At 40.1% G+C, this 71,922-nt stretch overlaps 2 protein-coding genes and 2 pseudogenes across 4 annotated transcripts; 2 read left to right on the plus strand and 2 right to left on the minus strand.

The window, feature by feature from the left end:
- Window positions 1–294: 294 nt before the first annotated feature.
- On the minus strand, window positions 295–37,281 carry ENOPH1 (enolase-phosphatase 1). Of its 2 annotated transcripts, XM_025921550.2 has the most exons (6): window positions 36,935–37,277; window positions 15,065–15,166; window positions 11,596–11,798; window positions 9,136–9,268; window positions 7,158–7,281; window positions 295–1,420 (listed from the first exon to the last, which is right to left on the minus strand). In XM_025921550.2, the coding sequence occupies exons 1-6, from the start codon at window positions 37,016–37,018 to the stop codon at window positions 1,281–1,283; spliced, it is 786 nt and encodes a 261-aa protein (XP_025777335.1). In that variant the 5' UTR covers window positions 37,019–37,277; the 3' UTR covers window positions 295–1,280. The 2 variants fall into 2 exon arrangements, with proteins under 2 accessions (XP_025777335.1, XP_086560869.1); XM_086704743.1 differs by lacking the exon at window positions 15,065–15,166 and having other exon boundaries at window positions 36,935–37,281.
- LOC112858166 (heterogeneous nuclear ribonucleoprotein A3 pseudogene) lies at window positions 12,725–14,072 on the plus strand (annotated as a pseudogene).
- A 538-nt stretch (window positions 37,282–37,819) lies between the features above and the next one.
- HNRNPDL (heterogeneous nuclear ribonucleoprotein D like) lies at window positions 37,820–43,418 on the plus strand. 2 transcript variants are annotated; one of them, XM_025921801.2, is made up of 8 exons: window positions 37,820–38,634; window positions 39,420–39,588; window positions 39,687–39,848; window positions 40,300–40,431; window positions 40,572–40,686; window positions 41,405–41,575; window positions 41,913–42,005; window positions 43,154–43,418. In XM_025921801.2, the coding sequence occupies exons 1-7, from the start codon at window positions 38,192–38,194 to the stop codon at window positions 41,981–41,983; spliced, it is 1,263 nt and encodes a 420-aa protein (XP_025777586.1). In that variant the 5' UTR covers window positions 37,820–38,191; the 3' UTR covers window positions 41,984–42,005; window positions 43,154–43,418. The 2 variants fall into 2 exon arrangements, with proteins under 2 accessions (XP_025777586.1, XP_025777585.1); XM_025921800.2 differs by lacking the exon at window positions 43,154–43,418 and adding an exon at window positions 42,379–42,489.
- A 17,990-nt stretch (window positions 43,419–61,408) lies between these two features.
- Window positions 61,409–62,127, minus strand: LOC112858404 (ferritin light chain pseudogene; annotated as a pseudogene).
- Between the last annotated feature and the right edge of the window lie 9,795 nt (window positions 62,128–71,922).

Consider the following 71,922-nt stretch of genomic DNA (forward strand, 5'->3'; position numbering starts at 1 on the left):
TTATTTTATATACCTCAAACGTAAGAGTCTCAAAAATCTAAGAAACCCCACTCATAACATGAATGCTTACTATCCAAATGGAATAATAACCAGTGAGGTCATGTATGTGTATATAACTCAAATAGTAGTCAATGACTTTTCACGGGCAATGCATTAAAATACACACACAACACACACACACCTCCCATCCACAAGATTCAGGCAGAAACCAGAAGTTCTTATTTTTTCAATCTCTCTTCAGTTTCTCTTTTGCTTACGGCAATAGGTGGCATGGTTCAGGAACCTACACAAAACTGAGTGAAGAAGAAAATGTTTTTATTAATCACAACATGAAATTGACATGACATCCCATTAGGATTGAACCAGGATAAATAATGCTGTTATAAAATTTACACTCTTCATATCCATTTCAGAGGAAAATATTACATTATTAGGGCTCTTCTAGAAGGGTCTTACAGAATGATTTCAGTAAACCTTTTGCTTTTCAATAGTAAATAGCAACATATATTCTCAAACTGCTAAAAAGTAGTTAGAAAGGCAACCAGAAAACGTATGATGGTAACAACCGGCAGGATTAGTGCTATTCTGTTAAACATTAAACACCACATTCCTATTTTAGCTGTTACATCAATGCACCTTTATCATTGGTAAGGCAACCGTTTGCTGGGGCCGCCACAATGATGAGCAAGTTTCCTTGGTAATGGATGCTTGCGTCATCAAGACTCAAATGAGTTTCCTTTCCCAGGTTTGCTGTCTTTTGGAGCCGAAACAAATGGCTTTGACTTCTGTAGAGAAGGAGGCTAATACTTTGAAATTTAGCTGTCACAATCTTCTAACTTATAATTCGAAAGGGGAATGAATTATTATTAGGAGTAAGTCTGTGAAACACTTCCAGTTTTTAAAATAACAAGGCTTCTGAATAACTTCTCAACCCTACCTTTCCGTGTTGGTACACGACTTGATAAACCTAACACGTGTGATCTACACTGCAGTAATTCTTCTATCAGCTATAGTTTGCTTTCAGTTGGGGTTAGGGTTGTGGTTTCAAACAATTTCTACATAGAAAGCATCTTTAAATAAGTTTCCTTTTCACTGAACTGAGACTTTTTTTTCACTTATGTGCCCGTGGAAGGCAATTTAAACATACACATATATACACGCGCGTACCTGTGTGTGTGTATATATGTCTTTTTTAAGTAAGTTACTTTTACCATTGGAATACAATTAGACTACAGGGACGACTCTGTGAAGACAGGCTGGTCTTCCCTATGAGTCGTCCTCTAGGTTGAGGAAGGCAGGTACAGTTCGCTGAAGGATGTGATGAGGCTGTAGTAAGTCTTTTCATCATCCGTCAGTCCCGCATTGCCGGGTCTCACCACCACAGCGACATGAACATCTGCTTCCTCAGCAGCACTGGCCTCTGTGAAAATCAAAGTATGTGTCAGAGACATCACAATATGATGTCTGAGATTTGCTTCAAAGTAATTAGGGGGATGTGGAAAACTAGGAAACGGGTTTGGCCCTGATTTGATCATTGTTGAAGCTAGAAGTTGGCAACATGGGGGTCTGGCCACATTATTCTCTTTTATGTAACTTTTAATGTTTCCATAATAGAGTTGCTTTTTTTTTTTATTCTTACTATAAAACTATACATACCTGACAGACTAGAATGGTTTAGACTTCCCTGTCCCAGTGTATAGTGTATAGCATACCCTAGACTTCCGAGCTTTTATTAAGTACTTACGAATGCAGAAGGTAAAGGCCATGTTCTGTCCACGACTCTCCTCCATTCCCTCTCATCAGTCCCACATAAAACTGAGGGTTTCCCAAAAGGCAGGCTGTCCGTAATAATACCAGTTAGGCAGAGATGGGACAAATGGAAGCCCATGATTCAATCAGGCCAAAATTCCTGCTGTCACTTGCCTGGAAAATTCCTACTCTTCAAAATTCAGCTCAAATATCTTATCTTCCAGATAAGATATCTTCCAGGTAAGATTCCTACCATGTGTATTAGAGCATCCCACGTGCTCCTTTAACACCTTGTATTTAGCTCTCTCATGACTATATGAATTGACATGTTATTATCTGTTGTCTCTCTTCTCATTAGACTTAGTGAGTACCTTACGATCAGTGACTGCATGTGGACAGAAGTGAAAATAGGACTAGTAAAATGAAACTAGGTAAGCTAGGTATAGCAGGAAACATCTCTAATATGCCTTGGGTTACAGTCCTCTCTCCATTGTTTCCATGTGAAAGATAACAGCTAATACCTTATATTAGTTTAGCACCTACTATGTGCCAAGTACTATTCTAGGAACAGACATATGAACAAAACAAAGCTCCTGTCTTCATGGAGCTCCCATTCTCATTTAAATCTTCACAACAACCCTGAGGTAGTTAGTATTACTATCCCTATTCTACAGACACAGAAAGTGAGAGCTAGCAAGTGGCAGAGCTAACGTTTCAAAGTGTCAACCTGACTCTATGGTCTCTGCTCTAGAACAAGGGCGAAAAAATTATGACCTACCACCTGCTTCTGTAAATAAAGTTTTATTAGAACACAGCCATGCCCATTCATTCGTGCATTGTCTATGGCTGCTTTTCCACTCCCAGGGCAGAGTTTTAAGAGTAGAAACAAAGGCTGTAGGGCCTGCAAAGCCTAAAATACACTACTGGCCCTTTACGGAGCAAGCTTGCCAACTCCTGCTCTAGAGCAATACTACTCCAAGGGTGGTCTATGTACTTATAGTGGGGCAACCACCTGGAAGCTTGTTAGAAATGCAGAATCTCAAGTCCCCAACATGGAACTACTGAATTAGGATCTGCAATTTAACAAATGACTGACTTCTGAGCACACAGGGTAAGTTTTGATCAGAAGTCTCAAGGAAAGAAAACTGGCAAGAGAGGAGGCATTCTGGGCAGACATAAAGCCATGTATAAATATTGGAAGAATAGAGCGAATGAGTGTGGGAGACAGCACACAGGTCAGACAGAGCAAAACTGGTGAAGAATCTGAAACACATTCTATGGAGTTTAGACTTGATGTAATACGAAACCACAGTCATTTCCTATCATTTGGAAAACAGTTGCACCATCAAAATGGGTTACAGGGCAACAGTGCAGAGCGAGTAAGAAGCTCCCAGAGGGAGTGAATGGGACAGAGCCATCTCTTCCATGTCCACCTTCTGCTCTTCCTGTGAAAGGGCTGTCACTTCCCAGAGCAAACAAAGTGCTCAACAATCCCCTCTTCGTGTGGAAATCCCATCCTCAGGCAAACTCTGCAGACCCCTTCACCCCCAGTTCCCAGCCTGACTGCTTCAAGCAAAGCTTTCCTCTTGACTAGCAACCCAGGATCTCAACTGAGTTGAGCCATCACAATCCACGATCCACGTGGGACCTGACACTAGCCAATGACTTTTGCACATTCAGCCTCTTACCGGCATCACCACGGGGCAAGTGTTGTCCTTGTGCATCTGTTTGCCCTGTTGGCACAATATTGACTTGAAACCCTGGGCCTCCTTCCTTTCCTCCAAGAGGAAAAAGCCCTTCAGGGTCTCTTTTTCATACTTGGATGTTATTTGGGATACCAAATAGTTAGTCTTCCATTCTGTCTTGGCAGTGGAGTCTGGGCATGTGGTACCAAAAACACAGGATCAGAAATAACATAAAAAAGAACAAGGCAAGCAGCCAGCTGCCTGGCCGCATCCCAGCTACACATAAGCCCAGTTCTGGCCCTACTGCTTCACTGGGTGTGGAGCTGGCAGAAGATGAGGGACAAGAACAAAACCTCCGTGTGGAGGCCTTGGAGAAAGTCAATTTTGTTTTGAGGCCAACTTGGGGATTATCTCTATTCGCTAAAGTTAAGAATAGTTTCTGGGACTGCAGCCTAAGGAAATCGCTTCAGTGAAAAGAGAAAAGACATAAAATTATAGATGTACTATGATAACAACTAGAAAAAAAATGTGGCTACAGACAAGACTATGAAGAACCTGTATGCAATCTTACTAGGGCAAGGATTATAATTATTAATAGTAACCATAAAGTGAGGGAGGGGGCAAAGTCTGGGGATCATAACACATTCAATCCCAGAATGCTCGAGACAGACTCCATGCGGAGCTCCAGCCACAAAGCAGATCTCTGATGCTAAGCCGGCAGAAACTTATCATCCAAACTGGTAGGAAATTAAATAGAAGGCAAACCATTCATTTATATGAATGACAGAAAAGCAATTCACAAATTAAACCAGCTAACCTCAGCAGAGCAGGGCCTATCTCCTTTCCATAAGGAACAAAGCAAAATAAAAGGTATTCAAATTATCATTCCTCCCAGAAACTGCTGGCTTTCATACCCTTAACCCGTGTAGACAGTAGAGCAACCTCCCCACCCCACCACTCTAAGTCCCCAAAAGCCATTCTTAAAAGAAGGTAAATCATAACTTTAAATTGGAAGAAGTTTCTGTACAGAAATAAGATAGGCGAATATTTATAGTATATTTATAGTCCGGGGGGGAGAAACCGGATAAAATGGCTGTTATCAAGGTTGATACTTGTCGATGGTACATTTATGTGGCCTGGCCACCTAGTTACACAGCAAACGTTGAAACATCTGTCTCTCTTCTCCCTCGGTGCAGTCAAGCAGTAAATGTAAAGTTTTCCAGGATAGGGAAAAACAAGACAACAGTTTGTAGGAACCCTTGGACTTTGAACTGACCCAAGCCAGGATATGCAAGACAGGGGCTGATCCCCACGACATCTGCTGAGTTTTCAAACTCGAGATAACAAATGGCTGTGATCTGGTACCATCCACCTGGATCAAAATTTCAGTCTACATTCACCAAGGCTTAAAATTTAACAGAAATATTAACAATTACTAAATGTCTACCGCATGTTAGGTAAAATTAAGTTCCTCTTTCTCTAGAAAGCATTATTATAACTTTTGGAAGGCATTATATGTGATCTACACTGGTTAGGATTTTTTTTAAACCGCTTAGCAAATTAGTACTTGCTTAGATACCTGTAACTCTTGCCTAACAGAACAGACCAAAAGCTGGAGGGTCGGCAGCTGAGAGAGAATATAGTTCATACACACTTCTTCTGCTAAGATACCTCTGTCAGCAGCTTGAGTTTGCCTTTGGGCCCTATCTCTGAAAGTCCTAGTGGGTGGGGGTTTCTTGAAGGACTAGAGAGAGAGATTTGGCCTGCAGACTATTGTAGCTGCCGCCGAGGGGCTCTGGAGTCACACGGAGACAACTAGGCAAGAGAGCACCCAGCCCTGCACCTCTTCTCTCTGACGCCCTTCCCAGCCTGCTGGGGAACAGTGTGTCAGGGCAGCCATACAATACACAAAGTCTTGTTCTGGGGATAAACGAAAGATGAAACTTCCAATCCAAGGTAAACAGAAGAAACAAATATAAAGAACTGCCCTTGGGGCACCTGGGTGTCTCAGTTGGTTGAGCATCTGACTTCAGCTCAGATCATCTCAAGGCTCATGAGTTTCAAGTTCTGCATCAGACTCACAGCTATCAGCGAGGGAGCCTGTTTCAGATCTTCTGTCCCCCCCGCCCCCCGCTCAGGCTGTCTCTCTCTCTCAAAGATAAAAAAAAAACATTAAAAAAAAAAAAAAAGATGGGGCACCTGGGTGGCTCAGTCAGTTGAGCGTCCGACTTCACCTCAGGTCACTATCTTGCGGCTCATGAGTTCGAGCCCCGCATCTGGCTCACTGCTGTCAGTGCGGAGCCCGCTTCGGATCCTGTCCTCCCTCTCTCTTTGCCCTTCCCCACTTGTACTCTCTCTCTCAAAAATAAATAAATCTTAAAAAAAAAAAAAAAAAAACTGCCCTCAAATACAGGTGCAATTATAAACACACCAAAATTAGGCCCCCTGGAAGACGCACAAACTCTAAGGACAATGAGCATGCAATCAACAGCTGGCACCAGGTGAAGGCGTCCGGCAAGTCTTACCAAGCAGAGGCTTTCACAGAACAACCAGAGACCAACCTTCCCCCAGCACCCACTATCTCTTCACCTGCCACTGCTTGTTTCCTCATTCACTACCGTTTCCTTCTGTAAATCTCTAGAGGATCTACATTCGTACACAGAAACTGGAGTGTGAGCTTTCTATTCTGACCCAAAGTACTCTTGAAGTCACTTATATTACCAGTACGGTACAGTATATACTGTTACGTGGATTCAATCCTTAAAATAATAATGCATCTGGCTAACGTACCCCATATAATAAAGTACTATTATAATGGGTAAAAAAGATGTGTATCTTTAAACAGGTGGATCATGCCAAGAAAGTCCTGAGGTTCAGAGCATGACGGGTGCCTGGGGACTGGGGTCACCTGAGGGAAGGTGGAGAGGAGACTCCTAGTCACCAGGGGAGAGTGCTTATCAACTGGAACAAGAATGACACAAAAGCTCTCAAACCATTCAGAGTTCTCCTCCCCTCTAGCTTTTTGTTTCTTTTTTGGTATTTTTCTGAGTGTGCATAGCTCATCTCAGTGCTGTTAAATACATATGATCACGTCTACCGTAAGCTGATGTCCCTCACCACGCACCTACCCTCATACTCGTGTCTGCATGCTCCATCACCCAGTGACACCCCTTAAGTTGTCCTTTGTTATTTTGCCATTTCATCCATGTGTGTGTATATACAGAAGGATGGGTGGGAGACCATGGATAAGAGTTACAGTGAGAAGATCTAATCTTTCCAGTACCACTTGCCCACGCATAACCCCCAAGGAAGGGTAAATGGAGAGAAACATGGGTCATTTGATTCACTGCTCCCTTTTATAAACCTGTTTCATTTTTCGAGGATCCACACAAACTTTCTTTACAGAGGCCACGTGTTTGCAGCACCAGGCCCAGCACTTACCCTGGAGTATACAACAGAAGAAGTCAGATTACTCGGGGCACCTGGGGAGTTCAGCCGGTTAAGTGTCTTAACTCTTGATTTTGGCTCAGGTCATGATCTCTCACGGTTTGACAGTTCGAGCCCCACATCAGGCTCTGCGCTGACAGTGAGAAGCCTGCTTGGGATTCTTTTTCTCCCCCTCTCCTAACCACAGCCCTGCCCCCGTCTCATGCCTGCATGTGCTTTCTCTCTCTCTGTAAAAAAAAAAAAAAAAAAAAAAAAAAAAGGAGTCCAATTACTCACCTAGAGTAACATCTGTCAAAAACAAGATGTTGTTGGTTGAGCAACCAATGCTGTTTGCAATCTTTCGGTAACTCTCACTCTCCACTTTGTGTCCAATCTTGGTATCAAAGTGACCATCAACAAGCTGCACAAAGGGAAAGAAAAGACTGACATCATAAATACACTTGCAACCCAACTCCTTTGTCTTTCCATTTTCTCGGAGATACGTAACAATCATAGCGATTTCGTCCCCTCAGTAAATAATCCCTGAAAGCCTTATGGAGGCTACAGAAAGAAAACATAAGGTAAGATTTTATAGAAATAAACATTTGGAAGAAGTAAACAATTCAATGTATATAAGATCATGTTTTAATTTACTTAGTTTTCTTTGAGAAGCATTAATTTTATATCCAAAATCTTTTAAAACACACATGCCCTACTTTCTATCCTTAAAACTCCATTTATACTCAAAAACTACTTATTGGACTGGGTTTCACTCCTGATGACAGGTCCTGAACATTGTCCTCTGATCCCAGAATGAATAGATCTCTCTAACCTGTCTCACTAATAAGCTGTTACTTAACTTTCAAGAAACTTCCATTTTTTACATTTTGAAATTCTACCCAAGAGCTAGTAAATATATCCTTCCTGTCTTAAAGATAACTGGGATCAAAATATGTAACTTGCTTATTTAACTAACATGAACCAAAATAAGTCCACATTTAGGATCAGCTATTATGTGATACTTTGAATACTGTCAGAACTTTTCACAAACTAAAAACAAGCCTAACAACACTCAAAGACAAATTAAGGTAATATTAATACTATGATTTTTTAAAACTTTTAAAAAGTTAAGATCGGTTTTATAGATTTTCTTTCTTTCTCAAGTCTGCCTCACTTAGTACTTTTTTATTATTGAATTCAGTAATTACTGTGTCTTATCTATCACCTTAATGTCTGTTCCACTAGAGAGAGCAAAACGGTAGTTTACATCTGTAATCAGAGATATGATATCTGTACACCAATAACGCAAGGGTTTTATTCCTGACTTAATATTTGATTTAAACTAAAACACAGGGAAGTACTAAAATGAGAATATGACAACCTCCAAAGCCAAAGTATTCTCTGAGCACAGTAGAGACTCAAAGAATACTTGTTTAAAAGATAGCTGGCTGGATGACCTACTATATATCACTACATTCAGCCTGTATTTGGTTAGCTGGCATTTCTTTTTCAGGTCCTAAACGCCCTGCCTTCTTCCACTGACCACCATATCCTCCAGAAGGTGTAGGGATGGTGGGACAGGGGAGCAGGCAGGAATTGTCTCATCTACAAGAAAGGTAATAGGTGGCCTGCACGTATCACTCTTCAATAACATGCCCAGTTCTCTCTTACAGAGAATGAAATTTCTGAAATGTCTCTCCAAATCGCCAGAAACAAATGAACCCACACTGCACTCTGCTTCATGAAAGAAGTTTATGTGTGCATGTGTTTGGATGGGGTATGTGCCACTATGGACCACTTACCTGACTTTAAACAACCAAAAGAAGCGGGCCATTAGTGTCCTCTGAGTTGACAATTTTCTGATGTTGGCAAGGTAGCTGATTTATAAGCCAGCTCCTATCTTATTAGCTGTATTACATATACATCTATATATAATATACATTTATATATTCCTGACCCCATCCCAGACCTGCCAATTCAGATCTGCTAGGAAGCATGGCCCAGGGATCTACACTTTTTAACAGACTCCCAGGTGATCGCTATTCACAATAGCTTAAGAACCTCCAATGCCAAGACTGGCTCCACAGAAACAGTTTATCCTTCCTTCGAATGTATTCTCCAGTTTATCCACGTCTCTTTACCACCTGCTTAGCATATATGCATGCAATGATCTGATTGTTGATTTAGCTTATAACTGTAGAATATTCCTTTAAGATTCTTTATTTCATGCTTTGATAGTGTCAAAAAACAAAGTAACCTACCTCAGTTAACCTACCTCAAGAATATCTCCCTCTGTAGAATGCCCAAATAATAGCTTCTGGGCCTCTACACTCCCTGAAGAATAGATATACACCTTCATTCCAGCCTCTCTCCATTTCCTGACTGCTGGAACTACATCTTCAAAGAACCTGGAGGGAAGACCACCAAGGTCAAGTGAGGGAACACATTATTCAACCAGATGAAAACCAGGCAAAATAGTTGGAACAAGTTTCTCTATTCGTGCCCATGAGAAGCACCTCCAAGAGACTTCGAGTCCGGTCTGATAAGCCTATCACTAGAGATTCAGGATCACAGTGGATTAGAAGCAACAACTTAGGTGGAGAGGACAGTTTTGGGCAGACAGCCACACTAATGACAGTAAATAGTGATTACAAATAAGGGATGAAATAACAGTGTTTTTTTAAAGTTCCCAAGGAACTCCAAAAAGCAAATAACAATCATGGAATCTTTGATGTAATCCATGACAAGAAAAGGTTAAATTATGTCCAGTGTGTCTTCACAAAGCATGGCAATGCCTTTAAAAAGATGTGCTTCCAAACAATTAAAAGAAAAACATTTGCGGGTTCAAAGCTATTAATATCTGATCAGCTAGAAAATGGAACTTCACTTCTTGAGAACTAAGAAAACCTAAAGTTTTACTCTACAGAAAAAAAATTACAAAATAAACCAGTTAAGAGACTTGTACCATCTCACATTAGCAGGTCAGCAGTGTCTAGCTTTTGATTCCTGACACTAAGTCCTGCTTACCCGTTCCACAAGGTCTTCCCTATCCGGTGGTGGAAATAATATCACAGGAAATAGGTGCAAAGAGAAGCACAAGGAACTTGGAATGTGGAACCAGTCATCTCTAAAAGATTAACTGGAAAATGTCAGAGAAATCTCCTACTGGATAAAACAGCTTAATATGTAACACTAATTGAAGGAAAGAGATCAACTAGTTCAAAACCAGTATACATAATTATGGGTTACTTTGTGCATTACTTTATACTCCTAGAGACAGGATTTCTTCCACGTTGCCAATGCAGGCTTAGAAGTCTAAGAGAACTTATTTCACGTCTCTGGTTCTTATAATTAAGTAAACCAGACCAAGAGAAGAAAGGACTAACTACTTCAAGCATTCTCTCCTGGCTCCACTCTTGTGTTTTACAAAGTGAACCAGCAGACATTCCCAGATCATTGGCCGATCTGGAAATTCTTTTTTTTTTATTTTTTTATTTAAAAAAAAAATTTTTTTTTTTACATTTGTTTTTGAGAGACAGAAAGAGACAGCATGAGCAGGGGAGAGGCAGACAGAGAGGGAGACAGAGAATCAGAAGCAGGCTCCAGGCTCTGAGCTGTCAGCACAGAGCCCGACGCAGGGCTCAAACCCACGAACTGTGAGATCATGACCTGAGCCAAAGTTGGACCCTTAACCGACTGAGCCACCCAGGCTCCCCGGCCTATCTGGAAATTCTAATGCAGCCTTTAAAAAGTGGAAGCCCCTTGTAAAGTACATAAAGGAATTGTATCTCATTTGACAGAAAAACAAAAGAAATACAACAGCTAGAAGTAGACTTGGATCTTAGGGTTTACATCAGGCAATGGCGTAAAACCCTTAATTGGCAGTGTCTAAGAATTTCTTGGGCGCCTGGGTAGCTCAGTCAGTTGAGCGTCTGACTCGATTTCAGTTCAACTCATGATCTCATGGTTCGTGGGTTCAAGCCCCAAATCTGCCTCCATACTGACAGTGTGGAGCCTGCCTGGGATTCTTTCTCTCCCTCTCTTTGCCCCTCCCCCATTCTCGCTGTCTCTCAAAATAAATAAACTTAAAAAAGAATTTCTTAGCAGGGTGCCTGGCTGGTTCAGTCAGTAGAGCATGAGTTTCTTGCTCTTAAGGTTCTAAGTTTCAGCCCTACATTGGATGTAGAGATTACTTAAAAATAAAATATTGAAAAAAAAAAAAAAAGAATTTCTGAGCAATACAGGACTCCCTGTCTCCTTTGGCAGGAGCGCTCCCAGAACACCACAGCCAAGACTCCAGTCAGGGTGGTACTCCTAACACCCTGAGTAACCCCAAAGTAACATGTAAATAATGGCACCCATCTTTCTCCTCTAACAGAGCAGAAAGCAAGTGATTGAACGCTCCTGAGACATAGCCCGACAGTGCCGCCACTCGTATGCTAAGGATCAAACAGGACTTAGTTCAAGGAAGTCACCATCTTCTAGGAAGCTGTTTTACACTAGGATAAAAAGTCCTTCAGCCATCCCACAAAGCCAGGCATGCTGGTCTGGGGAATTTAGCCGGATGGAACGCTTTCCCCCGGCTCTGAAACAAACAAAACAAACCCTCACTTGTTAAAATAAAAAGAATGTTGACTTTATCTATTTTATGAATCACACAACGAACACTGGACAGAGAGGACTAGTGGAAAACGCATTCGGTTTTGGGGCTGGTGAAATGTTTTGAGTTACATACTCTGCTTTCATGCGCCCAGCTGCAAAAGCCGCCCTCCACATGTGGCCCTGCAGCTGTTTCAGCGCCGTGGTCTTTCGATCCAGAGACATCTGCCAGCGCACGTTATCCACCACGGCCTGGATCATCTGCTGCAGGTCATCCGCTCCATTCCCAGATGCAGCAGGGATGGGAACAGCCCCATCCAGGTGGGAATCCTCTTCAGCCTTGAAGTCGTAAACAAGACGTTTGGTTCGGACTTATTTTTTAAAAGATCACTTAAAATGAGACCTGAAAACCAAGCTGAACAATTTTCTCCAACTATCATTAGCACCTAGCACTGTGACAAATTAAAGTGTCTTACACTTTGGAGGAGGATAGTGAACGATTCCTAAAGGAAAAGTGGATTCTAATTAATGAATTTACATTACCTTTCCTATATTGCTTAAGCTGAAATTTAAATCAAGAGGCATGTTGTACATGAGAAAAGACATAGCATATAATGGTAAAATGATATAGTAGGACCCAGTGTGTTGATTCACTTACTGGGATCAACAAACCAGGACTTTAATTACATCTGATCATTTTTTCTGCACTATAATGAACTGAGGAAGAAACAAAATCCGTTTCTGCCTGGAATTCAATGAAAAGAAGCTAGCAAAGCAATGTCTGGGGTTGGTTCTTTTTCAGTATCTGTCAATATGAAAGGAATTTTTTCTTTGCAAAAAAAACAAAACAAAACCCTAACAGCTATTTAGAACAATGACTGTGAGTAAGCATATTCCAATGATTTATACACTACAATGGGGGAATATGTATGTATGTTTCAACAACAAGAGTTGTAAGAGAAGACAAAGCTGAGGGAGGGGAGTTTCAGACGAACCCTGAGTTATCTAGAATATTTAACAAACCCAAATACTCCGCGGCCCAAAGAAAGGGACTGTACGTCCAATCCCAAATTCAACCATTAAAACATTTCCAGAGCATTCCACATTGTCCGATGTAGAAAACTAACTAGAAAGTAACTGCCAGAGTTCACCCTGCACAGCATATAAGATCTTTGCCACTGAGGCAATTTTAATAAGGAAAAAAAAAAAAGCAGCAACAACAGAGGGGTGGCTGGGTGGCTCAGGAGGTTAAACGTTTGCTTTCAGATCAGGTCATGATCTCACAGTTTGTGTTAGAGCCCCGCATCGGGCTCTCTGCTCTCAATGCAGGGCCCACTTTGGATCCTCGGTCTCCCTCATTTTGCTCCCCCTGCCCCCCACTCGTGTGCGTGTGCGTGTGCTCTCTCACTCTCTCAAATAAATAAACGTTTGAAAGAGAAAGAAAGAGTCCCATATTGAACTTAAGTTGGAAGAGTCCGGTCTCAAAATGGAGGTAAAACCGCCGCCCAGTCGCCCCCAGCCCAACTCTGTCCGTCGCCGCTACCACCGGGGGGAGGAGGGCCATGATCTAAAGGAACCAGAGCAGTTGAGAAAACTGTTTATTGGTGGTTTCAGCTTTGAAACTACAGATGATAGTTTAAGAGAACATTGTGAAAAATGGGGCACACTTAGAGACTGTGTGGTGATGAGAGACCCCCAAACAAAATGTTCCAGAGGTTTCGGTTTTGTGACTTACTCTTGTGTGGAGAAGGTGGATGTAGCAATGTGTGCTCGACCACATAAGGTTGATGGGCATGTAGTGGAACCAAAGAGAGCTGTTTCTAAAGAGGATTCTGTAAAGCCTGGCACCCATCTAACTGTGAAGAAAATTTTCGTTGGTGGTATTAAAGAAGATACAGAAGAATGTAATTTGAGAGACTACTTTGAAAACTATGGCAAGATGGAAACCACAGAAGTTATGGAGGACAGGCAGAGTGGAACAAAGAGAGGATTTGCTTTTGTAACTTCTGATACAATTGATACAACTGTTGTTCAGAAATACCACACAATTAATGGGCATAACTGTGAAGTGGAAAAGGCCCTTTCCAAACAAGAAATGCGGTCTGCTGGATCGCAAAGAGGTCATGGAGGTGGATCTAGCAACTTTATGGGTTGTGGAGGAAACTTGGGAGGTGGTGGTAACTTTGGCCGCGGTGGAAACTCTTGTGGAAGAGGAGGCTATGGTGGTGGAGGTGGTGGCAGCAGGGGTAGTTATGGACGAGGTGATGGTGGATATAATGGATTTGGAGGTGATGGTGGCAACTATGGTGGTGGTCCTGGTTCTAGAGGTGGAGGAGGCTATGGTGGTGGTGGACCAGGATATGGAAACCAAGGAGGTGGATATGGTGGCGGTGGTGGCGGATACGATGGTTACAATGAAGGAGGAAATTTTGGAGGTGGTTAAGTATGGTGGTGGTGGGAACTAACAATTTTGGAAATTATAGGGGACAACAGCAATCAAATTACGGACCCATGAAGGGGGGCGGTTTTGGTGGAAGAAGCTCGGGCAGTCCCTAAGGTGGTGGTTATGGATCTGGTGGTGGAAGTGGTAGATGCGGTAGCAGAAGGTTCTAAAAATTTTCAGAAAGGCTACAGTTCTCAGCAGGAGAGAGAGCGAGGAGTTGTCAGGAAAGCTTCAGGTTACTTTGAGACAGTCGTCCCAACTGCATTAGAGGAACTGTAAAAATCTGCCACAGAAGGAACGACGCTCCATAGTCAGAAAAGTTCCTGCAGCTTCAACAGGAAACCCTTCTTGTTCAGGACGGTCATAGCCACAGTTGGCAAAAAGTGCAGCTATTGATTAATGCAATGTAGTGTCAATTAGATGTGTATTCCTGAGGTCTTCTTTCTGTTGTAGCTTTGTCTTTTTCTTTTCATTATATCAGGTATGTTGCCCTGTAAATTGTGGTACTGGTACCAGGAAAAAAAAAATTAAGGAATTTTTAACTTTTCAAAACAATAAAAATAAAATAAAAATAAATAAATAAAATAAAAAGAGAGAAAGAAAGAAAGGAAAAAATCAGTTCTTTCCCAGTTCCACAATGTGGAAGGGAAAAACGGACAGTAAACCGGAGGGAGAATAGAGCAGAGCACCACAAGAGACAGACGCTGGCCCATGAGCAGGGAGACAGGTCTAGAGGGCTGTGTGGATGTGAAGCCCGAGGAGGACTGAGCGGGGGGCGGCACAGCTCCTACCAAGAGGCAGAAGAGAGTGGAGAATGAGGTGCTGAGGTGCTGTCACTGGGAGACATTAATGAAAAATGTGACAAGACAGCACAAAACCTTTTACACACTACCCAGAAAAAGCTTCGTTTTAAAAACACATGACATTTTTATGCTTCTGGAATAGCTCCAGAGAGAAGCAACTGTAGAGACAATGAACTGCCATGATCTGCCCATTTAATTATGTACTGTGAATTCCTAAGCAGGCAAGTCACTGCAACTGCCATGCCCTGCGAGCCCAGAGAGCTTCTTTTACAATATGCTCAGAGCGCATTCTAAGTCTCCAGGCATCCTCAATTCTGACACTTGGGAATGTGGAAGCAATGGAAGAGAAGTGTCCCAACCTGTTTCCTCAGAAGATTGACATCCTGCTGGCACTCCTCTTCTTCCCAATGTGTCTGCAGATATTCTTTAACATTTTCTTTGATGTAAGGAAATAAAATGTCCTGGGTAAATGAGTTAAAAAAAAAAAAAAAAAAGAATTAGCTTCAGTCATTTGTATGAGATCAAGTTCTTCAACAATCTCACTTTGCTAGTTGTGGCATGTAAGCCATTGAAAATATGAAAATTACTGCTGTGGATATAGGTGTGAAACAGAAACAGAGACCAAGAAACAAATGAATTAGATCGAGTCAGCAAACTATAGCCCATGGGCCAAATCCAGTCTACCTCCGGTTTTTGTAAATGAAGTTTTGTTTTTGTTTTTGTTTTTTTTTTAAAGTAAGCTCTATGTCTAACATGGGTCTTGAACTCACAATCCCAAGATCAACAGTCATATGTTCTACCAACTGAGCCAGCCAGGCGCTCCTGTAAAGCAAGTGTTATTGGAACACAGCCACTCTCACTTCCTTGCATTGTCAGTGGCTACTTTGGGGCCACAATGGCAGAGTTGAATATCTGTAACCAAGACCATATGGTCCGCAAAGTCTAAACATTTACTGTTCAGCGCTTTACAGAAAAAGTCCACTGACTCCTAAACTAGATTGTTGACCATAGGTCCTTGAGGGTAGGGATCAAATATACTTTGCTCACAGCTGTTATCATCAATACACACACACTATTTGGCCCATGTCTATGGATGACAAATATTCCAAAAAAAAAAGACAATTTGATCACCATGATTTTTTCTTGGTAATCAGACTCCCTATAGAATACCCTGTAAGACAGTGATGGGCAAAATAATTCAAAAATAAATACCCTGTCGGTAATCCATACACTAGGACCATGATTTCTCTTAGGTCAAAATTTTTATTTACTTACCACTGAGCTTATGTATCTTTACTTTTTTTTGTTTGTTTGTTTGTTTATTTATTTTGAGAGAGAAGTAGAGTGAGCAAATGGGAGGAGGGACAGAGAGATAGGGAGAGAGAGAATCCTAAGCAGGCTCCATGCTGTCAGTGCAGAGCCCAACTCGGGGCTTAACCCCATAAACTATGAGATCATGACCTGGAGCCGAAATCAAGAGTTGACATTTAACCTACTGAGCCACCCAGATGTTCCAAGTCTATGTATCTTTTCAAAGTAAATGTGGTACATTCAATAAGTTTTTTTTGTTTTTTTGTTTTTTTAGTGTCTACTAGTGGGGCACAGAAAAGGGAATTGAAAAGATAAAATAAATCAGAGTCCCTTTTCTCCAAAAGCTTAAGAATTTAGTGGGGGGACAGGAGGATGGCAAGCAAACAAAAACTTGTGATATGGGGCAAAGGGTGAGACAAGCAGAGTATAAGCAGAATGCTGTACAAATCCAGAGTATGATAACCTGTAAGAGTCTTAGTAATTACCAGTATTTTCTAAATATTGTATTTTTCTAAAAAGTACAGAAAAATTAATATACACTATGATGTACACCCCAAGTATACAATTCAGAGAAGGTCTCATACTTTAAGGAAAACTGTATAATCAAGTTGAACTCAATAAGTCAGTTTATTGGGGTGCCTGGGTGGCTCAGCTGGTTAAGCATCCAACTTCGGCTCAGGTGATGAACTCAGGGTCCGTGGGTTCAAGTCCCATATCAGGCTCTGTGCTGACAGCTCAGAGCCTAGAGCCTACTTTGGATTCTGTGCCTCCCTCTCTTTGTCCCTGTCTCTGTCTCAAAAATAAATAAACATTAAAAAAGAAGTCAGTTTATTTAGGGGCACCTAAGTGGCTCAGTTGGTTGAGCATCCAACTCTTGATTTTGGCTCAGGTCACGATCCCAGGGTTGTGAGATAAAGTCCTCCATCAGGCTCTGTGCAGAGCATGGAGCCTGCTTGAATTTCTCTCTCTTTCCGTGCTCTTCTCTATTGCTCGCATGCTCTGTCTCTCTCTAAAAAAAATAAAGTTTTTTAAAAAGAAGTCTGTTTATCTAAACTCATCCACTTATTTTTTTAATGTTTTTATTATTTATTTTTGAGACAGCGCAAGTAGGGAAGGGGCAAAGGGGGGGTAGAGGATCCGAAGGGGGTTCTGCACCAATAGCAGCGAGTCCTATGTGGGGTTCAAACCTATGAACCACGAGATCATGACCTGAGCCGAAGTTGGATGCTCAACCAACTGAGCCCCCCAGGTACCCCTCACTCACTTATTTCTTTACTCAAATATTTACAGAATGCCCTTATAACTTCCATTTACAAAATAAGTAAGTCACAGGGATATAAAGTACAGCATGGGGAATATACTCGATAATACTGTAGTAACTTTATATGGTTATGGATGGTAATTAAACTTATTATGGTGAGGGTTTCCTAATGTAAAAAAATGTCCAATCACTACTTTGCACACCTGAAACTAATATAATATTGCATGTCAACTGCATTTCAACAGAAAAATAAATGAAGAGTAGGGCTGATGTGTGTACCTCTCTTCATAACACATTATTCAAATTTCACCTGGCCTAGTAAAAATAAAGTCATTCAATTTTGCTTGTTCCCACATGGCGTTCCAGTAAGTAATGGATCATTCAGCAGATTCAAAAGCGTACAGTGTAATCAAGCAAATTGTTCAGCATACTTGACAGAACAGCCTTGTTTAAACTCAATAAAAACTCAATCCTGATCTAAAAGAAGGAAAATGAAGAGCTGAGATTGACAGCTTGCTTTTTCCGCAAGAGACTCCTTTTACCATACTGATAGGCTTCTGTTCTTTAAATACTTGGTTTTCCCATCATGCCCTACATCGTGCCCCTCCTTATCCTTCCTTTCACCTACTAATTTCTCCCCAACTCATATACTGTAGCAGGACTGCAAGCTGGCCCCCTACTCAAGAATGCTGAGAAGATACACAAAAACTGAAGGTACACACACAGCCAGTCCTCTCCTAAGCATATATCATAGACAAACTCTAACACAGGTACACAAAGAGAGAAGTAAAAAAAATGTTTATTTTAGTACTGGGTGTAATAACAAAATCAATGGAAACAATCTAAATCTTTATTAGCTAGAGAATAAAGTCCAGTATATTCTTTCATTCTCTAAAACAACATATAAATAAATAAATAAATAAATAAATAAATAAATAAATAAATAAATAATAAAAATAAAAAATACAACAACATACAGCAGTTAAAACTCAATGTACTGAGGGGCACCCGGCAGCCTCAGTCGGAGAAGCATATGACTCCTGATCTTGGGTAAGTTTGAGCCCCACGTTGGGTGTAGAGATTACTTAAATAAAAAAAATAAAATACTTGAAAAAACATCAATGTACTGAAATTATGATTATAAATGTGAATATAAACCCTAATGTATAAATAAAATTCATACAAAATGAGAGGTACTCAAGAGTCTCACTTATATTTATAATGTTTTATTTCTTTAGGATCTAAAACAAAATAGTCTCAAATTTAAAAAGCTTTGTGGTGGATGCACGGTCATTATATTAATCCGTATTCTTGCTTATTTAAATAATGTTTTACAATTAAAACACAAGGCAACTTTGATCCCTCATCCTCTACCTGCTTCTTTCTCACTTGGTCATCCTCCTCCAATGTCCTATCTCCATTATTCCTCAACTCCCAAGCAACTGGAAACATTCCTGGGGAAAAACTATTGGGTTAGATTCATGGCCTCTCAGTAACTGAAAAGTTGAAGTACTTGAAAGGTATAAAAACAGATACAATGCTATAGTACTTTGTGTTTCACAAAGCCCAATTTCCCATATCCAGCTTTACTGACCCCAAGAACAATTCTTGCATTGTGAATCCTGAGAGCCCAAGTCTTTAACCTCTCTGGCAGAAGAGAAGAAATAGACTATAGGCAGTATGCCAGGCCAGGGGGTCCTACCTCTGCTTTTTACTGCCATATTCAACTTACCCCCTCTGAGCCTCAGTTTTCTCACCTGTTAAATGGGAATGATAATACCAAGCAGTCACTGCAGAAATTAGAGATAATTAGCTAGAAAGCACCTAGACCTTACCACTTATCATATTCTCCAGCACAGACAAACATTTAAACTGGACAAGGATCACCTTTGACCCAAACTGAGTGACAAATAATAGCAGAGAAATTCCCAGAGGATAAATCACAAGCACAATCAAGTCATACATTCAAGTTTTACTGAGGACCTACTGAGTGCCAGACGCCACTGATAACAGAGTTAAGAACCACAGCCTCGCCTCAGCGAACTCACAGGTGCAAGGTTTCAAACAATTCTGAACTTTTAGGAAAAGCTTTAAAAGTTAAACATTACTTTGGAATTCCTGTTCATCCAATTTGCCCCTTTCCTCTAGACCTAAAACTCCCTTCTGCACTAAGTACACACGCAAAGCTAGGCAATGAAAGCAGAACTTAGTATGACACATGGAACAACAAGACCACCTGGGGCTGACATGTTAGCAGACTTCTATTTTAGTGCAAAAGTGTTACTGCATCGTATAAAAGTACATGGGGCACATAACTAAATTGTGAAGATTTTATCCTGTTCTTTCAACATACTTTCTGAACAATCTATTCTGTGAGACAAATAAAATGCCTTCAAGTTGCTTATTTTTAAAGTCAGTAACGATATCGATTATATATGCTATGATAACATATAAGAAAGCTCTAAAAATAGACTTCAAAGAGCTAGTGCTTCTTGCCCAACCCTGCCCATTGAACATTTTCAGGCTTTAAAAGTAATTCCAGAAAGAACTGTAATGATAAACGCTTTAACTTCAGTCATAATCCATTTATGGATAATTTCAGAATATTATAGCATGAAAACAATGCTGCAGTAAACCCAGGATTCTACAAGTGTGTGAATGTTTTTAGTCCACCAGGCACCGAAGGGGCTGTTATGCTTTAGTAGTACATATAACAAAAGGCCATAGAACTAAATGAGAGTATTTGTCTTTCAGGCGACTATGATTAAATTCCACTAAATGCTGGAGGGGATACTATGCAAGCAGCAATTTACATTACTCTGCACAGCTCAATGGTAGCTTTCTGAAAGAGCTCCATTAAGGCTCCTGAAGGGCCACAAAATTTCTGAACATCTAATTAAAGAAGTTGCCTCATTAATGTCTAGAAGTCCAAATATGGATTTGCTTTACAGTCAAGTGGTCTGGTCGTTTTAATAAAAAGGTCATAGAATCAATAAAAATAAAATAGTTGCTATAATGTTTACTCAAGACTCCTCTGAGGAAAATGGGTAATAAAAAGGTAATGGGTAATACTTAGAGTACAGCTATTTAAAGAAACTATTTTAAAAGCCTTCCAATGAACCACATAGTACGACAAATGATTCAAAGTATTTGAGAACTTAGAACTTTTTCGGCCAGAAAATTAAACACGAAGGCAATACTTTTAGGCTACTATTTTTCTATTAATCTCAGAAGATAAAAAGCAAAGGAAAATTAAGTAGGGTCTTAATTCTCTAAGCAAGTCACATTCTCTAAATAAGAAATAAAACAGGTTAAAAATAAAGAACATAATCCCATTCTGGGGAATATCTAATGCACAGAACAAAATTGAGGGGAACATGGACATTTACACTACATTACATTCTCACTGGGTCAGGAGGTCATTTTCTACAATGACAGTGTATAATCTTTTTTTAAAATTGAGATATAATTGACATATATTAGTTTGGAGTGTACAACACATACATTAGTTTGGAGATACATGTATATAATACTGCAAAATGGTCACCACAATAAGCCTAGTTAACATCCATCACCACACAGTTATAAATTTTATCTTGTGATGAGAACTTTTAAGATTTTTTCTTGGCAACTTTCAAAATATACAATACAGTCACCATGCTGTACATTATATTCCAGAACTTACTTATTTTATAACTCTAAGTTTGTACCTGCTTGAACACTTCCAATGTTGGGAATTTACTACTTCTTGGAGTGGTCCATGCCACCTGTTAAGACAGCTTCAGCAGTGGTGGTATTAAAATTGCTCCTTCAATATCCTTCCTGAAGACCCTACTAGGAGCTACCAAAAGTTTGGTGCTCTGGCTGCTACATGGGGCCACAGGAGCTCAGAAATTATGACTTTGGTGTCCCTATCTTCAGTGGGGTAGGAAAGGATGTAACCATTCCTCTTTGAAAGCAGAAGCCTTTACGAATAAACATTAGATTTCATCACCTGAATTCAAAATGATTAAATATGTTGCTGATAAAAAAAAAAAAAGTGTCTTCTAAATCCCGTTAAGGAGATTAAACTGTAATTAAAGATAAACTATAATCTAATTAATTGCAATGAATCACATCACACAAGGGAAAGTTGTCATTACAAGGGGCTAGTAGCTGGGATAAGGTTTAAAAAAGACGCACAGAGACAGAATTATCAGTATCTCATGAATTTCAGAGAAGGAAACCAGATTGGCCTGGAGTCCTAGCCCCAAACAGTAGAAGGGAAAGGAAAGGAATTGACAATTAGCTTTTTGAATCCACCTACCATCCCTGATGGCGACCCCTCTGAACACATGATGAAGCCTGGGTTCTAAAAGGTTTCATTGCTGGTACAAAGTAAAGGCACAACTCAAACCCAGGCCTATGAAATCCCAATGCCTGAGTCTATCCAGCTCTGTGGGTAGATGACGTTGGGGAGCACTACTCTTGGGATCACCCAACACCCTGGGGATCGTGATATTCTCTACAGATAATTCTAATATACCTTTGGTTTCTCAAAGACATTTGTACAAAGCAAATGAGAGATTTGAGGGGCACCTGGGTGGCTCAGTCGGTTGAACGTCTGACTTGGGCTCAGGTCACGATCTTGCAGTTTAAGATCATGTGAGTTCAAGCCCCACATTGGGCTCTGTGTGGACAGCTCAGAGCCTGGAGCCCACTTCAGATTTTGTGTCTCCCTCTCTCTCTGCCCTCCCCTGCTTGTGCTCTTTCTCTCTCTCTCAAAAATAAATAAACATTAAGAAAATAAAAAAATAGAAAAAATAGAAAAAAAAAGAAAAAGAAAATGAGAGATGTGAGTTCACCTGGCAGTTCTATAACATTTCCAATAAACAGTAGTAATAATATAAGTAAGTTTTATAATAGTGGGAGTAACTGCCAACATTTACTAAGTCCTTATTATTCCAGGCACTCTCTATCTATAGTCAATCTTTAGTGACCTCTCATCTAATTTCATGATTTCAAATACCATCTCTTGCTACTGACCCTCAAATCCCACAGCTTTACCACATAACTTCTCCCTGAACTACCAAGCACTCCAAATTTATTCAATGGATTAATGAACGGTCTGAATGATCTCATTTCAATTCTCTTAATAACCCTAATGAAACAAGTATTATTATTTCTCCCATTTTACACAAACACATAAAGGTTAAGTACAAGTTAATAGACTATGGTAACAGTTTATCAATCAGGTCTTGTTCTGTTTTGTTTGAAGAACCAGATCCCAGAGCTTCATCACCCCGGCTGCAGGGATCTAATGAGCTTAACTGAACCTACAGTGACTTAGACCCACACAAGGTCCAGCCCAGGAGTCAGCCAGCCTCTTGGAGCATACCAAGAGAACTGCGAACACTGGCCTGACCACGGCTCCTCTTCAAAGTCCCACCCAGGTCCCACTCTCGGGATTACCACTAGTTTCCAAACTATGTGTCTTAGTCTCTTTCCTCAGTGAAGGGTGTTAGCTCCACACTTTTTAGACTTAAGAAAAGGAATTTGTTCAAAGGTCACAATAATGAATCATTGGGAAAAAAAATCAAGTTAATGAACCCCTCATATACACACCCAGAAGACAAAGAACCTTTTTCTGTATTTAAGACTTCTGTCTTTAAAAAGAAATCTGTGTTTCTGAAATAGAATCCCCTGGGAAGAGGTCCCAAAAGGTTCCAGTTGGGCCTCTAAGGACAGAGCTATTGACTATGTTCACATTCTGTAGAGGAGTGATGGAAAACTGGGTACAACAGGCTCACCGGGGGTTGCCTTCCACCCCTCTCTGACCCCTACATACACCAAAGCCAATTTTGAAAATTAAATGAGCAATTAATTATGAAAATCAAAAGTATGATACAAAAATAAGTTTGTTTTTTTTACTATAAAAAGAATACCTTTTTTTCTTTAGTAAAGGAGTAACGTGGGGGTAAGCTGTAAGAATGGAAAATGTTAAGAATCATCAAACACGGGAGGGCGCCTGGGTGGCTCAGTCGGTTTAGCATCCAACTTTGGCTCAGGTCATGATCTCACAGTTCAAGGGTTCGAGTCCCGCATCAGGCTCTGTGCTGACAGCTCAGAGCCTGGAGCCTGTTTCAGATTCCGTGTCTCCCTCTCTCTCTGCCCCTCCCCTGTTCATGCTCTGTCTCTGTCTCAAAAATAAACATTAAAAAATAAAATTTAAAAGAATCATCAAACAGAGAAGGACTTCTCAGAGCTAAATACAGGATATACTTAAAAAGTTTATCTGGGCAAGATAGAGGCCTACCTACATATTTAAAAAGCGGGAGTTAGATCTTATAATTGGTGCCTTTTTTTGGAGTAGATCAGACTACATTTATTTCAATAATCTCAACTGCTCTACGCAAAGGAAAAAAATCAGAAGGAATAGTCACCAAATTCTTAACGGTCATCTCTGGGTGGCAGGAGCAAAAGGAGACATTCACTCTCTATATTACTATATTATACTCTTCCATGATGTGTGCAATTTATAACAAGCATGAATTACTTTGAGAAAAACTTGGGTGGAAAAGACTTTCCTCTATTCTCACAATAACAGATACAAGTTTCCATAGGAGAATATATTTAACTTTTAAACTTAATTTTTTAAATGTTTACTTATTTATTTTGAGAGAGAGAGGGAGAGAGAGCACAAGAGCTGAGGAGGGGCAGAGAGAGAGTCCCAAGCAGGCTCCACACCCCCAGTGCAGATGTGGGGCTTGAACTCATGAACTGTGAGATCATGACCTGAGCCGAGATTAAGAATAGGATGCTCGGGGCGCCTGGGTGGCGCAGTCGGTTAAGCGTCCGACTTCAGCCAGGTCACGATCTCGCGGTCCATGAGTTTGAGCCCCGCGTCAGGCTCTGGGCTGATGGCTCGGAGCCTGGAGCCTGTTTCCGATTCTGTGTCTCCCTCTCTCTCTGCCCCTCCCCCGTTCATGCTCTGTCTCTCTCTGTCCCAAAAATAAATAAACGTTGAAAAAAAAATTAAAAAAAAAAAAATAGGATGCTCAACCAACTGTGCCACCCAGGTGCCCCATAGCTTTTTTTTCTCCAATTTTTTTTAAGTTTATTTATTTATTTGGGGGGGGGGGAGAGGGAAAGAAAACCAGTGGGGGAGGGGCAGACAGAAGATCTCAAGCCAGCTCTGTGCTGACAGCAGTGAGCCCATTGCAGGGCTTAAACTCAGGAACCATGAGATCGTGACCTGAGCTGAAGTAGGATGCTTAACCGATTGAGCCACCCAGGTGCCCCAACCCCACAGCCTTTTAACTTAATTTTAATTGTTAATAAAATTTCTACCTTTCATTTTTTTTTTTTTAATTTTTTTTTTCAACGTTTATTTATTTTTGGGACAGAGAGAGACAGAGCATGAACGGGCGAGGGGCAGAGAGAGAGGGAGACACAGAATTGGAAACAGGCTCCAGGCTCTGAGCCATCAGCCCAGAGCCCGACGCGGGGCTAGAACTCACGGACCGCGAGATCGTGGCCTGGCTGAAGTCAGACGCTTAACCGACTGCGCCACCCAGACGCCCCTCATTTTTTTTTTTTAAGTAAAGTCTATCCCCAAGACGGGGCTCGAACTCATGACACCAAGTCATTACACCGAAATCAAGAGTCACATGCTCCCCGACTGAGCCCACCAGGCGCCCCTCTTTCATAGTTTTTAAGGTCCATTTTTTGCTGATTTCTTCCTTCGGACTTCTAGGTTTTAGAAATGTTGATCAATGAAAATTCTAATGTCACTCTAGAAACACTTCAGATAAGTTATATGCTGTTCAAATGAGATAAAGTACTACCTTGAGGAAATGTGAAATAGCAAGGACAGACAAGGTGGGGAAAAACTCAGTCCCAACCCTGCCCATGACCATTCTGGAACACATCATACCACCATCACAGAGCATTTACTGAATGCCTTATGCGCCTTTTTTAAAAATTCTTGTTTTAGATTGTATTGGGCCCCAATCAATTCATACATACAAAGTTACGCTATGTAATTGTCGACCATTACCCAAATAACCTACCAGGTTTTCCATCTAAGAAATAAGTAAATTAAACAGTTGCTATCAAAATTAAAAAAAAAAGGAAAGAAAGGCTTCAGTCTCTGTCCATGAGGAGCTCTCAACATTGCTGGGAGACAGGACACAAATTTAACACCAGAGGCAGCATGTGCTGCAGTGGCAAATATACGGCCCTACAAAGGAGGGAGAGGATTCTGAAATTCCTGCTCAAACAAAACTCCTTTGAGAGCAGAAGCAGATCTTACTTCTGCATTTCCATAGCCTAGCACAATAAATATTTTTTAAGTTAATGAGTACATGGAACCAACCTGCACTTGGAGAGGAAAAAGTATTACATTCTAAGCTGAAGAAACAGTGGTGGCATGAAAGGGCATGACCTGAATGGGCATTTTCAGCTATAAAACGTGTAACAGAATAAAGGGACAGGAAATTGGAAAATCCTGTTCACTGAAGTGCAGAAGTTGAAACTTTATCTCTCAGCCAACAGGAAACCAGAAAGGATTTCCATGGTGTAAAGACAACCTATGTATGTACCTGTCCTCCTTACCAGGTTCCGTGAGGGTGACGGCTGGGTCTTAAGGATTCTGGATCCTAGAAGAGCCTAGCACATGATTGGTATTTAAATAAATGTGAGAGAAAGGAAGGAAAGATCATACAAGTGCAGTGACACAAAAGGTTCTAGAGTAAGAGACCAGAAAGTCAAGCCAGGGCTGCTTTCCATCCACTTCTTGATATACTCAGACCTAAGACAGTGATTCTCCAAAGCCTCTTCCCTTTGTTTCTGGTTGAATCAACAAAAATCCTCTCATGTACCAAACATGGGTATATGTCCCTTTCGGAAACAGAATGAAGCAATGGGGAAGGTTTGGGAGAATGTTAAGTAAACCACCCAACAGCTACTTATCAAGACAGTCCTGCCATTCTAGTGCTTTCACAAATTCTTTGAAAGTAGATACACTGGTCTCATTCTTACTGTATTTTTGACTAGAGCCATAAGGAGTGGAGGTAATCATGGTGGGGAAAATATGTGGAGCAGGTGTCAGTAAATGTTAGTTGCCCCTTTTCCTTACTGAATCTTCACAAGCACTCTCTGTATCCCTTAGTCTGATACTTCTTGCATTATCATCAGTGTTTCTACAGAGCTTTATAATTTTTCAAAGTGTTCTGCGTTCTATTCCATTCAGTCTTCATCACCACCTGATAAGCACACCAGATCCTACTATCTCATCCTTGCAGATGAAAAAGCCTAAATTCAGAGATTCAATGAAGATGGGGAACGTAACTCAATTGCAGTTACTGGTGTCAATAATAAACAGTATAGGTAGAAGGAATTTTCTAGTTTGCTGTCCCTTGAGGGCTGTCTTCTAGCCGGTTTCATATTGAGGACAGAATGGGCATCATATATTTCTCAGTGCTAAAAACGGTAGAAGTGACAATACTTATCATTTGGATGTTTAACCAAAGTTGGGATATACTGTCAGACAACACAAGCTCTCTTCCCAGAAAAACCATAAAATTAACATAGCAGTTGGGGCGCCTGGGTGGCTCAGTCGGTTAAGCGTCCGATTTCAACTCAGGTCACGATCTCGCAGTCTGTGAGTTCGAGCCCCACGTTGGGCTCTGGGCTGATGGCTCAGAGCCTGGAGCCTGCTTCCGATTCTGTGTCTCCCTCTCTCTCTGCCCCTCCCCTGTTCATGCTCTGTCTCTGTCTCAAAAATAAATAAACGTTAAAAAAAAAAAAAATTAAAAAAAAAGTAACATAGCAGTTTTCATGAGAAATATCAACCTCAACATTTCTCAATTATTATCTTTTAAAATACACTGCTGAAATATAAAAGAACATATAAGAGTAAATTACAAGCATCGGTAAACAATCAAGAATACATCAGTCATTTCTAAAAGTGTTTTAACCTAAAATATATTTCAAAAATATACATATTAAACTAACACTAGAAAAGTATATAAGCAGGATTATGTTTCTAAAGGGAATCAAGAAGCACCTGGCTGGCTCAGTCGGTGGATTGTTCTATTCTTGATCTTGGGGTTGTGAGCTCAAGCCCCACATCGGGTGTTGAGATTGCTTAAAAATAAAATCTTTAAAAATAAATAATAAATAAGTAAATAGAATCAAAACCTGTATCATTTTGATCTCAATCATTTGCTCTCAATGGGTATCTGCTGGGGCGCCTGGGTGGCTCAGTCAGTTTAGTGTCTGACTCTTGATTTTGGCTCAGGTCATGATCTCACAGCTCATGGGTTTGAGCCCCGAGTCAGGCTCTGCACTGAAAGCACACAGCCTGCTTGGGATTGTGTGTGTATGTGTGTGTCTCTCTCTCCTTCTCCCCTGCTAGCGTGTGCACATGCTCTCTCAAAAATAAACTGGAAAAAAAAACAAAAAAAACAAAACGGGTATCCACTACCTCAAACAAATATTTATAGGATCAAGGATTTGTCTGTTTAATTCGTATTTTCTAAAACATAGAAGGTTTAGTTTGAGATCTTTTTTTCCCCTTAATCTAACTCAAAACCTTGCCAAATACCTCATTCTCTAAGGTAAAACTCTAGCCCTTAAACAATGTCTTTACCAACCTCCATACCAGCACAATCCTTAAATATCAACACAATCTTTAAAACAAAAACTGTCAGGGACACTTGGGTGGCTCAGGCGGTTGAGTGTGCGACTTCGGCTCAGGTCATGATCTCATGGCTCATGAGTTTGAGCCCCACGTTGAACTGAGCTCAGGCCGAGCTGTCAGCACAGAGCCTGAAGCCTGCTCAGATTCTGTCTCCATCTCTCTCTCTCTGTCTTTCCCCTGCTCGTGCACACTCTCTCTCTCAAATATAAATATTAATAAAAATAAGAAAAAAACTGTCAAATCTTAAAGAAAACATTATAGATTGTATCCAACACCATTAATGATAAATTTGACAAGTGGAGCAAATATAAATTCTAATTCCTTTATAGCCTAGATCCTCTAAAGGCATCTATTAGAGATGTTTGTGCTAACCAAGCATGGTAGAGGGGAAAATTCCCCCACCCTCAGATGTCCATATCTTAAACCTCAAAACCTATGAATATGTTACTTTATATGGCAAAGGGACTGTAGATATAATAAATTAAGATTCTCAAGATGGCAAGATTATCTTTGGATTATGTGGTTGGGCCTGATGCAATCCCAAGGGTCCTTACAGGTAAAAGGAAGTAGGAAGGTCAAAGTCAGAGACTGAAAGGCTGGTCTGAAGATGCCATACTGTTGATTCTGAAGACAGAGGAAAGGCCCAAGAACCAGGAAATGTGGGCAGCCTCTAGAAACTGGGAATGGCAAAGAAATTTTTCTAGAATTTTCTAAAATCTTCACAAGGGACACAACCCTGCCAATACCTTTTTTAACTCCGTGAGATCCACTTCAGCTGAGCCTCTAGAAGTATAACATGATAAATCTGTATTGTCTTAAACCACTAAGTGTGTGGTAATTCTGTTACAGCGACCAGAGGAAAATAATACAACAGGTTTAGCAAGGCACTATTTACCTGCCCCTCTGCCAGGATATCCAAAGGTTTATTACACGCAAGTCCCTATTATACATACACATTCAACTAAATAAACACTTAAGTGTACTATCTAGTTACTCCTGTAAGTACACATAACTCCTTGCTAACAATTCTATTTGTCCTTTAAGAAAGGGGCTTTTGCTTTACAGTTCAGTTTTGGAAGGCGATTTGCAAAAAAAGCTGGGGAAGTGGCGACCTGCTATTAATCCTTGGTGTCTACCAGGCTTACTGCATGACCTTGTTCCCTTGTATACAGCCTTACTGATTCATAATCAATTTACTTAACCTCTCTCTCAGAGGTTGTGGTTCTGTTAATGGTGATAGATCTCTAATTCATCTATATTCTTTCTTGGTCTGCTTTACCATATCAAATGGGCCATCAGAAAAGAGCAGTGCTAACAGGCCTACACATAGGTATAACTTGCAAATTTCTATGATGCCTAAATCCTTAAAAGTGTGGTACATAGAACGGCAGCAGTGGCATCACCTGGGCATCTGTGAGAAACTCAGCATCAAGTCCCGTTCCAGATCTTTATACCAGAAACTCCATTTTAGGGGCACCTGGGTGGCTCAGTCGGTTAAGTGTCCAACTCTTGATTTCGGCTCAGGTCATGATCTCACGGCTCATGAGTTCCCCCACACCGGGCTCTGCACTGACAGTGTGGAGCCTGCTTGGGATTCTCTCTCTCCCTCTCCACCCTAACCCCACTCATGCTCTCTCTAAATAAATAAATCTTTTAAAAATTTTTTAGAAAGGGGGGTGCCTGGGTGGTTCAGTCAGTTAAGTGTCCAACTCTTGATTTCGGCTCCAGGTGATGATCTCACCGTCTGCAAGTTCAAGCCCCATGTCAGGCTCTGCGCTGACAGCACAGAGCCTGCTTGGGATTCTCTGTCTCCCTCTCTGCCCTAACCCCACTCACGCTCTCTCTCTCTCTCACTCTAAATAAAAATAAAAAACAACTTTAATTTAAAAAGGGGGGGGGCACCTGGGTCGCTCAGTCAGTTAAGCATCCGACTCTTGGTTTCAGTTCAAGTCATGATCTATAGGTTCATGAGTTCGGTCCCCGAATCAGGCTCTGCACTGATGTGCAGAGACTGCTTGGGATTCTCTCTCTCCCTCTCTCTCTGCCCCTGCCCTGCTTGTGTGTTCTCTCAAAATAAACTGGAAAAAAAAATGTTTTTTTAATAAATAAATAAATACATAAATAAATAAATAAATAAATCTTTAGAAAGAAAAAAAGAGCCAACTACATTTTAGCAAGGTCCCTAAATTATTTGTATACACATTCAAGTCTGAGAAGCACAAATACAAAGAGCCTCTGGCAAGGGTACCCACCATGCCCCACTTAATATAGTTTAGGGACAAAAATCCCAATCAGGTTCTTATTTTCAGTTAATGGAATCTTCTTAATTACCAAGATTTTCTTTTCAAGCACAAAGTTTTCTTAAGGCATAAATGAAAAACATGCTCCCTGCCCACTATTCACTACTACAATTTGTTGGAGTGGTAGGATGAAATATTGATGTAAACATATTCATTTATTTTACAAAGTTTTTTCAAGGGTTAAGCATTCATTAAATGTTGTCAGTAGCCTTATGAGGTAGAGATCCACACAATACAGCTGAGAAAATATGTACCTACACTCAGAGACATTAACTAACTTGTCATAAAACATTTGGGAGAAGCCAGAATGCTAATCCAGACCTGTATAGTCTCCAAACCTATCCCTGTAACTACTACTCTATACTGTCAATCCTCATTATTTGTCAGTTCCATACTTACAAATTCTCCTACTCACTAAAGTTTATTTGTAACCCCAAAATCAATACTTGCTGCACTTTCCTGATCATTCAGAAACAGGTACACGTGCAAAGTGGCAAAAATCTGTAAACACTTGATGTACACATTCCCCCACACAAAGTGACGATTTGACTTGTTTCACCTCTCATAGTTTAAACAAGTGTCCTTTTCAGAGTCGATTTACTGACATATTTTTTGCATTTTGTGCTTTTTGTTGGTGACCTTGCACTTCAAAAGGGCTCCCAAGCAAAGTGCCTAAGTGCTGCCTAATGTTCCTAAGCCCAAGAAACTGTGATGTGCCTTAGGGAGAAAATACAGGTGTTTAGATAGGCTACACTACAGCATGAGTTACAGTGCCACTGGCTGTGAGTTCAATGTTAATCTATCAGTAACATATATTAAGGGAAACAGAAACACACATAAGACAAGGTTACTACTGATCAGCTCACAGAAACGCTATGACCAGAGGCTCACAGGAACCTAACCCTGTATTTTCTCTAGGGGCAATGATTCATTATTTGCTAATATAAGATTCTCGGTGACTTTATAGAACATAACTACGTCAACTGTTAGGTGTACAGATTCAGCACGTAACAACAGGAAACCCACCAAATTAAAGAGTATTTTCAGAAACAAGAGGATAATTGTCTCCAAACCCAGAAACAATAGTTGAAGGCTCTTGACAGGGTAACCACAGAGACAGGTGATGGTGTTATTTCACAGGCTTATAGATTAAAAACACTGGAATAATACACCATGCAAAGTCAGAAAGTGAGTATTACAACACATGGACAAAAATCAAGTGGTGGCTCCACGGCCATGCAAGATGATTCAACAGGGTAAGGGAACAGAGTGTAACAACCTTTGTTTACATTTATTACTTTAATCTCATCTTCAAATTCCACTGTGTTTTATAACTTCATAATTAGACCATAAAATGTGTTCACAATTTATAAATTCTACTGGCAATGCATGCTCCAATTCTGCTGATGGTGTATATGACCAAAAAATGTTAGGAGATCAGCACTGTAAAGGATCAGAAACAGCACCTGAAAAGAAAACAAACTCCAGAGGCATACTGCCTGCAGTGAGGGGCGGGGCTAGAGGCTTTGAGAATTCAGATGCACTGTGAATATCTAAGGAAAGCTGGGCTCTACCGCTGCTCTGCCTCCAACAAATTGTAATGATCTTCACACAGGACATCCCTCCAGGCATCAACTCATGAGAAATTAATTAGTCGGTTGAACATTCACTGCATGATTCCATCTAGGAGCCCCTCCTGTTCTAAAAATTAGACAATGCTATGACTCAAGAGAAAATAAGATACACTAGCTGGTAAATAAAACCATTGTTTTTGTTGTCTGACACCTAAGGGCTGAGGCATGTCGTAATAGAGCAGCAGGCTGTCCAGAGAACACCATTTCCCAGACTGGGAGGAGTCTAGGGAATCCCATGAGCTATTGCAAACTGTTAAGTTTTATCTTACATAGGAGCGCCTGGGCGGCTCAGTTGGTTAAACATCCAACTTTGGCTCAGGTCATGATCTTGCGGATTGTGAGTTCGAGCCCCACATCGGGCTCTGTGCTGACATGTCGCTCAGAGTCTAGAGCCTGCTTCAGATTCTGTGTCTCCCTCTCTCTCTGCCCTTCCCTCTCTCACACTGTCTTTCTCTCAAAAATAAACATTAATAAAATTTATTTTTAAAAAGTGCTATCTTATATAGTTAAGGTACATCATATACACATTTAACTGTAAGTGCTCAGCCCCCCCCCCCCCCAAAAAAAAAAAGGAGAGGAAAAAATAACCAGAGCCAGTGCTGGCAATCTGTTATTCCACTTAATGGGGGTGTTCTGTTGCCCAATGAAACAGTCTCAGTTTCCCACTGTCTCTTACAGTGTGAGTGGCTCAGTATGAGGCCAATGTTTGACACAACATATTTTTCATTTATATCACCTAATCCCAAACCAACTACTTCCTCTGATGCTAAAGGGAAGAAGCAGGGATATGTTTCCACCCTAAAGGAAAAATGAATGCATGACTTACTGAAAATGGAAATCAGCCTATAAAGAGGAATGACTTCCTAAATTGCTTCCCAATTCCTAATTGCTTCAAGAGCAATTTTTGACAATACTCAATTTTCATAGTATATTCAACTACAGAACCAAATCTGCAAATAAAGACTCAACTATAGTTATTATGGTTCAAGGGTTCACTCCTAAACCTATCACCAAGAGGCAGTATATATTTTTTTTAAATGCTTATTTATTTCTGAGACAGAGAGAGACAGAGCATGAGTGGGGGAGGGGCAGAGAGAGAGGGAGACACAGAATCAGAAGCAGGCTCCAGGCTCTGAGTGTCAGCACAGAGACCGACGTGGGGCTCGAACTCACAAACCGTGAGATCATGACCTGAGCTGAAGTCGGTCGCTCAACCAATTGAGCCACCCAGGCGTCCCTCCAAGAGGTAGTATAAATTAAAATTTGTTACCATATCCTTTTACGATACTTCGTGTTGATTGAAGTGTTATCATATCAACTGTGTCATTTAACATATACAGAAGCCAAGCAAAGACACGGAACAAGCACTGTGGTTTCCATTTTAGAGATCAAGTGCAATAATGTAAAATGTAAGAGTTTCTCAGACAGACAATCTGGGTTCAAATCCTAGGTATAATAGTTCAACTTTTAAGAACCTTAATTTCCTATCAGTAAAATTCAGACAGTGCACACACCTCAGTTTCTGAGAATGAGTCAAGTATACAAGTCACCTATATACAATACTCAATGTTTGTTTCCATAGGAAGTGGGGCTACATGTTCCATACACCTAATGTGACTAATAAAGTCCAAAGTAAATAAAGTCCGATTCCCACCTCCATCCTCAGAGATTCAAGAAGGACATAATTTAGTACCTCTTTAAAAGATGTTCAAAAACAAACAAAAATAAATAAATAAATAAAAGATGTCCAAAAGTTAGTCTCTGACATAGTCTTCAAAGTTTTTTGTTCAAGTAAATTTGTGAAATGCCACTCTCTTGAAGACTTATAAAACGTGTGTGTGTGTGTGTGTGTGTGTACGTATGATAGAAAAGCTCAGAGAAGCTGTGCAATGAAGAAATCTAGTTGAATATGTATAGCCTAACATTTCCCAAAAGTGCATTTAATAATGGAATCCTTTTTGCATAGTTACTATAAATATCCACACAGACTTAATGCTCTTCTTAACATACTTTTATACTTGGGGCACCTGGGTGGCTCAGTCGGTTAAGCGTCTGACTTCAGTTCAGCTCATGATCTTGCGGTTTGTGAGTTCGAGCCCCGTGTCAGGCTCTGTGCTGACAGCTCAGAGCCTGGAGCCTGCTTCAGATTCTGTGTCTCTCCATCTCTCAGCCCCTCTCCTGCCCATGTTCTGTGTCTCTCCATCTCTCAATAATAAATGTTAAAAAAAATTTTTTTTAAATTAAAAAAACACAACATACTTTTATACTTGATCTTAGCCAAAAGGCAGAGAAGTGATGAACATACTTTTAGAAACACCAGTTTTGATAAAGTAATGTGTAACAAATTAATAACAGGTTATTTAGACTACAATAGATCGATAATCATTATGAAAAAATAATAATAGATTATAGGACAAAGCACAAGAAACTATCCTTTGAGTAAAATCCCCAAATCATTTTTGTAGCCTGCCTTGACTTTACCTATAGATCAGTGTCAAACTTAAAAAAAAGAAAAATCTATTTAGGCCATGAAGGCATTTTAACTCTCAGGAAGATGTCAGAATAAGTCTACCATAAACAAAGATTTCAAGAAGTGGCTCATAATGTCATCTGGCAGAAGACAGGATTGGGAAGAGGTGGGAGAGGCACCTATATTTTGTTATAAAACTGATTTGCATGGGGCTACCTGGGTGGCTCAGTAGGTTAAGCATCTGACTCCTGGTTTCAGCTCAGGCCACGAACTCATAGTTTGTGGGTTCAAGTCCCACACTGGGCTCTGTACTGGCAGCACAGAACCTGATTGGGAGTCTCTCTCTCTCCCTCACTCTCTGCCTATTCCTTGCTCTTGCTCTCTCTCTCAAAATAAGCATTAAAAAAACTGATTTGCATGAAGTATCCTATTCCCTAACCAACTTTCCAAGAATGGGATGTATATATCTTATGCCACATCACTACCTCTCCTGTGATTACCCTTGGTGGAGATAATAAGCTGTGAACTACAAACCACAAATATGAGGAATCATTTTTTCTCTGAAAACTCTAAGAAAGCAATGGTTCTGTCACAATCAGTAGGAAAAAGAAAGTCAACTCCATTAACAGCATTTGGTCAATCCTGAACATTTCTGCAGAGGCCTCTGACATGATTAAAAACTGAGAAAAAATGTCAAATTAGATTTCTTAGGAACATGTGCTAAGATGGTATTGTGATTCTTCTAAAAAATTTGCAAGTGGTTCTATATTGAAGTCCTAAAATGTTTATTTGATTGACATCAAGAAAATCATTCTTCACAGGTAATTTTCAAAATAAAACTAACTTGGGTGCCTGGGTGGCTCAGTCAGTTGAGTGGGACTCCTGTTTGGCTCAGGTCATGCACGATCTCAAGGTTGTGAGATGAAGTCCCATTTCCAGCTCTGTGCTGAACGTGGAGCACGCTGAGGATTCCCTCTCCCTCTGCTCCTCTTTCTCTCTCAAAATAAATCAACATTTTTTAAAAACAATTTTAATGTTTATTTGAGAGAGTATGAGCGAGGAAGAAGCAGACAGAGACACAAAATTCGAAGCAGGTTCCAGGCTCTGAGCTGTCAGCGCAGAGCCTGACGCAGGGCTCAAAGTCAGTTGCTTAACGGACTGAGCCACCCAGGTGCCCCAATTAGCATTTTAAAATAAAAAAATAAATAAATAAAACTAACAAAAAATTTTAAAACTCACGGGGTGCCTGGGTGGCTTAGTTGGTGAAGCGGACAACTTCAGCTCAGGTCATGATCTCTCGGTTTGTGGGTTCAAGTCCCGCCTAGGACTCTGAGCTGACACCTTGGAGCCTGGAACCTGCTTCAGATTCTCTCTCTGTCCCTCCCCTGCTTGTGCTCTCTTTCTCTCTCTCTCTCTCAAAAATAAAAAAATAAATAAATAAATTTTTAACTCAGGGTGCCTGGGTAGCTCAGTCAGTTAAGTCACCGACTGGATTTCAGCTCAGATCATGATCCCTGTGCTGACAGCACTGAGCCTGCTGGGATTCTCTCCCTCTTTCTCTCTGCGCCTTCCCTACTCTCTCTGTCTCTCAAAATAAACAAATAAACGTAAAAATATTTAAAACTCAGACCGCTTTGTTTGTTGAAAGATGGGTTTTTCCTACGTTGTAAGTAACCTATTACTGTATGTAAACGCTTCTAGTTAATGCTTTTATCTTAAACCTCTAGAAATCAAATAAAGGGTAGACTAGACCAAGGAATTCTTTTACAAATTACACTAATGCTTGCTACTTACTCTGATAGAACGTATGTATTTTTTAAAACTCTGCTAAAAGCAGAGCTATATGCTTTTGAATTACGTGTAAGCAAGTGTTTGGTTAATAATGACACCCTAGAAGAAAGGCTCTGTGTAAGAGCTTCAAGTTTCCATGGTGTTCAGAGGAAAATGAACGGAATCTAGACATGTTTGATCTATAGCTTAATAAATCAGCGCTACATTCCACCTTGCCCAATCCAATAACACGAAGCATGCAGTTGGCCACTAATGTTGCAAGAGTGGGAAGGGGCGAAGAATAACCACCATGGTCCAAGATACCAGGGTTACCTGAAAAGTTATCTTGACACTTCACTCTACGTTTTGCGCGACTAGACGTCTCCAGGACCACTCCATCGCAGCCACCGCCTAGCCAGGCCCAACCTAGAGCCAAGCAGGCGCTCACCTGCGGGGCGACAGGGCGCACACCTGGCCGGCGGGGGGCGCCCACCTCGCCTCTCCCAGTCCGAGCGCATCTGCCCTCCTCCACCCTTTTTCGCCACCATCTCCACCCATTCCCCACCCATCAGCATCTAACCAAGGACAGGGAATGGCGAGGATGATGAACAGGGTGCGGTGACGAAAAGATCCCCGCAACCTGCCGCAGCCTTTCTACTTCCTCCCATCTCAGAGCGGCGCAAAGCCACACCACCTTTCCTACGCCTCGCGTCTGTAGTACAAGGCCTGCAATACCTAAAAAAAATGTTTTTAATGCTTTTAAGCACAAGTCACTTCCCCGCTCCCTTCCGCCCCTCACCTTCACGAAAGCAATCGGGGTTGTGGTACCTTCGATATCTAACAGGATCACAGTGACTTCGGCGGGCACGCAAAGCACGACCATTTCCCTACCGGATGCAACTACCAGAATCGGCCTACTGGTAGGTAGGGCAGAGGGCGGCGCCGGCTGCGCCCTCAGCACCGTTCTGGGCTTCCGACAGCCCCGCAAGAATCGCCCACCCGGCAACCGCGAGCGGCCCGAAGCTTAAGGTACAGGACCACTTCCACGCCCCTAAAGGTGGATCACACGGCCGTACAGGGGCCCAGAAGTACAGAGCTGCCAAGGGCCAGAGGACGAGACCACGTGGGCAGGGAAAGGGGGCGGTCCTCGCAGGGTTCCGAAGGGGTGGGGGGAGGTAAATGCGTCGATGCCGATTGGCCGCCAGAGGGCCTCGAACCCGATCCGTCAAAATGGGCCTCGCGTGGGCGGGAACAAAGAAGCGAACGCGGGAGCCGGGTCCGCGGGCGCGCGCGCGCTCTCCGCAGACTGGTTGAGCGAGCGGGAGAGGCCCGGGGCACGTGCAGACGGGAGCCCCGCGAGTGGCGCGCCGGGGATGTGAGTGCCCCTTGCCCTCTACGGCACCTAGCCCCCTCCCCGCCCACTGCCTCCGCTTTTGCATATTTACAGTAACCTGACCGGGCTCGCGCCCCTCCTCCCGTCCTCAGCCAGCAAAAGAGGCCGTACCGGGACTGGTTTGCCTGACTACGTCGGCCCGGGCTCCCGCCGATCGGTTAGGGAGGCCCGCCGCGCTACCTCGGCCCGCGCGCCTGTGGCGGTAGCGGAAGAGGCGCCCGCGCCGCGCCGCTGTCCGGAGGGGCCACCGCGCGCCCGCTTCCTGTTCGGCTGGTTCCAGCCAGCTCGAGGACAAAACACGCGTGCGCGCGGCGGAGCGCGCTCGCTGTCTCAGCCGCCGGCGCCGGGCGCAGTCCGCCTTTTTCTGGAGCGACCCGGCCACGGTGCTAATCGATAGCAGCAGCCGCCACCGCAGCAGTCCGCACTGGGGGACCGAGGGCTTTGGAAAAAGGCGGGGTTGATGGCTCTGTACTAGGAGTGGGCTGGACCGGACGCCAGAGACAAAGGCTCTCAAGACGAGAGGGACTGTGGCCCTGCGACGGCACTGCTCGGGATTTTTGACCCCAGGACTTTTCGCCCCTTCGTTTTTCTCTTCTGACGCTTCTCTCATCTTAAGCCCGCGTCCCCTCACCCGCGACCTCGCTCCTCACCGGGAGGGCCGCGATGGAGGTCCCGCCCCGGCTCTCCCATGTGCCGCCGCCATTGTTCCCCTCTGCTCCCGCTACTTTAGCCTCCCGCAGCCTTTCCCATTGGCGGCCGCGGGCGCCTCGGCAGCTCGCCCCGCTCCTCCCTTCGCTCGCTCCCAGCTCCGCCCGGCAGGGGGCGCGCCGGGCCCAGCGCCACGTCACCGCCCAGCAGCCCTCCCGATTGGCGGGAGGGGCGGCTATAAAGGGAGGGCGCAGGCGGCGCCCGGATCTCTTCCGCCGCCATTTTAAATCCAGCTCCATACAACGCTCCGCCGCCGCTGCTGCCGCGACCCGGACTGCGCGCCAGCATCCCCCGGCCGACAGCTCCGCCACCATGGAGGACATGAACGAGTACAGCAACATAGAGGAATTCGCAGAGGGATCCAAGATCAACGCGAGCAAGAATCAGCAGGATGACGGGTACCGCACGCTTCTCTCTTCCCCCTCCCCCAGCGCGCCGCACGCGCCCTTCATCCTTCGGGAGCCGCGCGCTATCCCGGTTCTTGCCCCGAGTCGATTCCTCGCGTGCCCGCCGGGCCCCACTAGCTTAGAGGAAAGAGGAAAGTAGGAAACGGAGGGGTGACTCCAGCGGAGGGTGGGGGAAGGGCGGAGGAGTTGGAGGAGGAGGGCGGCGGCGGCGTCTGTGCCCCGAGTGCGCAGGCGCCGCGTGGGGCCCGAGGGGGAGGGGCCGGCCTCGCTGCGCCACATGCTGCAGCTGCTGCCGCCTTTTCATTGTGTCTGTGCTAGGGCCCCGCGCAGTTTTCCTGGGCGGTGTTACGGAATTACTCGTTTGGAATCGGTGTGTGAGTGGTACTTGGGTCCCCAGGACGTGTTAAGAGTTCTTTAGGTGGCATGTTGGCTTGACAGCTGTGAAAGAGGATGAACCTAAGTTGTGAGGGATCAGCTTAGGAAGTTGGGGTTTTTAAATCTTAAAGCAATCGAACATACTTTGCTGATCTTGTTTAAACTTCGTATCATGAAGCATGGCAAGCACGCTGTCCACTGTTTCGAATAAGCGACCTCGATGGAATTGGGGAGAGGGTTTGTGTTTTTTGTTTTAATACTTGATCTGTAGACCCGGATTGAATTCCTTGCATATACAGTTAAACTTCCCCGTGCTTGGTTCGTAGTTAACATAACTCCAGAACTGAAGTAATCGTGTGAGGCGCTGCTAATCTTTTTTAAAAAAATAACTTTATTTCTAGTAAAATGTTTATTGGAGGCTTGAGCTGGGATACAAGCAAGAAAGATCTGACTGAATATTTGTCTCGATTTGGGGAAGTTGTAGACTGTACAATAAAAACAGATCCAGTGACTGGAAGATCAAGAGGATTTGGATTTGTGCTTTTCAAAGATGCTGCTAGTGTTGATAAGGTAGGAGCAGGTTTTGCATTGTAGTCCTTCTGTGTACTTTTGCAAATTGTCTGGGGATTTTCCTTGCATAGCGTTGTCAGATTAAATTTGTCTTGTAGGTTTTGGAACTGAAAGAACACAAACTGGATGGCAAATTGATAGACCCCAAAAGGGCCAAAGCTTTAAAAGGGAAAGAACCTCCCAAAAAGGTTTTTGTGGGTGGATTGAGCCCAGATACTTCTGAAGAACAAATTAAAGAATATTTTGGAGCCTTCGGAGAGGTGCGCTTTATGACTACTTTTGTGTATGTTTATGTAATCCCGGCTTTTTACAGAAAAGAACATTATCCGATGTGGAAGAGATTAAACTAACTACTCGGGTCCGTTTTAGTCACTACCTTAATCACTGTTTACTGTGCTATGATGGAAACCGATACTGAATTTGTTTTGGCCAAATCACAGGTGCTTTGGTGTGGTCAGTGTTTGGACTTCTACCAATGGCATCTATTGGGTACAAAATAATAAATGAAGTTTTGCTCTCCTTTCTAAATGCTTCACAGACGAATCTTTGCAGTTTGAGTTGACAGTAAAGTAGGAGCTTTTATACAGATGTAATGTGACTAGAGTAACATGCGATATGTGTTTGAAACTTGGAAAGGACCTGGGGTGTTCTAAAACCTTTTGGTAGCTTTTATCATTACTGGATGATCGTGAGTGTGCTTCTTGATTTCAGATTGAAAATATTGAACTTCCCATGGATACAAAAACAAATGAAAGAAGAGGATTTTGCTTTATTACATATACAGATGAAGAGCCAGTAAAGAAATTGTTAGAAAGCAGATATCATCAAATTGGTTCTGGGAAGGTAAAGCCATCTTGATTCTATTAAGTGAAAATGTTGAGGGTGGTTTTTGTTTCTTCTGGTGAATTTCTCAATTTGTTTTGAGAAGAATAAAAGGGCTTGACATAGTAAAAATTCTATTTGTTTTTTTAATGTGTTTATAGTGTGAAATCAAAGTTGCACAACCCAAAGAGGTCTATAGGCAGCAACAGCAACAACAAAAAGGAGGAAGAGGTGCTGCAGCTGGTGGACGAGGTGGTACTAGGGGTCGTGGACGAGGTGAGACTTAATTCTTTGAAGATGGCTCAGTGGTTTAGGCTGCAAATTGCTAAATAGGAATAAGCCCATAAGAAACTAAAGCTAGTTTTAAACTGTTTGAATATGAAAAATTCTCAGGTTAGTGGGTGGGTTTTTGTTAGTTTACTGGTTTCACCTCTTCAAAGAATGGCCAGCCTGACAGGGCCATTACGAATGGAGAAATAATACCACTTAATGTGGTTAAGATTAGATGGTACATCATGGCATGATAGGGTTTTTTTTGGGCAGGAGTCCTTGTTTTAAAGCTAAACAATCTACCTGTTTTCACCTTCTCCTGATTTTCGTTCCTGTTAAAGTTTATTTATTTTGAAGGACAGTGCGCCCCTGTGCGCATGGCGGAGGGGCAGAAAGAGATAATCAAAGGCAGGCTCTGCTTGAACTCAGCAAACCTTGAGATCATGACCTGAGCTGAAATCAAGTCTGTTGCTTAACCAACTGAGCCACCCAGGTGCCCCTGTCCTGATTTTCCATTACATGTAGGAAGCTTGATAACTGGCACAATTGGACTTTCTGCCCCCTTTTATGATAATTAAAATAATAATTTTCTCCAGTCAGATAGCAATATAGATGTACATTCTGCTTGTTTAAGATTTGTGGAGTGAGAGACAGGAACACAACATTTTATGTTAGGATTGGGGGTCAGAAGTTGTCTCCTAACAATCATTGTGCATTGTTTCAGGTCAGGGCCAAAACTGGAACCAAGGATTTAATAACTATTATGATCAAGGATATGGAAATTACAATAGTGCCTATGGTGGTGATCAAAACTATAGTGGCTATGGCGGCTATGATTATACTGGGTATAACTATGGGAACTATGGATATGGACAGGGATATGCAGACTACAGTGGTAAGAATATTTAACTTAATTTCATAAACCAATGGTATTAAAATTCAGTGTTAAAAGTGCAATCCCATTCTGCAATTGTGTGTGGGTTTTCCGTTTTTTGAAGTGTTTGGGAGTTTTTGAAGCATTTGATAGTCATAGGATGGTTACTGACAAAGACTTTGGTTAGAAATGTTCTGGAGTACGTGATACATGACTAGTTTATAATAGCTATTTAAAATACATGGTTTGGTGTTTTGGCATGCAGAGTATTACACATTTAATAGTTTTCTATTAATATTTATGATGAAACTTTTATAGAAAGCATTCTTAATGTAATTTTTTTGTGTTTTCAAAATAGGCCAACAGAGCACTTACGGCAAGGCGTCTCGAGGGGGTGGCAATCACCAAAACAATTACCAGCCATACTAAAGGAGGACGTTGGAGAAAACAGGTGTGTATAAGAGTACAAGAAACCAGTGGAAATGTCTAATTTAATTTAAAGATCAATAGACAAATGAAAAATAAGTAAAAACAAAATATTATGTAGTCTGTTTTTACTAAATTGTTAATTTTTTAATTGCTTTATGAGCCTGTTTTGCCTAAAGTGTCTATAGATCTTTAACTTTAAAGTCTTATCTCACCTTCTTTAGTATTACAGAAAAACTTAAGAGTTTTTCTGTTTGCTTTGTGTACCAGGTGGTCTAGAGGAATAATTAAACATTTTTAGAACTATTAACAGGTAAAGTACTGAAATGGGTACAACTTAAGGAAAACAAGAATGTTGTCTTCTAACTCTGACATTATACCTTGTTTGTACCCGCCAGCGGGAACTTCATTGCAGGCCGTGTGTCACCCTGACCACGTCTATCTCTGGGGGTCGCACGTTGCGGGCAGAGCGCAAGGCATACACCAGAAAACGCTGTCCTGTGGTATGGTCTCTTCCAACTTCATGTACCAGCGTAAAGATTAAAGTGGAAAACTTCAGACTTTGGCTTCTTTTTTAATCTTTTTGAAGATTAAGTGTCTAAACTTAACTTAAATGGTTTTTTACAGGAGTTAAAGTACATAAATGCCTTTTTACAGCTTAATCATTTTGGTCTTCTGTTTAGTGTTGTATTTCAATTGTGGAGCCTCATTTTAAGTGTTCATTCTTTAAGATTTAATGCTTGCTTTTTCTTTTTATAGCTAATAGTGAAATCTACAAACCAAAACAAGAACTTTAAAATCTGGGATATAAATTAAAGATCATATGCACACAGCAATTCGTGTTCTTATAATAAGCCTATTAGGAATTCATTTTTGTAAGAGCATTTTTTGGCTTACTAGAGATGCTTCTAGTAGACCTAAATCTAGTATACTTCAGTCTGAATATGGGAACATTGCATTCCCTGATTCCTTACTAAATTTAAATTCACTATCATTTGGGAACTGCAGGGTGAATATTAATTACCCAATCTACATTTTGCAATTGAATATGCATGTGATCTTTAATTATTGAAGAAAAGAATAAATTGAGGACTTAAAACAATTCATGAAAGTGGACCTTTGAAAGCTTTCAGAGTTACACAAATCTAATTGCTATTTTGTTTTTGTTTTTAGGAGGAGATTGCTAAAGTTAACCCATCTTGCAGGACGACATTGAAGATTGGTCTTCTGTTGATCTAAGATGATTATTTTGTAAAAGACTTTCTAGTGTACAAGATACAACTGTGTCCAACTGTATATAGCCGCCAATTAGTTTTCTTTGTTTTTACTTTGTCTTTTGCTATCTGTGTTATGACTCAATGTGGATTTGTGTTTATACAAATTTTATTTGTATGATTTCATGTTAAACCTCAAATAAATGCTTCCTTATGTGATTGTTTTTCTGCGTCAGGTACTAAATAGCTCTGTAAAAGTGTAATTTAAAATAAGCAATAATTAAGGCACAGTTTATTTTGTAGGGAATATTGGTCCATAGGGAGAAACTGTGGTCCTTTTACGAATAGCCAGCTACATTGTGCCCCTGTTCCCCCTTTTTGTTAGATGTAGTCTATGCTCTAAGGCTTCATTTCCCTGCTGAGGTTTCCACCACACCTGTAACGTTTCTCTGTGTATTTGGAGACCTTGTCATAGTGTTGTCATTAGTGGAAGCTTTCTAGCAGACCATCAGTCTTCTGGATTATATTTTGAAGAACTGTACCTTTTTAGCACAAAGCATGTTGGTAGTTCCTTTTCGTAAATAGAAGTGATTGTGCTTTGTTCCTGTCTCTGGAAAGCCATTGATTAGGGTAAGCTCATTCAGAATCTGGTCTGTTAGAGCTTTGGCTAATTGTAATACCATGACTTTACTTGTTTTCTTGATTAAAACATCCAGATATACCCAGGGAAAAGGCACTGTTAAACAGTGTGTTGGAGCTACAGTTTGAGTATTCGAAATCGTTACAAGGATTTTGGCAGATAGGTATGAGGTGGTTAAAATTTGAGCAAAAGTTAGATGCAGATATTTGAAGTAGTGACTTGAGGAAGTCAGTTGTATTCTATTGGTATTGTCACAGCAAGCACCAAACTGAACAAAATGTTTTCTTTTAGGAAGCTATATTGGGTGTTAACTGTTAATGTGTGAGTTTTTAGAAAAAGTCATGCTAGTAGATTCCATCATTTTTAATGCATTAGTGCATGAGCTGCATAGTTAAGCATTCCATATTCAGACATAGGAGTAGTGAGGAAAAGTATAATTTAAATTTTATGTATGTCAATGCAAATCTAAGGTGACTGAGTCATTACAACAGATTTTCCTGGTGAGTCAAGCAGTTTTAGCTCTAGGTTTTGGAGAAATTCCTGGGTAAATCTAAGCTTCAAATTTTACATTCAGTGTAGTTGGATTTAAGGGTTTTTTTTAAGTTTTGTTTCTGTGGTTCTACATTAGCCTTTAGGATTGGCATACGTGTTCATATGCAGAGCAGTTGACCTCACCTTCAACCAAATGTAAATTTTTTATGCTGATGAACCTGCCTTTTGTTTTATTTGGTGCCTGCAGCTTTCTTTGTTTAATGATGTTTGTACTCGCTGGCTATCAAGTTACAATGCACTTGGCCTTGTTCTGCTCCTGTTTTGCAATTTGACCTTAAACCTAGGCCAAGTACCAGTGTTGGTTATTGCAAGGGACTGTTTATTCTTTCAACATGCAACCTTAGGGAACAAGGGAGATTTTCATTTTAAGTTACATTGTCAAAGTCTGTAGGTGCAGTGTCTAGGGCAGTGAATCCTGTTAAGTTCAAATTTATGATTAGGTGACAAGTTGACATTGAGATTGTCCTTTCCCTGATCAAAAATGAATAAAGTCTTTTTAAACAAAATCCAAACTCTTCAATCAAGTCTTGGTATATATGGCTTTGAAGAAATACACTACATCTAGAGATGATTGTCTGAGGTTTACAAAAAACAATGTGCTTGGTTTTTTACCCCCTCAAGAGGCTTTGGACTCTTATTAAGAATTTAGGCTCTTTAAGTGCCAAATGATGTAAATTTTAAATAAGCCAAGAAAAGTGCTCTAGGCACTTGATTTTGATGAATGAAAGTTATCAAGATACCCTGAAGTATTCATTTAGAACTAATTTGATAAGTTAATTGAAGGGGTGAGGATGGAAATTCTGAAAGCCTATGACAAACATTCAAGTAGCCTGTGTATTTTGTTAAGTATGCTATCTGAATGGTTTTGACCAAGTTCTGTGTGGTGTTTCTCATCCTAATAGAAACTTGATTTCATTAGTTTCAGTTAAATTTATATAATTGGGGATATTAAGAATTAAGATGTGTGTTGGGGTACTAATGTGGATAAGCAGAGCTTTTATTCCATTCTCCGATGCATCATTCAAAATGGTGATAGGGACTGGACTTCTTGATAAACTTACACTTTAATAATATTTTAGTATATGAAAACTTCATCACTACCCAATACCAAATTTGATGTCAACCACGGGATGCTAAATTTCACTGAATCACTTTTAAGGATGCTGCATTTGTATAAACTTTTTTATTGCCTTTTCTATGAAGTCATTCATAAAATATGGTCTGTTAGGATTAGATGAGGTTTCGTATTTTTGTCTTGGGTTGGATGTGGAATTGCAACAAATTTGGGTTGAAATGGTAAGAAACCACCTATAACACTTCACTGCTTTTTATAAACTAGGATAGAATATAGTGCTGTCCTGGGGATTATAGGAAAATAAACATTCTGAAGATTTGTGTTTATGTGGCAGTTTGACCCCTGGTTTTATTCTTTTAGGAGTCATTTAAGAGGTGCACCCCTTTGGGTTGCTGTCTGGCTTAGGCAGTGGAGCATGTGTGTTGATCCCAGGGTTGTAAGTTTGAGTGCCATGTTGGGGGTAGAGAAAACTTAAAAATCTTTTTAAAAAGGTGTACCCTCAGGCTCTGGGCTGATGGCTCAGAGCCTGGAGCCTGCTTCCGATTCTGTGTCTCCCTCTCTCTCTGCCCCTCCCCCATTCATGCTGTCTCTGTCTTAAAAATAAATAAACGTTGAAAAAAAAAATGTTTAAAAAAAAAAAAAAAAAGGCTCCTGGGTGGCGCAGTCGGTTAAGCGTCCGACTTCAGCCAGGTCACGATCTCGCGGTTTGTGAGTTCGAGCCCCGCGTCAGGCTCTGGGCTGATGGCTCAGAGCCTGGAGCCTGCTTCCGATTCTGTGTCTCCCTCTCTCTCTGCCCCTCCCCCGTTCATGCTGTCTCTCTCTGTCTTAAAAATAAATAAACGTTGAAAAAAAAAATGTTTAAAAAGGTGTACCCCCATTTGGGGGGAGGTATATTGTCAGAGGGTGTTGGGAGTAAGTTGTAGGGTGTTTGTTCTTTTAAGTTTGTTTTGAGAGAGGGGAAGAGAGTCCCACAAACCGTGAGGTCATTACCTGAGCCAAAATCCAGAGTCAGACACTCAACCGATCGAGCCATCCAGGTGCCTGGAGTTGTAGTTTTAAAAAGGATATTCAGTATAATTTCAGATTTACTTAAAACCTAGAAATGTTGAATAACAAAATGGTTAGAGTTTATCAAAGGCCAACACAAATGAGAAATATGTAAGAAAGTGTCTTGCAGGGGTGCTTGGGTGGCTCAGTTGGTTAAGCGTCCTACTCAATTTTCAGTTCAGGACAGGATGTCAGGGTTGGTGAGAGAAAGTCACCTAACAGACTCTGCACGGACAGTGTGGAGCTGCTTGGGATTCTCTCCCTCTCTCTGCCCCTCCCTGCTCATGTGCTTGCTCGCACGTGCTCTCTCTAAAAAAAAAAAAATTTCCTTATGCTGTTCCAGTGGTTATGTCCTTTCGAGACTCTGACCAAAAATGAATTCTCTTCTGACAGAAAAATGCCTATCCATACATAAATATTTTAAGGGTGGATTCAGAGAAATTCTTTGAAAGCTATCTATTTTAAAAGGCTCTTGCAGTTGGTGGCTTTTATGGTAACTGACTAAAATTTACTGAATTTGCTATCATTGATGAGGTTGCACAAGGGGTGTCTTCAGATGTTCTCTACTTCGGTATTTGTGTCATGGGTTGTCAACACTTACATAGGGTGATAGTTTTATTAAAAGACAGGAGCTGCCAACCCCACAAAAGGCCCAATGCAAAATTTTGGTTAATCTCCTGATTTTAAAATTGTAGAAGTTAGCTAATTAAAAATACCAACTCACAGGGCACCTGCGTGTCTCAGTTAAGCATCCAACTCATGGTTTCAGCTCAGGTCGTGATATCACAGTTCAAGCCCTGTGCAGACGTCTGGGCTGACAGCACAGAGCTTGCTTGGAATTCTCACTTGCTGTCTCTCTACCCCTTTGCCACTCATGTGTGCCTGCACTTTCTCTCAATCTTTAAAGAAAAAAAAATGCACTACATTTTGGAATCTTAGATTTCTATTCCCTTAAGCATCTCTTGAGTCCTAGATTTTGAACAAGCTTTTGCCACCTATGGGAATGATCTGTTAGCATTAAGATTGGTCAGCAGTCTTTAATACAATTAATTTGTAAGTACTGAGATCTTTTGTAGGAAAATAAGATTTTAGTACAGTTGATTGATTCTTTTTCCTCTGATGACACTGAAGCCTTGATAATCTGTAGCAAACTCCTTATTCTCATGACAGATCTGTCCAATGGGATTGACAGTGATTATTTAGGTTGTCTCTTGAACCATGAGACATTTGGGACATAAGTTTCTCATAGACCATGTAAGTGAAAGGATGAAAGAATGATATGATAGTGGGGGCTAAGTGGTATTTTAGGATAGTTCCAACATTTTCCATTACCAGGACAAGTCTTTTAAATATATTCTTCCATGGACTATATGTTTTGAATACATGTTATCAAGTATATTGCTCTCATGTGATGATACTTTTTTTTTTTTTTTTTTAGAGAGAGCGAGTGCTCGCACAAGCTGGGGAGAGGGGCAGAGAGAGAGAGAGAAAGAGAGAATCCCAAGTAGGCTCTCTGCTGTTGGCAGATCCCGAGACTGCTGCAGGGCTCAATCCCATGAACCTGTGAGATCATGACCTGAGCCAAAATCAAAAGTCCAATGCTTAAACAACTGAGCCAATCAGAATTTCCATAGTGTGATAATCAGCATCATACCACCAAATTTATTGCTAGTCAAAATCAAAGCAATAATATTTTCATTGGCTTGTGCAGATTTTTTAAAATCTGTGATTTCTATCAGACTTTTAAAATACTGAAAATAGGGGCGCCTGGGAGGCTTGGTCGGTTAAGCGTCCGACTTTGGCTCAGGTTATGATCTCACGGTCCGTGAATTTGAGCCCCGCGTCGGGCTCTGTGCTGACAGCTCAGAGCCTGGAGCCTGTTTCAGATTCTGTGGCTCCCTCTCTCTCTGCCCCTCCCCTGTTCGTGCTCTCTCTCTGTCTCAAAAATAAACGTTAAAAAAATTTTTTTTTAAATACTGAAAATAAGTCTAAGAATTTTCATTACTACTTTCTAGGACTGTAGCACTGCACTTAACATATTGGAAATAAGGAAAAGGAAAAGGCATTTTCGAGTATGCATTACTTCATATTCTGGATGAAAAGTGATTTTAAAATACATGCAGTATGGATACAATTCAAGTTCTTTTAAATTATACATTTGAACGACTGCATCAGAAACAAAAAGACTCCCCAATTTTACTTTTGATCTTATTTAAAATATATACTTCTGTGGCACCTGAGTGTCTCTGTTGGTTAAGCGTCCGACTTCGTCTCAGGTCATGATCTCACCATCCGTGAGTTTGAGCCCCATGTCATACTCTGTGCCGACACCTCAGATCCTGGAGCCTGTTTCAGATTCTGTGTCTCCCTCTCTGCCCCTTCTCCACTAGTGGTCTGTCTCTCTCTCAAAAATAAAATAAAAACGCAAAAAAAATTTTAAAATACACTTCTATGTTTTTCATGTATTTATTCTTTAGTTATAATCCATGTAAACATAGGACTTAGAGCCTGTCAAAACCGAGAATAAGTTCACCCTGGCCTAGGTCTTACCTTATTCTTTTAATTAAAAGCTATTTTAATTACTATTAGCATGATGTTTTAGAACACGAAGATACAGACATCAACAAAAGGGTTTTTTTGTTCTTGTTCCCCAACCAACACAGTGACATTCAGTCACACCGTATCATATCACTTTCAGTTCTCTGCTGACAGTGGGATTCTTTCCTTTTTTTTAAATCTTCAACCCCCAAGAGAGGAGGGTCTTGGTGTTAGTGGCAGGTACAGAGATTTACCAATGACCCATAGCCAAGTTCCACAATACTACTAGACTAGTGTTACTGTTGTTTAAATCTTTCTATTTAAATTCTCCTGGGTATAAATATTTGCCCCTTGATGAAATCATCCCTCTCTTCATTTAGAGACACAGGGGACAAATTTCTCTCCTTTGCCTTTTAATAGAATCAATCAGATACTCTTAACCAGGAAATACATAGGCATTAGGCATTAATTACTGTTCTCTTGGCAATTCTGGAAAAGGTATGCAAATCTTTAGTACAATTTAGGAACAGTGGTCACAATTTATTAACTACATTTGTTGCCATGAGAAAAGAAAAAGCATTACATGAAGATGTCAAAGGTTCTTAAAATTATTCCATAAAATGCTCCTAAGATCATATTCTATTTTTTTATTTAGTAGTACATACATTTCCATGCATTAGCACATTCCTCCATATAGGGTAATAATATGTACTCAAGTGTATGTCTATAACTATATTAGAATTATCAGACATAATTTTTTCAAAAAGTATTCCATACTTCTGTTTTCAGCAATTATGGCCTAAGTAATTCAAACCAATCCTATGGAAGACCAGCAGGATGCAAAATATGTTTAAATATCCTTAAAAGAGCTAAAAAGATCATGAATAATTCACCTGGCTAAAATCTAATCTAAGAGAATGGTAAAACCAGGAGAATAAGCCTAGCACTCAAAGTTGGGTTTGATGGCCTTACCAATGGGCACAGAAGTCAAAACCCTAGGCCACCCCCAAGGGGAGACTCTGATACCCCAATTAGTCAAATTAAAGGCTTACAAAAGACAAGAGAACCCAGTTTCCTTACCTGGGCAGTTAAGGGAACTTTAATCTCAGAATTTAGATTAAGATAGTTCTAGTAAAGTAAGGGGCCTCAAGTGCCTGGAAAAGCAAATGAAAATAATTTCTTCATCCTTGATTTCTGATTGTTTCTATGAATGTTTTTTCAAACATAATAACCAATACATAATAAAATCCACCATGAGTGAGAACACAGTGAACAAACCCAGCAGATATTAGGCCCCCCCATGCTTATTACATTGAAATAAAATATAAGCTTGAAAATATCTCCAAAGAAGAGGAAGCTATTAAAGCAACATAGTAGTGGCACCTGGGTGGCTCAGTTGGTTGAGTGTCCAACTCTTAATTTTGGCTCAGGTCATGATCCCAGGGTCACGGGATCAAGCCTGGTGTTGGCTCCACACAGAGCTTGGAGCTTGCTTGGGATTCTCTCTCTCCCCCTGCCCTCTTTTTAAATACGTTTTTTTTTTTTTAAAGCAATAGTAGATCTGATAAAGTATCAGAACTTATACAAATAAAACAATACAATAAATGAAATTAAAAACCAAGGATGGATGAGTCTGAAAACAAGAGTAGATGCAACTTAAAATTAGTAAACTGAAGGACAGATGAGAAGAAACTATCTAAAATGTAGCATGGAAAGACAAACACATGAAAATTGCCATGGAGAACAAACGACATAAAGGATATAGCAGCCAGCTGAAAAGGTGAGCAAGGTGCATGGCTGAGGGATGGGAGAGGAGCACTAAGGTCTTCCTGCAGGGAGGCCTGCCCCCCCCCCCGAAAAAGAGACAGAATAAGAGGCAATATATGAAGAGAAAATGGCTGAATTTTTTCCAGAATTGATGAAAGACAATCTACAGATTCAATATACCAACAAATTGCAAGTAGGAAAAATACAGTGAAATCTATACAGAGACACATCTTGGTGAAGCCAAAATATTTAACAACAAAGAGAAAAACCTTAAAGGCAGCTAAATCTAGATCCAACCACCAGTAACAAGGAAATACAAGAAATGGAGACACATGTTAAATTACCATGAGAATGCAACCATCTAAATCTGGAATATGGAAAATTCAACAATTAGAATGTTCCATTTCTTCAACAAATAAGTGACTTGAAAAAAGTGTGCAGTGAGGTGGTTCCAAGAGTAAAGAAGACTTATGGAAAGCAAAATTCTTATCGCAAGCAACCATTTAATGTACAAATCATTATGCCTTAATCATGACATTGTATGGATTATATGCAAAATGGAGAGAACTTCCCCATGTCTGGAGAATTCTTATCATAGGAGGCCTGGCAAGAAATAAGGAGAAACACTCAAAAAAAATTTTTTAAGACATTTTTGGGGGGCACCTGTGTGGCTCAGTCAGTTAAGCATATGACTTCGGCTCCTCTCATGGTTTGTGCTCATGGTTTGTGAGAGAGGAGCATGGTTTGTGAGTTCCAGCCTGCATCAGGCACTGTGCTGATGGCTCAGAGCCTGGAGCCTGCTTCAGATTCTGTGTCTCCCCCTATCTCTGCCCCTTCCCTACTCATTCTCTGTCTTTCTCTCTCAAAAATAAATAAATATTAAACAAATATTAAAGATTTTTGTTTGTTGGTTGGTTTGGTTTATTTTGAGAGAGAGAGAGAGAGAGAGAGAGAGAGAGAGAGAGAGAGAATCCCAAGCAGGCTCTGCACTGTCAGCATAGAGCCAGACGTGGGGCTTGAGGTCATGAATTGTGAGATCATGACCTGAGCTGAAATCCAGAGTCAGACACTTAACTGACTGAGCCACCCAGATGTCCCTAAAATAGTAATTTAATAATCACCTTCCCAGGCTCACAGCCAGAGCACAGATTTGTGACCTATCAATCAAAATCCTCCTACATTAGACTTGGAGACAGGGAGCTAGTGAATCAAAGTGATTTAGTGGAGTCAGTGCTAGGACAGGTGGCAGCCATGGTTGCAGGTACTTTCTTAAAGGAGCTAATTTCCTAAAGGTTCTAGTGGCAGCATCTGTGTGCAACAGGAGCAGCAGTAGAAACAGAGGAATCCTTATGGAACCAATTCTGTGGTATGATTTGGAAATTGTTCCTGGATGAGAGTTTCAAAGTGTAGCTTTCCAACTCTCCTAGAGGATGTGAGATACTAAAATAGTCATTATTAAATAACTAAATTTATTAGTCATTATTAAATATATATGTGTATTTGTATATGGAGTAGATATACGACAGTAATCAGAAGCACTTACAGAACAGCAGAGTGAGGACATCCAAAATTTCATTTCGCTATAAAAGCAACGAGGGCAGTGGCAAAAAACTGTCAAAATCAACTTTTTTTTAGGTCTCTGGAAATAGTCTTGCAACAATCCAAGATTCTTTTTTTTTTTTTTTTTTTAATGACTGACTCAGAACTTTATGGTGTTGTAACTCCCCTTTAAGGGAATATAATGAACAATTGTATACCAACAAATTAGCTACCCAGGTGAAGTGAACACATTCCTAGAAAGATAAGAACTACTGAAACTATATAAGAAGAAATAGACAAATTGAACAAGAGATTGAATTAATAGTTTTTTTAAAACTTTCTATGAAGAGGGGTGCCTGGCTGGCTCAGTTGGTAGAGCATGCAACTCTTGATATTGGGGTTGTGAGTTCAAGCCCACATTGAGGATAGAGATTACTTTAAAACTTAAAAAAAAATTGAAGAAAATATTTTTTAAGTTTATTTATTTTGAGAGAGAGAGCACATGAGCAGGGGAGGGACAGAGAGAGAGGGAGAGAGAGAGAATCTCAAGCAGGCTTCCCACTGTCAGTGTGGATCCCAACACAGGGCTTGAACCCATGAACCATGAGATCATGACCTGAGCTGAAATTAAGAGTTGGACACTTAACCAACTGAGCCACCCAGGTGCCCCCAAATAAAATTTTTTTAAACATAAAAAGTATAAAATTAAAAAATAAAAATTTTAAGTTAAAAAAAAAACTTTCTATGAAGAATCTGATGCTTCACTGGTGAATTTTACCAAAATGTTTAAAGAATTAACAGACAGCCCCCCCCAATAATTAAAACCAATCCTTCATGAACTCTTCCAAAAAACAAAAGAGGAGAGAACACTTCCTGACTTATTCTATGAGGCCAGTATTACCCTAATATCAAAACCTGGCAAAGATATAACAAGAACACTACAGATTAATATCTCTTATGAATATTTATACACCTAAAGTCTTAAAAAAATTCTAGGAATTCTAGGAAAATTCTAGTAAAGAGAATCCAGCAACATATAAAAACAATTACACACTATGACCAAGTGGAATTTATCCCAGGAATGCAAGGTTGGCTTAACATTTAAAAAATCAATGCCACATAACATACCATATTAATATACGAAAGAACAAAAACTATATGATAACCTCAACAGTTGCAGAAAAGCATTTGACAAAATCCAATGCCCTTCCATGATAAAAAAAAAAAATTCAACAAACTAGGAATACAAAGTGTTATGAACTAAATTGTGTTCCCTTGCTAAAATTCATATGTTAAGTCCCTAACCCCCAACTGTATTTGGAAATAGGACCTTTAAGGAGGTAATTAAGGTTAAATGAAGTCATAAGGGTATGATCCTAATCTGATAGACCTGGTATCCTTATATGAAAGGGAAGAAACACCTGAGATCAATCTCTTCCTCAACACACATACACAGAAAAGGCCATGCTAGGACACAGCAAGAAGGAGGACATATGTAAGCCAGTAAAAAATGCCTCACCAGAATTCATCCCTGCTGGCACCTTGATCTTGGACTTCTACCCTCCACAACTGTGAGAAAATAAATGCCTACTGTTTAAATCACCCAGTTTGTAATATTTTGTTATGGCAGCCTGAGCAGACATATAGAAGGGAACTTCCTCAACCTGATAAAAACTATCTAGACAACGCCACAGCTAATATCATGCTTAAGAAAGACTGGATGCAAAAAAGAAAACAAAAACAAAAACAAAAATACTGAATGCTTTCTCCCTAAAATGAGTAACTACACAAAGATGTCAACTCTTGATGCTTCTATTGTACTGAAGTTTCTAATCAAACTGGTTAGGCAAGATTGAAAAATAAAAGGTTTCCAGATTGAAAAAGAAGTAAAATGATCTCTATTTGCAGATGACATAATCTTGTATATAGAAAATCCTAAAGACTCCACAAAATATTAGAAGTAATGAATGAGCTCAGCAAGGTTGCAGGGTACAAGATAAATACACGAAAATCAGCTTTATTTCTATACATTAGCAATGAACAATCCAAAAATAAAATTAAGAAAACAATAATTTTTATAATAGCATCAAAAAGAGTGAAAGGCTTAGGAATATATTTAACAAAATAAGTGTAAGACTTGTAAATATCTAACTATAAAATATTGCTGAAAGAAATGAAAGAAGACATTGTTAAATGGAAATCCTGTGCTCAGGGACTAGGCTTAATGTTGTTAAAATGACAGTGTTCCCTAACTTGATCTATAGATTCAATGCAATCACTATCAAAACCTCAGCTGCATATTCTGCAGATATTGACAAGCTAACCTTAAAATTCTTGTGTAAATTTACATGACCCAGAATAGCCAAACAATCTTAGGGGAAAAAAAGAACAAAGTTGGAGGACTCACCCTTCCTGATTTCAAAACTTCCTACAAAACTTCCTTCAAAAACTTCCTACTATATTAATCAAGACAGTGTTGTACTGGCATAAAGATAGACGTATAGATCAATGAGATAGAGTTGAGGGTACAGAAATAAATCATTATGTTTATAATTAATTGAATTTTGACAATGTTACTAACACAATTCAATGGAGGAAGCATAATATTTTAAACAAACAGCATTGGAGCGCCTGGGTGGCTCAGTATATTAAGCGTCCGTCCAACTTTGTCTCAGGTCATGACCTTGAGGTTCACAAGTTTGAGCCCTGCATCAGGCTCTGTGCTGACAACTCAGAGACTGCACCTTGCTTTTGATTCTGTGTCTCCCTCTCTCTCTGACCCTACCCCGCTCACACTCTGTCTCTCTGTCTCTCTCTCAAAAATAAATAAAACATTTTTTAAAAATTAAACAAACAGTATTGGGGCAATTTGATATCAACATGCAAAAAAAATTGCATTTGGACCCATACTTCATAACATATACAAACATTAACTGCAGATAGATATAACATCTAAATACAATAGCTAAAACTATAATATTCTTAGAAGAAAATGTAGAGGCATAGGAGTAAATCTTTGTGTTTAGGCAACACTTTCTGAAAGAAAAAATGCAAAAGAAAAAAATAGATAAAGTGGATTTCATCAAAATTAAAAACATGTACTTCAAAGGACAACATCAAGTAAGTAAAAAGGCAGCACATAGAATGGGAGAGCATATTGCAAAAACATATATGTGATAAAAAGACTTGTATCTAGAATATATAAGGAACACTTACAACCCAGAAAAAAAAAACCCAATTGTTAAATGTGCAAAAACATCCAAATAGACATTTCTCCAGAGAAGATATGCAAATGGTCAAAAAGTACATGAAAAGATATTGAACATCATTAGTCATTAGGGAAACGAAAATATCAAAACCACAATGAGATACTGCTTCACACACCCTAGGATAACTAAATAAAAAAAAACAGACAATAACAAGTTTTGGTGAGAATATGGAGAAATTAGAACCCTCATATATTATTGGTTGGAATGTGAAATAGGAGCAACTTTGGAAAACAATGTGACATAGTCCTCAAAAAGTTACATGTGGAATTATCATAGGGCCCAGCAATTTCATTCTTTTTTTTTTCAATATATGAAATTCATTGTCAAATTGGTTTCCATACAACACCCAATGCTCATCCCAAAAGGTGCCCTCCTCAATATCCATCACCCACCCTCCTCTCCCTCCCACCCCCCAGCAATTGCATTCTTAAATATGTACCAAAAAAATGTAAACATGTCCACACAAAAACTGGTAGTTAAGTATTCATAGTAACATTATTCATAATAGCCAAAAAATAGAAACAATCCAAATGTTCATCAATTAAAGAATTGTTAAACAAAGTGTGGTATATCCATATGATAGAATATTTTTTGGCTGTAAAATATCATAGAGCACTGGTACATACTACAACATGGATGAAACTTGAAAACATCATGCTAACTGAAAGTAGCTGGACACAAAAGGTCGCATACTATGTGGTTCCATTTATGTAAATCCATAAAGACCTAAAAAAGATTAACAGTTGCCCAGGGGCTAGAAGAAGATGTAGAAAATTATTGCTTTTATGTATGAGATTCTTTTTGGGTGAAGAAAAAGTTGAAAAGTGGTGATGGTTGCATAACTTTGTGAACTGCAAACCATTAAATTGTACATTTAAAAAAGATGAATTTTTTAACTATATGAGTTATATCTCCTTCAAGTTATTACTAAAAAAATACAAATCCATCCAGTACAAATTATATGCCTTTATTTGAAACAGATTCAATCAACTATGACAAGACAGTTTTAAAACACATTAAGTTAAAATACGGACATCACAATAGTACATAGTTATTTTTTAGAAAGCTCTTACCTGTTAGAGATACATACAAAAAACATTTGTGCTAACATGGTATGGTATATGGTATTTACGGCATAAGAAGAAAAACATAGAAAAAAAAAAGATAGGAATAACACTGATAATTTTTTTAAATGGGTGATGGGTACATGAGTCCTTTATATGATTATTTCTAGTCTAGTGTATTCTTGGAAGTTTTCCCTTTAAAAATATGAAAAAACTATAAATAAGGGAGTAAAATAACAAGCAACTGGGGAGAGAAGTATTTCCAAAGGAGCAGCAGTAAGGCTTATAGCTGACTTCTGAGTGGAAAGTATGGAAGCCAGTCGACAGTGGAATGATATATTTACTATGCTGAAATAGGCTAACTGTGACCAAGAATTCTCTATCAGCCAAACCTTTTTCAAGATTGGAGGTGAAATTAAGATATTTTCTGGAAAAAAAATTGACACTTCACCATGAGGAAGTTTTCACTAAAGGAAATGTTAAAGCCTAAGTAAATATAGAAAATAAGTGAACCCCAGAGAAAAGTCCTGAGATACAAAAAGAAATGGAAAAGAGTTAGTGTAAATGTGGGGAAATGTAAATGAATTTTCACTGTGAAAAAATAGGGGCACCTGGGTGGCTCAGTCGGCTAAGCGTCCAACTTCAGCTCAAGTCATGATCTCCCAGTTTGTGGGTTCAAGCCCCATGTTGGGCTCAGTGCTGACAGCTTAGAGCCTGGAGCCTGCCTTAGATTCTGTGTCTCCCTCTTGCTCTGAACCTTCCCTGCTCACACTCTGTCTTTCCCTCTCTGTCAAAAATAGATAAACATTAAAAAAATTTTTTTTAAAGAAAAAGTAAATGTTCATAAAGAGGTATGTGTTCTTGTATACATTCCACCATTTTTATAAGATCATGGTTACAATTTGGGGTTTTCAGAATTCAGTTGGTATGAAGAAGGCTATAAATAGCTTTGCATAATATTTTTTATTCCTTTGGATTTGAGTAATTCTTGTACATTTCTCAAAGTAGTATACCTGTCTATCTATTGTGCTCTCCAAAAAGGCTGAATAATCTACAGGGCTACTTATAACATATTTGTACTAATTCATTTTATTCTTGTGTGTGTGCCAACATTGGTCTTTACTTGTTTTTTCTAGTTTAAGAGAGATACAATGTTAGCTTAAGCCCTTTTAGTTTGCTTTCATTATATGTTAATATGACTGAACTAGTTAGTTCCTAAAATGCAAAATAAATTTTATTATCCACCTTATAATTGTGTTACTGAAGTAGGATACTTTGACTCTGTCATTTTGGACATTCAGAAGATTTTCATATACCACTATTTATTCTTTGTATTAGCCATAGTGTGGAAAGTTGTTACATCATATAGAAACTGACCTAAGTATGTGGAGAAATTAGACTGGCCAAATATTAGACCATCCAGTACAATGGAGGAAGCTTGAGTAATTACACACAAAAAGTGTGTAATTTTCTCATGGATTTTCTAAGAGAGAAATACAAATTATCAGTCTTTTGTTAAATCCAAAATGAATATTACTGGTATGAATGACATAAAAATAATTTCACCTAAAACTGCATATGGTGAAATTAATGATGTAAATTTTATTTCTAAAAATCACATCTCTTTTCATATCATGGAAAATTTTACATATTGACCCAGGAAACCTTAGAAATATTGAACTATAAGACAATACTTTCAAGGTACCTGAATGGTTCCGTCAGTTAAGGGTCCTTCTCTTGATTTTAGCTCAGCTCAAGATCTCATGGTTTGTGGGTTTGAGGCCTGCATGGGGCTCTGCGCTGACACTGGGGAGCCTGCTTAAGAATCTCTCTCTCTTTTTCTCTGCACTTTCCCACTTGAAAATAAATACATAAACTTAAAATTTTATTTTAAAAACTTTCAACTGAAAGAAGGAAAACCTTTATTAACTAAAACTTGAAGAACAAAATCTTTTTTTGACAAAATTTAGATGTGAATATTAGAGCTGGGAAAATGTGATTTGGTAGACATTATGGTCATAAAAAGAAATGATAGTGGGGTGCCTGGCTGGCTCAGTTGATAGAATATGCAACTCTTGATCGCAGAGTCATGAGTTCAAGTTCCACATTGGGTGTAGGGCTTACTTACAAAAGAAAAGAAAAGAGAAGAAAAAAGAAAAGAAAAGAAATTTTAGTAGCAAAATCTTCAATGATAAAATTAGACATGGGCAAAACATGATTGAATCTTCAACATAAAGAATTGATTCTGATTAAATAATTTCAGAGACATAAAAAGAAAATGAAAAACATTAGAAATGTTTTTACTGCTCTACATATGAAATTAAAAATTTAAATTTACTTTATATTCACCTAGAGATTTGATAATTGATCAAATTAACATTCTATTGAAATATTTTTAATAAAAAATATATGATAAAAATTTTTCTAATTTCAAAATAGTGGTATAAAAACTTTTTTAAAATTTAATTTATTTTTTAAAATTTACATCCAAGTTAGCATATAGTGCAACAATTATTTCAGGAGTAAATTCCTTAGTGCCCATTTGGCCCATCCCCCCTCCCACAACCTGTCCTGCAAACCTCTGTTTGTTCTCCATATTTAAGAGTCTCTTAAAAAAACAAAAAAAGAGTCTCTTTTATTTTTGTTCCCCTTACTGTTTTTATATTACTTTTGCTTCCCTTCCTTTATGTTCACCTGTTTTGTATCTTAGAGTCCTCATATGAGTGAAGTCTTATGATATTTGTCTTTCTCTGACTAATTTCGCTTAGCATAATACCCTTTAGTTGCAAATGGCAAGACTTCATTCTTTTTGATTGCCGAGTAATACTCCATTATATATATTTGTATATATATACACAATGTATATATATATATATATATATACCCCACATCTTCTTTATCTTTATCTTTGTATATGTATATATATACATTGTGTATATACACAATGTATATATACACAATGTATATATACATACAATGTATATGTACACAATGTATATATACTATATATATATATATATATATATATATATATATATATGTACATACACACACCCCACATCTTCTTTATCCATTCATCCATCAGTGGACATTTGAGCTCTTTCCATACTTTGGCTATTGTTGATAGTGCTGCTATAAACATTGGGGTGCATGTGCCCCTTTGGAACAGCATATCTGTATCCCTTGGATAAATACCTAGCAGTGCAATTGCTGGGTCGTACGGTAGTTCTATTTTTAATTTTTTAAAGAACCTCCAGACTGTTTCCCATATTGGCTGCACCAGTTTGCATTCCCATGCCAGCAGTGCAAAAGAGATCCTCTTTGCATCCTCGCCAACATCTGTATTGCCTGAGTTGTTAATGTTAGACATTCTGACAGGTGTGAGGTGGTATCTCATTGTGGTTTTTTTTCACTGGATTATTTGCTTTTTGGGTGTTGAGTTTGATAAGTTCTTTATAGATTTTGGATACTAACCCTTTATTTGATATGTAGTTTGCAAATATCTTCTTCCATTCCGTCAGTTGTCTTTTAGTTTTGCTGATTGTCTCCTTCACTGTGCAGAAGCTTTTTATCTCGACATCCCAGTAGTTCATTTTTGCTTTTGTTTCCCTTGCCTCTGGAGACGTGTTGAGTAAGAAGTTGCTGTGGCCAAGATCAAAGAGGTTTTTGCCTGTTTTCTCCTTGAGGATTTTGATGGCTTCCTGTCTCATGTTTAGGTCTTTCATTCATTTTGAGTTTATTTTTGTGAATGGTGTAAGAAAGTGGTCCAGGTTCATTCTTCTGCATGTCTCTGTCCAGTTTTTCCAGCACCACTTGCTGAAGAGACTGTCTTTATTCCACTGAATATTCTTTCCTGCTTTGTCAAAGATTATTTGGCCACACATTTGTGGGTCCATTTCTGGGTACTCTATTCTGTTCCATTGACCTGAGTGTCTGTTCTTGTGCCAGTACCATACTGTCGTGATGATTACAGCTTTGAAGTATAGCTTGAAGTCTGGGATTGTGATGCCTCCCGCTTTGGTTCTTTTTCAAGATTGCTTTGGCTATTCAGGGTCTTTTCTGGTTCCATACAAATTTTAGGATTGTTTATTCTAGCTCTGTGAAGAATGCTGGTGTTATTTTGATAGGGATTGCATTGAATATGTAGATTGCTTTGGGTAGTGTCGACATTTTAACAATATTTGTTCTTCCTATCCAGGAGCATGGAATCTTTTTCCATTTTTTTGTGTCTTCAATTTCTTTCATAAGCTTTCTATAGTTTTCATTGTATAGATTTTTCACTTCTTTGGTTAGATTTATTCCTAGGTATTTTATGGTTTTTGGTGCAATTGTAAATGGGATCGATTCCTTGATTTCTCTTTCTGTCACTTCATTGTTGGTGTATAGGAATGCAACCAGTTTCTGTGCATTTATTTTATATCCTGCGACTTTGCTGAATTTATGGATTAGTTCTGGTAGTTTTTGGATGGAATCTTTTGGGTTTTTCATATAGACTATCACATCATCTGCGAAGAATGAAAGTTTGACCTCCTCCTGGACAATTTGGATGCCTTTTATTTCTTTGTGTTGTGTGATGGCTGAGGCTAAGACTTCCAATACTATGTTGAATAACAGTGGTGAGAGTGGACATCCCTGTCTTGTCCCTGACCTTAGGGGGAAAGCTGTCAGTTTTTCCCCACTGAGGATAATAACATTGGGTCTTTTTTGTTTGTTTGTTTGTTTGTTTGCTGCAAAAAAGCTTTATTGTTTTCATTTGGTCCATGGCTTGGGAGAGGGCTTTAGGTTGGTTAAAAAGCTGCCTAGTGGCTGCAAGGAGAGACTCAGGCACAAGCCCTGACATCTGTGGGGAATGCCAGAGGGACCCTCTCAAAGGCTGCTGGGCTCCAGAGACTTCTAGTCGTGCTTGAGGGTGAGACTTTCGAAGAGATACTCGCCCAGGTCGGCCTGGGGGCCGGACAGCCTGCGGAGATTAGTCAGATGGTCTCCCATCTTCTTAATGAGTTTCACCTCCTCATCTAGAAAGTGATTCTCCAGGAAGTCACAGAGATGGGGGTCTGCGCAGGCAGAACCCAGGGCATGCAGATCCAAAAGGCCCTGGTTCAAGTTCTTCTCCAGAAGCAGGGCGGCTTCCATGGCGTCCAGGGTTTTACCCCACTCATCTTGGGACGGCTTCTGCACGTCCAGGAAGAGGGCGCGGCCGCTGCGCTGATTTTGCATCTTCAAGAGGCGCTCCGCGCCCTCCCCCTTCTCCTCAGCCAACTCGTGGAAGTGGCCCACGCCCTCCAGAGCCACATCGTCACGGTGGAAATAGAAGCCCAGAGAGAGGTAGGTGTAGGAGGCCCGCAGATGCATGTTGACCAGGCGGTTGACGGCGGCCTCCACCTCGGTGGAATAATTCTGACGAATCTGGGAGCTCATGGTTGGTTGGTAATGAGGAGCTAAGTCTCCTCATTACCCACTGACGTAATGAGGGTCTTCTTATATGGCTTTTATGATCTCGAGGTATGATCCTTCTATCCCTACTTTCTTAAGAGTTTTTATCAAGAAAGGATGCTGTATTTTGTCAAATGCTTTCTCTGCATCTATTGAGAGGATCATGTGGTTCTTGTCCTTTCTTCTATTGATGTGATGAATCACACTGATTGTTTTGCGGATATTGAACCAGCCCTGTATCCCAGGTATAAATCCCACTTGGTCCTGGTGAATAATCTTTTTTAATGTGTTGTTGGATCCAGTTGGCTAGTATCTTGTTGAAGATTTTTTGCATCCATGTTCATCAGGGAAGTTGGTCTATAGATGGTATAAAAACTCTTAATTTCGGGGCACCTGGGTGGCTCAGTTGGTTAAGTGGCCGACTTCAGCTCAGTCATGATCTTGCAGTCCGTGAGTTCAAGCCCTGTGTCGGGCTCTGTGCTGACAGCTCAGAGCCTGGAGCCTGTTTCAGATTCTGTGTGTCCCTCTTTCTGACCCTCCCCTGTTCATGCTCTGTCTCTCTCTGTCTCAAAAATAAATAAACGTTAAAAAAAACCAAACTCTTAATTTCATATTAGATTGGGGCGTGAATGGGTTAAAAATATTATTTTTATTTGTTGATTTTTTTCTTTTGTCTTCATTTCCTGATGACAGCCTTGTGAAATAACTTCAAAATTTTATTTCCTACTACAATTCAGATGTACAGGGTAAAAAACAGAAGTTGTTTTTTTGTTTTCCTCTTACACTGGACCTTTTATTCAGTGGAAATATGACATTCTAGTCAATCCTGATATTCTGGGATTCTGTGATTTGTTTGTTCCAAATAAGAATTCATGGCTATGTAATAAATCATCATAAGGCTGTACCATAATGCATTTGTTACCCCCACTGATGTATATTGAAGTCTGGCCAATTTCCCACCAATAAAACAACACTGTAGGGCACAACACAATTGTGTGTTTGTTTGGGATTTTTTTTTAAGATTTCACTTTTAAGTAATCTCCACACCCACCATGGAGCTTGAACTGACAACTCCGAGATCAAGAGTCACATGCTTTTCCAACTGAGCTAGCCAAGCACTCAACCACAATTTTTTTTTAACCTAAAATTAATCTGCCCTCCCTCTGCTTTAGTGGGAAAGAAAATTATTAAATATCCAATCCAGGATAAGCTTTGTCTAAATGATCCATTCAGACTCATTAAGCCCGTATGAAGAGTCTCTGGAGTGAGTCAGATAGCAAAACAGAGTCTTATGCAAGGTAAGGTAATCATGGGGGTGATATCTCACCACCTTTGCTGTATTCTGTTCATTAGAAGCAATTAAGAAATCCCATCCACAGTCAAGGGTAGATCATTAACAAAAAAGCGTGCATATGAGGAAGAGGAGATAATGGGGTGTTTGCCACCTTAGAGTTTATCTGACATAGTTGGAAAGAAAGAAAGTTAAAAAGAAAGATAATATACTTAGAAGAAAAAATGATAAATTCGAGGCACAAATTCAGGTGGCTGGAGTAAGTAAATCCAAACATAACAGAAACCATGGCATGGATGAATTAAATTCAAATGATATAAGACAGAATGGGTAAAATAAAGACACGTTAGATGCCATTTATAAGAGATATAGCCAAAAGAAAATGATGCAAGAAGATTAAAGATTGTGACATCGGTGTGGGGGGGGGGGGGGAGGCGCCTGGGTGGCTCAGTCAGTTAAGGGTCTAACTCTTGACTTTGGCTCAAGTCATGATCTTGTGGGTTCCTGGGTTCAGCCCCATGGCGGGCTTCACGCTGACAATGCAGAGCCTGCTTGGGATTCTGTCTCTCTCCCTTTTCTCTCTGCCCTCCCCTGCTTGTGATCTCTCGCTCTATCCCTCAAATAAATAAGTAAACTTAAAAAATATATGTTGACATCAGAAAATATACAGCATTACAACAATATACTAACAATACTGGTATAAGGGAAAAGTGAATTCAAGGTAAAAAGCAAAGAAGGTAATGTGAAATATCTCATATTAATAAAAGTATAAAACGCAAGGAAGATATACTAGTTTTGAGCCTTTATGAACCAAACACAATTCAAAACACAGAAATCAGGCCAGCTTCACTAACGTCAATGCAATAAAATTAAAGGAAAATAACAGTCATTAAGAAATCCAAACATGTTGAAATTAAGAAATACTGTATTAAATGTATATACAGCCTTTAACCTGTAACCTAACTTTAAAAATGTTTTAATATGAAAAAGATCGGGATGCCTGGGTGGCTCAATCAGTTAAGCATTTGACTCTGGCTCAGGTCATGATCTCACAGTCTGTGAGTTCGAGCCCCACGTCGAACCCTGCGTCGGGCTCTGTGCTGACAGCTCAGAGTCTGGAGCCTGCTTCAGTTTCTGTGTCTCCCTCCTTGCCCCTCCCTTGCTCGTGCTCAGTCTCCCTCTCTCTCAAAAATAGATAAACATTTAAAAAATGTTTTAATGTGAAAAAGATCATTTTAGAAAAGACAACACACCATAGAGACTATCTTTTTAGACCCCTGCTCCCCCTGTGCAAGCTACAATTATTTCTCCCCCCCCCCCCCCCCCATCTGCTAGGAGGAATACATCTGTAATTCTAGGGTCCCCTCCTCCACACTTTCTTTTACATTTCAAAGAACAATGATAGATATATTTAGCTGTTAACCTATTTAATTCTCACACTAACCTGATGAGAGAAATCCAGCTTAGAGTGTGAAGTAACTTGCTGAGTACAAGTTGATGAAAACTTCAGCAAAGGCATCTAATTTGTCCAATGTCTCATCCTTTTACAGCCAGGATTTCAAACGTGAATGTGTAGAAACCTGTGCCCTTTTATGTGTGCAACATTGCAGTTTTGTATTCAGAGTTGTTTTCCCTAGCTTGGATCCTTATGGAAAAGTTTATCAAGATGCTCTAGTGGTGTCTGGGTGGCTCAGTTGGTTGAGCCTCCAACTCTTGATTTCAGCTCAGGCCATGATCTCATGGTTTGTGGGATAGAGGCCCACATCAGGCTCCGTGCTGACAGCGTGGAACCCACTTGGGATTCTTTCTCCCTCTCTCTCTGCCTTTCCCCTGTAGACCCACACTCTCTCTTCCTCAAAATAAATAAATAAACTTAAAAAAAAAAGATCATCTATATACCAGTATATACCCCTTAAGTATATTCAACCAGTAAGAATTGATTTATAATATCTCAATCCTATTTTTTTCTGTCCTGAATAGTGTTAGAAAGAGCATCACTTTTTGGCAGGCTTTAAACTTGAGAAAGTATTAAATTGGCCGGAGCTGGCACAGTAAAAATATGCCCTGCTATGTGTCAGTCTAGGAGGACAGATACAGATAAAGTTAGCATAAATTTAACAAGGAATAATAATGTTCCCCCCAGAGACATGGTGCAGTGGTAAAGTATCAAAACAGCCCCCTATGCTGAGTGACTTGATGCTTGAAATCATAGACTAGAAACTTTGCTGTTTGAAATAACATCAAGAAGAATGAAATATCCCACTCTTTCTCAGAGAATCTAAGGCCCACAGAAGCAAAACTGATTTGCAGTCCAGGTGTGGAACTTCAGAGGAGAGGTTTCTGAAGACAATATTCCACCCTTACTTCAACTTTGCAATTTTCAAAGAAACAGGTGCCTGTTCAATTTTGCAGTCCAGATCTGACCTTGCCTCCTTTATATATGACCTTGCTTTGCTTTGATCCTATCAAAACACTACTTCATTTAAATTTCGCCTAAATGTCACTCTTCCCCCAAATCCTATAACTCATCTTCTCCTTTGTTTAGTGGGACATCCCATAGTTTCTCCATGTGCAGTGTCTCTCATTGCAACAAATGAGTGAATCTCACTTTGTTTGACTACAGGTTTGTCCCAGATGGTCTTTGGCTGATTGGGCCAGAACAATTACTACCACGGATGGCTAAGACCCTCCTGCTATGACTCGGACCTCCATTCAGTAAGAACATGCACATCTGAGACCATTTGAGTTACCCCTGCTCGAGGGCTCTCTGTCCTTGATTGCATGGATTTTGTGCTATATCTGGACTTTTATGATCTCTGTGGCTCTTCAGGGTCATGCTGATTTCTTGAGTAAGTAGGCAGGGCAACTTATCCTTGGGGTTAGGGTCCAAAACTCTGTGATACTTTTATTTTTGACCAGCTGTCAACCAACTTCTAATGAGTTGCCTACTAATGAATTTGCACTGCTCGCTGACATAACTTCACAGAGGATGGCTTGGAGTTGTAGTGGCTACTCTGAAGAATTTTGACATAAATTATATTTTTCATTTTGGAGATGCCTTAGAATGAAAAGGGGAAAGAACCTCTTGTAAGGGGATTGTCTACCTTTTCTTTTTTCTTTGTTTCTTTGTTTCTTTGTTTTTTTCTTTCTTTGTTTCTTTACTTTTTTTTTCTTTCTTTCTTTCTTTCTTTCTTTCTTTCTTTCTTTCTTTGGAGCCCAAGCTAGGGAGAGGGGCAGAGTGAGGGAGAGAGAGAGAATCTCAATCTCCATGCTCAGCATGGAGCCCAACACAGTGCTCCACTCTGGGATCATGACCTGAGCCAAAATCAAGAAGCTTAACCAAATGAGCCACCCAGGTACCCTGGGACTGTCTATCTTATCTGTCTAAAAGAGATTTCTTTTAAGGAAGACTCCCTCCTTCCATAAACATCCTTCATTTCCATTCTTATTCTTTGACTTGATAAAATTGCCAAGAGCCCAAGTTACTGTTTAAACCAGTTGTTAACGACTCGTGTGTGTGTGTGTGTGTGTGTGTGTGTGTGTGTGTGTGTGTTGAAATGAGTTTTTCTAAATCTAAACTTTTTTCTCACCTTGCAACAGAAAGATTATTAGCCTTTCTCCAATGATAATTTTGTATTTGTCTAAAGCTTGTTCCCACTCACTTTTTCCCCCTTCTGTCCTATCCCTCTTCCCCTCACTTGAGAAATTTTAAAGGTGGATTGACTAGAAAAAAAATAATTCTGTTGCCATCTATGCAGTTTAGGAATACCTAGTCCATGTAAATAATCAAACATCTCTAAAAGAAAGAAAAAGTAAACTGTGTTTTATTGTATAAAATTAATGCTAACACTATATTTTAACTTTTATAGGACTAAAATTAAAATTCTCATGCTTTAATTTATATAAATTTTTATATTGACCTTATAAGTTAAGTAAGTTATCCTTTCTAATAATTGTTTAAGATTAAAAATATAAAATGGTTTTTATTTAAAAAAATTTTTTAAAGATTTTTTAAAATTTAAATTCAAGTTAGTTAACATATGGTGTAGTCGTGGTTTCAGGAGTAGAATTTAGTGATTCATCACTTGCCTATAACACCCAGTGTGCATCCCGAAAAGTGCTCTCCTTAATGCCCATGATCCATTTAACTCATCCCCTCCACCTACCTCCCCTCCAGCAACCCTCAGCTTATTCTGTATATTTAAGAGTCTTTTACGGTTGCCTCCCACTCTCTTTTCATCTTATTTTTCTTTCTCTTCCCCTATGAGTTCATTTGTTGTGTTTCTTAAATTCCACATACGAGTGAAATCATATGATACTTGTCTTTCTCTGACTTACTTCGCTTAGCATAATACACTCTAGTTCCATCCACATTGTTGCAAATGGCAAGATTTCATTCTTTTTCATTGCCACGTAGTATTCCATTGTGTATATATACCACACCTTCCTTATCCATTCATCAGTCGATGGACATTTGGGCTCTTTCCATAATTTGGCTATTGTTGATAGCGCTGCTATAAATATTGGGGTGTATGTGCCCTAAAGATTTTTTTTTTTAATTTTTAAGTAATCTCTATATCCAATATGAGGCTCAAACTCAAAGATCAAGAGTCACATACTCCACCAAATGAGCTAGCCAGGCATCCCTGGGTTTGTTTTATCAGCTTAAAATTTGTAAAGATTATCTAAAATGTGTGCTCAAAAATTAGGTAGATATTTCTTAGTTTACTGTCTTCTAGGCTTCTCTATGTCGGGACAAAACAAAAGTTGGCTACTTTGGTTAAAGGTAGTAATGTGTGTGGTGCCTGGGTGGCTCAGTTGGTTAAGTGTCTGACTTTGGCTCAGGTCATAATCTCACGATTCGTAGGTTTGAGCCCTGCATCAGGCTCTGTGCTGAATGCTTGCTCAGAACCTGGAGCTTTGTGCTAAATGCTTGCTCAGAGCCTGGAGCCTGCTTCAGATTCTCTCTCTGCCCCTCCTCTGCTCATGCTCTGTCTCACTGTCTCTCAAAAATAAATAAATGTAAAACAAAAAAATAGTAATGTGTGGGGCTAGGGGACTCAGCTGGTTAAATGTTCAACTCTTGATTTTGGCTCAGTTCATGACCTCAGGGTTAGTGGGATCCAGCCCCACTAACTCAGCACAGAGCCCCACGCAGCGTTCAAACTCACGAACCCTGACATCATGACCTGAACTGAAGTTGAACGCCTAACACACCAAGCCACTCAGGTGCCCCTGTTTTTAATTTTTTGAGAAACCTCCATATTGTTCTGCTGCAGCAGTTTACATTGCCACCCATAGTGCACAAGTGTTCCCTCTTCTCCACATTCTCACCAATACTTGTTATTTCTTGTCTTTTCTCTCTCTTTTTTCCTTTTTATTTTTAAGTAAGCTCTGTGGCCAATGTGGGGTTTGAACTCACAACACGGAGATCAAGAGTCACATACTCCAATGACTGGGCCAGCCAGGCGCCCCCATTTTTTTAAAAATTAGTGCTTCAACAGCAACTTTTTTAAAATTTAATTTTTATTTATTTTAATTTATTTTTTTAAGTAATCTCTACACCGAACGTGGGGTTTGAATTCATGACCCCAAGATCAAGTCTCACATGCTCTACTGACTGAGCCAGCCAGGCGCCCCTCTTGTCTTTTTGATAATGGTCATTCTAACAGGTGTGAGGTGATATCTTATTGTAATTTTGATATACATTTCTCTGATGATTAGTGACATTGAGCATCCTTTCATGTGTCTGTTGGCCATCTATGTGTCTTCCTTGGCAAAATGTCTATTCTGATCCTCTGCACATTTTTTAATCAGGTTGCTTTTTTTTTTTTTTTTTTGGCTATTGAGTTATATGACTTCTTTATATATTTTGAATATTAGCCCCTTATCAGATAGATGATTTGCAAATATTTTCTCCCATTCAGTAGGTCACCATTTCATTTTGCTCATGGTTTTGTTTGCTGTGCAGAAGCTTTTCAGTTTGATGTAGTTCTACTCGTTTATTTTTTCTTTTGTTGCCTTTGATTTTGGTGTGAGATCCAAAAATCATTGCCAAGGCCAATTTCAAGGAGTTTACTGCCTATGTTTTCTTTTTTTTCCTAGACATTTTATGGTTTTAGATTGTATATTCATGCCTTTAATCCAATTTGAGTTAATTTTTGTGTAGGATGGAAGATAGTAGGCTAGTAAAATTGTTCACAGTGGCTTCTTATGAGCTTTTTTTTAAATTTTAAATTAAAAAAATTTTAATGCTTATTTTTGAGAAACAGAGCTTGAACGGGGGAGGGGCAGAGTGAGGGAGACACAGAATCTGAAGCAGGCTTCAGGTTTTGAGCTGTTGGCACAGAGCCTGACATGGGGCTTGAACCCCTGAACCAGGAGATCATGACCTGAGTCGAAGTTGGACACTTAACCGACTGGGCCACTCAGGTGCCCCTCTTATGAGCCTTTGTATTTGGTAAGTTACATTTCCATTTTCATTTGTCTCAAAATATTTTTTGATTTCTCCTTTTAGTTCTTAATAAAAGTTCTTTTATTTATTTATTTATTTATTTTTAATTTTTTTTCAACGTTTATTTATTTTGGGGACAGAGAGAGACAGAGCATGAACGGGGGAGGGGCAGAGAGAGAGGGAGACACAGAATCGGAAACAGGCTCCAGGCTCTGAGCCGTCAGCCCAGAGCCTGACGCGGGGCTCGAACTCCCGGACCGCGAGATCGTGACCTGGCTGAAGTCGGACGCTTAACCGACTGCGCCACCCAGGCGCCCCAAAAGTTCTTTTATTTTTTAAAGTAATTTCTAACCCAATGTAGGGCTTGAACTCACAACCCTAAGAACAAGAGTTGAGTATTCCACTGATTGAGCCAGCCAGGCAGCCCATAAATAGGCCTTTTTTTACAGGGATACTGGGGATGTGTTTCAGTCTGCTGTCTGGGTAATACCCTATGGGTGGCATCCTGTCAAGAACTGTCTTTGATTATTATAGTCCTGTGGGATCCAGGAATGCATGCCCTGTCCTCAACCACAGCCATCAGAGCTAGGTGATCAAGGAACATCCCCGTGTGGATTGCATGTGCCTGCCAGTTTTCACAGGTGCCTGGAAGAGCACACGGCTGGGGCATGACCACAAGCACTATCAAGATAGTGAGAGAGCACAAAAATGGTGCCTGTCGGCACGTAAGTCCCCAGAGAGAGTCCCAACAGAATTCTGCCCCTCTGGCAGATGCTTTAAGATTAGCAAATGAATCTCCTTCACATATAGTCTAGGTGCTTTTCACACTACTGCTTTAGTGTTTATCCTTGGGTCAGGTGAGTTTGTGCACAAGCCCTGTAAGAGAAGTATCTCAGTTCCATATATTTGAGTCTCCTGGATATGAACCCTGTTGGTTTTCAAAGCCAGACATATTGGGGATTTTTCTCTCTATTGCAGGTTTCAAGGTTGGGGTGCCTGACATAGGACATAAACTCCTTCTCCGAATCTCCAGGTTTGTGAGATCCGTCCCTACTGTGGGGGTTGAGGCTTTTGGCAAGACTGCCTCTCTTACTCCCTCTCAATGTGGACTTTTTACTATCTGTTGTAAAGGAGCTATTTAGCTAGTTTTCAAGTCCTTTTCAGGGGGAATTATTTCATACGTATCTGTAGACTTCGTGTGTCTATGGAAGAAGTGAGTTCAGGAACTTCTGTGATGCCATCTTGCTACAATTTCTTTACTACAAATTGTTACATGGATGATAATCTTTCTATTTTTCTTTTTTGTTCCAATCTTTTTTTTTTTTTTAATTATAGTTGACACACAATGTTAAAACATGAGTTTCAGGTGTACAACATAGTGATTGGACAAGTCTATATACTATACTATGCTTACAACAAGTAAAGCTACCATCTGTCACCATATACAACACATTGCAATACTATTGACTGTATTCCCTATGCTCTCTTCATTCCATAACCGGAAGCCTGTATCTCCCACTCCTCTTCACCCATTTTGCACATTCTCCCACCCTCTTTCTCTCTGGCAACCATTAGTTTGTTCTCTGTATTTGTAGGCTGTTTCTGCCTTTTTTGTTTGTTCATTTTGTTTTTTAGATTCCACATCTGAGTGAAATCATGTGGTATTTGCTTTTCTCTATCTTATTTATTTCATGCAGCATAATACCCTCTAGGTCCATCCATGTTATTGCAAATAGCAAGGTCTCATTCTTTAAAACAAAACAAAACAGGGGCGCCTGGGTGGCGCAGTTGGTTAAGCGTCCGACTTCAGCCAGGTCACGATCTCGCGGTCCGTGAGTTTAAGCCCCGCGTCAGGCTCTGGGCTGATGGCTCAGAGCCTGGAGCCTGTTTCCGATTCTGTGTCTCCCTCTCTCTCTGCCCCTCCCCCGTTCATGCTCTGTCTCTCTCTGTCCCAAAAATAAATAAATAAACGTTGGAAAAAAAATTAAAACAAAACAAAACAAAAACAAGTAACCACTGCACACATTTTGTTTTGTATGTGGGAAACAAATTTAGTCAC

Source organism: Puma concolor, chromosome B1 (assembly GCF_028749965.1).
Source record: "Puma concolor isolate L17-30 chromosome B1, mPumCon1.1.hap2, whole genome shotgun sequence".
NCBI classification, from domain to species: domain Eukaryota; kingdom Metazoa; phylum Chordata; class Mammalia; order Carnivora; family Felidae; genus Puma; species Puma concolor.

Coding starts and splice junctions, on each gene's coding strand:
- ENOPH1 (XM_025921550.2), bottom strand. CDS start 37,018: ATGGTCGTGCTTTGCGTGCCCGCCGAAGTCACTGTGATCCTGTTAGAT. Junction 11,799..15,064: donor TCAATCTTCTGAGGAAACAG/GTTGGGACACTT, acceptor TACGACTTCAAG/GCTGAAGAGGATTCCCACCT. Junction 7,282..9,135: donor CAGAGGGAGATATTCTTGAG/GTAGGTTAACTG, acceptor CCCTTTGTGCAG/CTTGTTGATGGTCACTTTGA.
- HNRNPDL (XM_025921801.2), top strand. CDS start 38,192: ATGGAGGTCCCGCCCCGGCTCTCCCATGTGCCGCCGCCATTGTTCCCC. Junction 38,635..39,419: donor AAGAATCAGCAGGATGACGG/GTACCGCACGCT, acceptor CTTTATTTCTAG/TAAAATGTTTATTGGAGGCT. Junction 39,589..39,686: donor ATGCTGCTAGTGTTGATAAG/GTAGGAGCAGGT, acceptor TTTGTCTTGTAG/GTTTTGGAACTGAAAGAACA.